This window comes from Nanorana parkeri, unplaced genomic scaffold (genome assembly GCF_000935625.1).
Source record: "Nanorana parkeri isolate BGI_ZX_2015 unplaced genomic scaffold, ASM93562v1 scaffold280, whole genome shotgun sequence".
Lineage (NCBI taxonomy): Eukaryota > Metazoa > Chordata > Amphibia > Anura > Dicroglossidae > Nanorana > Nanorana parkeri.
In genome coordinates, this window is record NW_017306548.1 from 1,477,118 (window position 1) to 1,549,206 (window position 72,089).

A 72,089-nucleotide genomic window follows, 5' to 3' on the forward strand; every position below is an offset into this window, starting at 1 on the left:
ACAGTTGTATAATGACCTCCTCTGCTGAGACGATAAAAGAGCGTCACCTAGTGCCCAGAGTGTCACCTACACCTGACGGGTTCTCAGGGAATATTTTGTTGACTTTCTGTTTTCTTGGTCCATCACACAAGCTGGACCTGAAGGGTTCTCAGTAGGGATGCACCGATATATCGGCCGCCGAAACATATCGGCCGACAATGTCACTTTTGGCATTGGGTTCACACCTCAGCGTATTGGAAACTCGCCTTTGCCGCGCGGTTTTACCGCGATTTGCGGTAAAAGAAGCGCGCGGCAAACGCGAGATTCCGAGCGGGTATCCGGCTGTATCCTGATGGATACAGCGGGATATGCGCGTTAATACGCCCCAAAGAAGCTTCTGTACTTCTTTGGGCGTAGGGCGTTTTCCCGCGCGTTCGTAGTCGCGGAAAAACGCCCAGATGGGAACCATGCACATTGAAAATAATGGCATTTCCCTGTTTGAGCGTTTTTCCGCGAGTACGAACGCGCGGAAAAACGCCCAGGTGGAAACCGGGCCTGATAGCCGGCCGAGCGCTTCGGGAGGAGAGCGCTGTGAGCTGCCGGCGTCTCCTCCCACACCGCTCAGCCCTTTATCACAGTGCGGCAGAGCACAGAGTGTTCTTAGGTGGGAGGAGGCTACTAGGTGGACTGAAAAGCGGGCCCCAAGAGGTGCCACACAGTGGTACAGCATGACACCCCCCGGGGCCCCAGTGCAAAATATGAGCCAGTACCCCTGCATGTTAGTTCCATAGCCACAGCACTTTATTTGCACCTCTAGACCAAAACAAGCAATTAATCCTTGCAGTGCGGGGTTAGCCTCACTGCAAAGGTTAATGTTTGAAAATCCTGGAGTTCCTCTAATTGTATTTAATTTAAAGGCAAGCAGTGTAAGTATGAGAATGTAACTTATTAGGTATTAACCTCTTGCAGTCACCTATACAGCACAACTCTGAATGGGAGAGAACGAGTAAATTAGTTCATGTGCTAACAAGGAACATGCTGATAGGAGGAGAGAGCAGAAAGACCGAGAGATGAGCTCATCCCTGGGCTGCTTATCCTTTACTGCCCAGTCACAGGCTTGGGGAGGGACAAGACCTGACCTGCAGCATAGAAAAATCAGGTCTCCTGCCCTGCCAGACGGGCTGTGTGGCAGAACTGTTTAAATCTCAGGAGTGGATGGATAAGAATACAAATCCCATGGCAGGTAAAACAGCTCTCATATATGTATTCCATCTGTGTATGGAGCTGGATTTCAGCTTTATTGAAAGTGCGTGTGTGCGTGCACATACATACATACACATGGTCAAGCTTTTATAAGATTTTAGTCCGTTTTCTGTGCTGACCTGATCCGTACGCTCCTGCACTAAAAATGCATCCCAATGTATCCCTATGTGTTTTATGGGCTACAGTTCTCACGTGCGCAGTCCGTTCAGGTTACGACAGAAAAAATACTGCATGTCACATTTTGTATGTTCCGGAAACGGTCCGGAAACTCAAAACGTGTCAAGAATGCACTGCAGCTAACATACTGACAGACCCACTCCAGCAAAAAAAACTGGAACGCATGAAAAAGGCGGCAAAAACGCACTGCATCAGTAGCACCGCGTCTGCAGATCCGCACCTGATATCATGTGAACAGGCCCTTAAAGCTACTTTAATAAGTGGAAACCTGCATAGTGACATAGAGACCGAGTGACACAACAGGAGATTGGTGAACAATGTCTGCAGTGAGGTTTTGACATTTTTTTTTTTTTTTACCAGTAGAGAGATTGACGACCTTACTGACCACATAACATGATAAAGCTCCTCTGCTCACCATTGTATGTATGATTAAAAAAAAAACCAACATCCTTTTCTGTTACAAAGAAAATATACATTTGATGCTTGTACAGCTCTGTAGACATGGAAGACATGCCCTGTGTGCTTCCCCACAATTGGATAAATGCTCAGTCCAGTATTTGCTATATATTCATAGTGGTTTTGCATATACTTCCATGATTTATTATGCTTCTCAATATTTTGCCTTTCCATGTGCAGCCAACAGGTGGCGCTGTGGGCTCCTTTCTCCTGGTTCTGAATATCTGCTTTGCTGACATAAGTGCCCCAGCAATGTTATTGATTGTCCGTACCCTTGTTCCCATTGTCCGTACCCTTGTCCCCATTGTCCCCATTGTCCGTACCCTTGTCTCCATTGCTTTTTCTGGACAGCTTTGTTTTCCTGTAAAATAAAAAAGTAATTCATATACTGAAACCTAGGGATGGACTGATCCGCCTTTTCAGTATTGAGTACCGATATTTATCTTTCGGTACTCACCGATACCGAGTACCGATACTTCTGCTAGCATGGAGCCGGCTTCCCGGCCAATCAGGAAGCCGGGTGACGTGTCAGTACACGACGCCCGGCTTCTTGATTGTCCGGGAAGCCAGCTCCATGCTGTTTGGCCGGGTCGATGCTGATTGGAGGGGAAGCCATCAAGCCGGCTGTTTGGCCAATCAGGAAGCCAGGTCATTACCCGCCGCCTGGCTTCTTGATTGTCCAGAAAGCCGACTCCATGCTGAGTTGCCAGCTCAATGCTAATTGGCTGGGAAGCCGGCTTCCCGGACAGTCAGCAAGGAGCCAGCTTCCTGGCCAATCAAGAAGCCAGACGTCGAGTCATTACCCACCGCCCGGCTTCCTGATTGGCCAGGAAGCCAGCTCCATGTTCCTTGCAGCACTGCCGGTCAGAGGAAATGTTCCTGTTACTGGAAATTCCAGTATTGGGGGAAGTATCGGATCATTTGGGGATATACGAGTACTCGTCTAAATACTCGGAATTCGTGCATTCCTACCAAAACCGATTATCACGCGTTATCAGAATACAACTTTAATGATAGCGATTCTTTCACTACTTCACTGTGCGTTTCTAAAAGGCTGTGATCTGCGCTTTAATCTGATGGCTCGGGTCTAGGACGCAATCTACAGAGCCGATTGGAGCAAGGACAGCGATCACAAATGTAAACAGCGATCATGTGACCGCTATGACAGCCAATCACATCATCGGGAAGCCTGCCTCCAACTCTCAGCATTAAAGAAGAAATCTGGGCACACATTTGATTGACCCTTGTGGCTACGCCCACAATGCAAGGGGTTAACAGCTCGTTTTTTGCCTAGGGTAAAAAAAAAAAGTTATTCTCACCCGATCCTCGGAGTCAGCAGTGCTCCCTCCAGCCTGTCTCCTCTGCTGCAGCGATGGTATGTTCCACGGCGTTCATGTCCTATACCAGTGGTGGCGAACCTTGGCACTCCAGCTGTGCCAAAACTACAAATCCCAAGATGCATCTGCCTCTGGGAGTTATGTCTGTGGCTGTCAGAGCCTTGCAATGCCTCATGGGACTTGTAGTTCTAAAACAGCTGGAGTGCCAAGGTTCGCCATCACTGTCCTATACACTGTATTGGACCTGATGAGTCACAGGACCTTAGACCACTGCAGCAGAGGGGGAGAGATGCTATGGGGCCCGGTCTAAGAGTCAAGTCGGCTCCAAGGATCAGGTGAGCATAATTTATTTTTTACAACGCCGTGTAGAACCGGCATGGAAGGTCTCCCCTGATAGATCAGAGGAGAGACCAGCAACTTCCAGCCGCTGATCTCTCCTCTGATCACTGGACCCGGAAGTGATGTGCATTACATCACTTCCGGTGTCACTGGGCACATTCTCCGGCTCCTACAGCCAGAAGAAGCTGGTGAAGCAGATCTCTGCTTCATCAGCTTCTTTGGGATCCCTAGGTGACATTAGGGGTCTGAAAGAGGACCTGTCACATTAAATTTGCTATTTGCTTGCTAGCCCCCTATTCAATAGCAATAAAACTGTGAAGAAAAAAAATTGCTAACTTTTTTTTTTAAAGTTGCCCGCCCCCCATGTGCACGCACATATAATGCAAACATGCGTTGGATGTGCCCAAGTGCAAAAACAAAAATTGCGAGCGTCGGAGTGAGGGCACTATTTATAGGCACATCAATCACTGTTAGCGCTAAACTGATGAGCCGTGAATGCGTTTAAAGCGTCGCCTATGGGAAATTTTGGTTATTGTAGTTTTTTGCGGTTTCACGGACGCACGCAATTTTAAGGCTTCACATGTTTGGTATCTATTTACCCGGCATGACCCCCATCTTTTATATTTTTACCAAAAAATTGGGCATTATATTCTGTTTGTGCACTAAATTTCATTTTAGTGTATTTTATCCTAACAATACTTGTTTGATAAACATTTGCGCAAATACAGTGCTACATAAAAAATTGCAACTAGCATCTTTTTATTCTACAGGGCCTGTTTTCAGAAAATATATCATTGTTTGGGGTCTGAAGCTGTTTTCTAGCCAAAAATTCTGATTTTATCATGTGTGTGCAAATGTAAGACATTGCCCCAGGCAGCAAGTGGTTAAAGGGCCCCCTGGAGTCAGCTACACTGGTCACCAATGGGGAAACCATTTTTTGTTTTTTTGGAATACTTGCTTATGTGGCTCATTGGTTTCATCTAGGGTTGCCACCTGTCCAGGATTCACCCGGACAGTCCGGGTTTTGAATGCTGTGTTCGGGTTTCATGGCAGCAGAAACTTGGAAACAAGATGTCAGGCAGACAGGCAACCAAAATTAAGATAGGGGCTACTGCCCCCCCGCTGAAAATAGTCTCGACTGTGATATTTACATATGAATAAGCCACAACTCATTCACCCAAAAAAATGTCTTTGCGTCGCTAGAATGTTCGGGTTCTGCTTTATAAAAAAAATGGTGGCAACCCTAGTTTCATCACAGCAGTCCTTCCGCAAGGATGCACACCACACACCGAGGGACAAACCTACAAAGGTTTATATGTGTGAAGGTCACATCAGAATGTAGGCCACTGTTAGAATACACTGCAGTCTACTGTTCCGTGTTGTCCAATAACACTCTCAGCCAGGATCCTTGATCACCTTTGTTACCATCTTGGTCCCTTTTCCACTGCTTTTCCCACACAAACAAACACGGCCTTCTTCCTTTGTGTCACATGATCCGCTTTTTGTCCCTGTTTACACAACACGCAGCTGAAGCTTATTCTTCTCCACATCCGATGACTGTTGTGGGTAAATAATGAAGATGAATCTGTCCACAGCTCCAGTTCCTGAGCTCGGTGAAGGATAATGCCTTGTATGCATCCAAATGGAGCAAATGTACACCACGTGCCCGGCCTTGTGAAAGCAACATGTTCACATACAATAACCTCACCAAACAAACTGAAAATAGAAGCCATTGTAGTGCAAGCAGACCCTAGCTACACGCACTGCTGTACTAGATTGACAGCACTGCTTCCGTCAGTCATTGTGAGCTGCAGTGTCTCGGTGGGGAGCATATGAAGCACACATGGAGAATTGTGATCACTTGGTAAGGGAAGGCTCTTATGATGATCCAATGTTTTTAATAATTGAAATCAGTTACCAGGAAAAGCAAATCCACCATTTTGACTTTTCTTGTTGTAGGGCAGCCACCTCCTCTGATGGCACCACTGTAACCCAAGACAGAGTATTGGGTTACAGTGCACTGAGCACACTGAGGGCTTGTTCACACCAAAAGCGTGTGCGTTCCAGAGCGGTAGCTGCTGGAACACACCACGATCGTTTAGGAAACATCCACCGCGATCGGGGGCGTGGCGGTGCATGGCGCGGCGATGCATTGAATTCAATGGCACCGCTTCCACGCCAGCCCACAGTGCGATCGGACACGTGGCTAGACTTTGCCAGGGTTCCGTTCCACGGCAAGCAAAAATTAGAGCAAGCCCTACTTTTTGCGTTTCTTTCGGTGTGAACAAGCACTTCGAATAGTACAAAATTATGTTATTGATGTGTAAACATTATGGTCAAAAAAAAGAAAAATGTTGTTACCGTTTGACCATAATGTTCAACCTTCAATGAAGGCGTTTTGGACCAAGATCCTCAGTGTGCCGTGACACTCTGTCTGGGTTTGAATTTCCAGAGACTAAAGGTGCCCCTACACCCTACGACCATCGGAAGACTTTTGTCGATGGTCGTAAGCTTATTAAAAGCTCGTACAATCTGCCCATCTTGGATAGGCAAATCGTACTTGCGATCATCGAGGGGCGGGCTTCCGCTATCTGCCCCGAGGGGCGGGCTTCCGCTGACTGCAAACGGGCAGTTGTCGAACAAGCAGGCCACTAACCCGCCAAGAATCGTACGATTCTCAGCGGGTTTTCAAGCCTGCTTGGTCGACGGAAGACGTGTGACCGTACAGTAGAAACGGTCACACACCTTCCATACACTGTATGATTATCGTACGATCGCAGGATTTCCCGTACAGAATCGCACAGTGTATGGGCACCTTTAGACAAGATTTTCAACTCAGTTGCTTAAAAGACCAAAATTGCTCAACTACAAATTGAATGAACTTTTCGGAAGTTCATGTCTAGTGACACGCAATTTTTGATAATGTAGGCATCAGTGTAACCTAAGGTTGCTATCTCTAATCTGTGTCCCTCAATCGAGAAAAGTTTTGTCTTTAGATGCATACTATTGATTAGCTTAATGTTGTCATCAATGCATGCCCATGTTTGGATAACCTTGTTTCTATAAAGCCTGGAGGTACTAGTTCCAATCAGAGTCCGCTCGATGCTCCACTTAAAACAGCAGGATACAGCCTCATTCACACAGCTAAAATGTCGGCCCGTACAGATCGATGGGGCGTGCATGGCCGTTCCTGGAAAGGACAGGTGCTGCGTGTGATTGTACGCAGCAGCCTGTTATTCCCTATGGGAGGATGCGTCCATACGCTCGCACAAACTGCATATCCGTGCTCGGCCGCAGACAGGATCCATCCCATCTGTGTACGGGTACGGATACAAGCACGGATGAGCGTAAAGCCGCGTTCTCCCATAGAGAAGAACAGGCTGCTGCGTACAAATCACACGCAGCACCTGTCCTTCCTGGGAACGACCCGATACGACCGTGAACACCGCATGGATCTGTACGGGCCGACATTTAGCCGTGTGAATGAGGCCTAAAACCGGATCCACAGCCTTGCAGCTCTCTAGACTGGGCAATCCTTAGACCAGGGATCTCAAACCACCAGCCCTCCAGCTGTGGTGGAACTACAAATCCCATGAGGCATTGCAAGATTCTCACAGCCACAGACATGACTCCCGAAGAGATGCATCATGGGATTTGTAGTTTCAGCACAGCTGGAGGGCCGGAGGTTTGAGATCCCTGCCTTAGACAATAGTCACTGGGTGGCTCCAAAGGGGAGGTTACACCCTAGAAAACACATACACCATTATGCACATTTGAGGCAATCACATTCTGCTGCTTCAATTGGGAAGTTGGACAGGCCTATAGATTCGAGAGGGATTGACTCCAATGGATTTTATGTTGTAGACTCCTGTCAAGGTTTGCAAGTGCATATAATTGTGAGTAATACAAGGGAAGGAGGAGTTTTCACAATGCTTGTTATTTTATAGCAGAACCTTCTTTAGATATACATTTTTACATGGAGGCACACAAGAGCCCATTGAATCGCTAAAGCTGGCCACACCTATAGATTATCTGCAGATTATCTATGGTCAGATGGATAAACTGCAACAGATTCCTCCATCTACGCTAAACTGTGTGTATGGAGGAATCTCCCACTGGGCCGAGCTTCAGTATCTTGCTAGTCGGCCCCGCTGGCTCTCAAAATACCTGAACAATGCCTGCATCCAATCAGATTGTTCAGGTATTGGGGCAGCCAGCGGGCCGACTAGTAAGATACTGAAGCTTGGCCCAGTGGGAGATTCATCCATTCACACAGTTTAGCGTAGACGGAGGAATCTGTTGCACTTTCCCCATCTGACCATAGAAAATCTGCAGAAAATCTATAGGTGTGCGGCCAGCTTAAGGCAAGGCCCAGTGATGCTGGGCATTCGCTTGCGTCAAAGATTCTGCCCTCCCCACACAGGTCAATGGGAACATGAATTCCAAATGGTCTCAGAAGCATCTCTAAAAGCATGCTGCCTTACTCATGTATTTCAATGTCTCCCACCACCCTGGTTCTCATTCCATTCACCCATTAACACTAGCTCCTAAATCATTCTGTACAGGAGATTGGTCTTGAACACAGCTTACTGAATAGAACAATTCATCTTGTGGTCTTAACACTTCACAGGATTTGCTTGAACCGCCATTTTCTGAAACACTAATCTCAGCTCAATGGCAACTCCCTCGTCTGACTGTATTCTGATCTTACAAAAGGTTCAGTAGAGAATGGAAAAATGAAGCATTGAAAACAAAAACACAAAGCTTTAATAAAATGAATTTGGGCATTTTACATCATCTTTTACTTAGCCTTTAACATGAGGTACAAAAATTTATTGTTATAAATAACATTAACAAAAATATATAAAAGAATGTGCAGGATGTTTTCCCAAGAAGGGGGAGAAAAAAAACCTCATTAGACACCCGATTCCTTAAAGTGTCACTCCGGCCAAACTATTTTCAGTTTAAGGTACAGCGGGGAAGGTTGCTAATGTCATGTTTTTACCGCCATTTGAGTCTTCCTCACTTCCTGTCACAACCTTGTTACCAGGACGCAAGGAAAAAACACCATGTTACAAAAACACAACAAAAAACAAAACACATTAGTAAGGGCGATACTAGACCATTAGCTTTTAACTCCCCACTGAATGACACGGGACAGGATATAGCAGGAATTCTCCTGAATGGGGCCAAACACCTCACTAAAAGCCTGATGGAATCTTACCCCTTTCCTACTCTGTCCAGAACTTCATTTTGGTCTGGAACATTTTGAACTAGGTTTACCAGCAGAGTGAGTTTTAAAAAAAACATTACGTGATTCTGCCTCAATCACGGGTGCAAAGTCTTCTCAGTGTGACCACAATGCAAGGCACTAAAAAGAAAAATATCAATTTCCTAAAGACATCCAAAAACTTCACAACCAACTTACAAGTTGAACTGTTGATCCAGTGTTAAAAAGGACTTGTATTTACTACAGAAAACATCCAAGAGCTGCTCAAATACCAAAATAAAGGGGGGGGGGGGGGTTAAAAACAAAATGGCATGTGTAGAAAACAAAATTTATAGCAACTGAAAATTCAAAGCTACATCTTGAGTAGTGGGGCTAATATCAGTTTTAAAAGTTTGAACCTGACCACAGAAGCCAAGATTAAAAGGTAAAGTCTTTGCAGGATGGACAGACGAAGGCACACGGCTTAAACCTCTTCTTGACATCTTAAAAAGGTTAAACAAGGCTGATCCAGTCCAAAGATTACAGCTTGTAGCAGGCACTGAGCTTGTGGGGTCTAGTAGTCTTTTGTGGCATGAGGCCAACAATGTGCTAAGGACTGTGTCGAGAGCTCTAAAGAATATTACATGCCGGCGGCCATATATACAAAATAAGGCATACGTTCTTCAGTACTTGCTAAGCACAAAATCAAAATTGACCAGTGTGGGTTTGTGTTTAAGGCGATGGGTTACGAGTTCCATTTGGACAGATCACAACTGCCCGCCCTGAGACCTTAATCGTCTTCTCCTCCGTACATATCTGCCAGCTTCCGGAAGCGGGGCCCCCAGTTGTTCAAGCAGTCATAGTCCTGGTCAAGGTCGGAATTGGAGGAGTTCAGAGAACTGAGGGAAGCAGCCTCTGACCCGCTGCCTTCGTAATCAAAGACGAGGAGAGAGTCGTAGGGTGGAGCGGTGGGGTCATTATCTGCGGCGATCAGATTCTGAAAGAAACAACGACAAATTAGACTAATAAAAACGGAAGTTGGCTTTAACGATAATTTGCAATTGTGCGTCAAAGGCTGCAAATATCTAATGGGCAGCAGAAATAGAATGAGGCTTCCAGGAGACAGGAGAACATTAAGCTCGGAATGTTCTGTCAGCTTCTTCAGAGGTAATTTTTGCTGTTAATGAGGCAGAGAATCCATTAAGCAGTTTCCAGTCATAAGCAGCCCTGGACATCTCCCTGTAATGTCCACCCAGAGGAAATGGAAATTTAACCCTTGAATACCAGGTCCAGTTATGTGTACTAAAGTCTTTAAATCCAGTGTGTAAAGATTGGACCATTCAATGTTAAAGAGGGGGGTTTAAAACAGTTTCCGCCGTGCCTCTAAAGTGCAACCTCCATGCCGTTTCTTTATACGCACACTATTAAGTGCTTTTGCCGTGTGATACCCAACAGTATTTCCTGTGAGCAAGAGAGACCATGGATATAACTACCTTTGTTTAATCTGCCACCCATCACCCCAGAGCAAAGTGATTGTCTTTCTAAAGTACACCCCATCCTACTTATACCCACCTCTCCTCTACTGCACGCCACTTCATTCTCTCCTCAGGCGATAGTGGTCAAAGATGGCAAATGGCCAGTATCTTGTGGCAGCTCAGACAAATGCAGTAGCAGAGGAGCATGGCAAAAGAAGGTGGGTCAAGGGTGGGCTTTAAAGATACTGTCACTAACTTACAAATTGCCCCACAGAAAATAGTATATTTCAAATGCTTACTTGCAGTGTCTTCCTTCCCATCAACAATTTTTTATTTTTTATTCAACTGCAATTTGCCTTTGAACTTGCTAGGGAATCCAACCATTCCATGAACAGTCACTTGCCTAGCACAGGCCCAGTTCCCACCCTTTGAAAGTCATAGACCTGCCCTCCTCTTCTGTGAGTGTCTGATTACTGTCCGTGCTGGAGGCTTTTACACGTACATATGCATAAAAAAAGATTAAATGCACAAATATCCTCATGGGAAGATTGTTGTTTGAATAAATCCTGTGACAGGGTGCCTTTTAAAGACAGAAGACTGTCACTTTGCTCTGAACAAAGAATGTGGCAGACGCGGTAAACAATACTGTTACAAGAGTGCAAGCACAAAGTGCATTGATATACTTAAATTACAATTGTGCATCCCTTCCAACAGTGCACATGTAAATAGCAACTGACCTATGCAACAATGCCTGGGTATGGCCATAAGTCACAGAAACACTGAACACTGCCTTGTAGGATGCAGGTAGGGGTGTACCTACGTTACCCCGATCTGGACACCCATGTATGCGGACACTAAGAGGGTTGCTTAACAGGGATCCACAGGGAAACAAAACTTGTTACATCACCTTATACAAGGTGCGCTGGCATTCCCAAGGTCCATAATCAGGACCCATCTGGTGTTCAAGAATCAGCTAGCTCAAGCTAACAGATATTCTCAAGCGCCGCTGAATCAAGAGGTGAGCATTTCACCTCTGCAAATACCTTTAGAAAGCCATGTGTCTATACAATTACGGCAAAGCAGTGCAGCTGCTTTGCTTCAAAGAATAACTCACCTCATCAATAAAGTTCCCGATTTCATTGGGGTTTGATGGCCGTGGTCTGTAGTGTGGTGCCGGCATCAAAGTGGGGACCACGTCGTTCCTCATGACGTCAGGTCGAGCATCTAGGCCTCGGTGGAGCTGACTCAGATCATAGTCCTAAAAAAAATAATTTGAAAAATCTTTGTACCAATGTAAAAAAACTTGTTTTTGTAGTAAGATCTTCCATACCCTCAAATATTTAACAGCAATCCTTTGTATAGCTTGATCAACCTACCTGATCTTCCTCACCACCACCCTCTTCTCCATAGTAAAATATATTGTCCCTGGTATCCTCTTCTGGGAGCAGTAAGGGTTCCTTCACCACCTTCTTCCTCTTCAAGAACAGCAGCAACAGTAGAATGAGAACTGCAATGGAAGCAAAGTATTAACAATCTGCTCAGGTGCATGAACATAAAAGTGTGCTGCCAGGACCAACTTATTCTGATAAAACACAGAACTGAAAAAGAATCTGCATCTCTTTAGACCTACCACAGTGATCAAGAGGTTAATGAATGCAACAAGAAAAGGCAACAGCACTAAAGGGTATGTTACTGGCATAAAACATAACTAGTGCTGCTTGCGGAATCTGTCATACAGGTGACTTGATCTGTAATTGCACTGAACAAAGTGGCCCAGTCATGAGGGAGGTACAGGGACATCCATAGCATGCCTCAAACATTGATTCTGTCTGTCCAGCCATTACTGGGAATCACAGACCCCAAAAATAGCATGCTGTAAATGAATGTCAGAATACCTCATCTTTAATTGTTAGGAGAGACTATACTAAAAAGTACATTTCCACTTCTGCAGCCAAAATTGGTATAACACCTATTTTATATTACATGTTCCCATTCACATAGTATACATGAAAAAAAACGAAAAAGGACCATGAACTTATAGTAGAACTGTTCCCCGGACTGTCCCCTTTAAATAGCTGACATCAGCGGCTCACAAGCCGCAGATGACCACTATCAACAAAAATACCGGGCGCACTGATAGTGATTTTAGTGTGCTTTATCAATTGAATTGCGTATTTTTATCTGTTTAAAAAAGGAGAACTATGAGGTGAGTGCTTTTCACTCATCCTCATAGTTCGAGCCGACATGTGATAATTAAACTGTCACATGTCGGCTCAATAGATCGGGAAGCGAGCGAACACATACCATCGCTGGCTCAGGTCCCTGCAGAGAGCCGCGACCGTCACTCACGGATCCCTGCAGGGATCCCCCCTCCCCTCCAGCGCTGACTGACGGAACGGATGGGTGAGGGGGCGGGTACAGCTGGCTCTGCCTCTAGATAGGCAGAGCCAGCTGTCAATCACGCAGATGGGTGGATCAACAGTAATGACGGGATCCGTCTCGGCTGCTGCAGTCTCAGTATACCGTGAGCTGTAGCTCTGGTATACTGAGCTTTGGGTCACGGGAGGACGCTAGTTTGTATTCTCCCGTGACCCTTAGGAGAACTATGGGAAAAAACACTGACCCCATAGTTCTCCAATATTAATTTGAGAAACACTTGCGCAATTATCGCAGGGCCTACAAAATTTAGTAGCACCCTCTTTTTATTCTACCGGGCCTGCGCTTTCAGAAAATATGGTTTGGGGGGTCTTTTACAAACCGTAGCAACGCAGCAGTTGAAAATCAATGGGCAAAATTGCAAAAATGGAGTGGCCAGCTGAGGTGCAAAATGTTAGAGGGTTTGGCAGCGAAAGGGTTAACTTGGGTAAGGGTATTAAGGGTTAACATTTTTTCACATGCAAGGAGGGGCTGTGATGAGTGAGGGGTCTTGTCCATTCTGAGCTGGCTTGTCAATTGTATGTTAATGAAGCTCAGCAGATAAAAACACAATCCTCAAATTCTAGTCCCAAGTCTTTCTATTTAGGACAGACCAATGAAAGTTCCAAGACAGACCTGGAATCAGCCATCTTGCCTTTTAGATGTTTTATCAGGCAAGATTTTTTTTAAAAAATAAGTTAATTTTCAGTGTGCTGTGTGAATAGGGACAGAGGGGTTTTCCTAAATTTGACTGCAAAAGTGGAAATACACTTTTACCTTTACAGGAAGTCAAGAGTTGCATTCACCATCAGCTGCCTCGTCTATTAGGAATTGTGACATGCTGTCTTTGCAGAAGATATTTGCTAAATAATTTATTTATCACATGTTCAGTTCAAATTGCCCTGGCTTGCTTTTAAAATAATAAGTCAGGCAGCCAGCTCATTTTAGGGACCCCAAAATCAAAATGAGTACCAAACAATGTTATATTCAATACACAAGGGCAATCTTTAAAGCTATTTGTCAGCTTTTGATTACAAAAAACTGGTTGATTGCATGAAGGCAGCCGATCAATAATACCAATTATCGGCAATAGGCTGTCTCCAGTCCATAGTATTCACTACTTTCCATAATCCTGACAAGGCAAGAAAAGGAATAAACTAAAAATCAATGTAGTCGGAACTTACTTAGCAGAGCTAGAATGGATCCAAGAATGACCAAGATCACAGGCAGATCGACCCCTGCAATGATTTTGTCGTAATTACAGTTGACAGCCTTCCCTTCACAGTTGCAGATCGTTGCGTTTACCACCGTGAGTTGGGCTCGCTTCTGAGCATCGTATAAACGAACGTACAAGATATAGTCCCCAGTCTTCAGCTCTTCTTTGGGAACGAGAGTCATGGAAGCTAACAGACAAAATAAAATGGTTAATGCTTCATACTTACAACACTCAGTGTTACACACACGCATTTGACTAGCAGGTAGCAATAAATGGCCAGCAGCAGAACTTGATATAGATTAAAGCAAAGGAGCACTGAAGTCCTAGGCTCAACGTAAAACATACAACTGTGGGTGGCAGCAGGAAACTATACAAACTTGGGGGAGAACATAAAATCCCCAAGTAGACATCCAGTTACACACCCAGCTACACAAGTTTGTGTGTTTGTTCCACAGTCCAAGCACATACTGAATCTAGTTGGTGATCACATACAAGTCTTGACATAATGGTACAGACGTTTGACTGTAAGCTACAAGCCAGGGAGTGATTGCATTATTTGGGACATCACCCCCTTGAAGGTCAATTCTAGCCAAAACTTTATTTGTACTGGAGTGTAAAAAAACAGAAGTCTTTTTGCAGACGAAACAAATGAATTCATTTGTTTCGTCAAAGGAAACACATTATGTGGTTTTGGACTCAGAGGCAACGAGCCTCCGAATCTGAAACGGCACACTGAAACTGCAGAACAAGTGGTGGCCAACTGGAGTAGATCGTGGTAGTAGTCTGCCGTTCTGGAGTAGATCTTGGTTTACAGCAAGATGGAGGTGCCCCCATGTTTGAGCGCCGCCATCTTGGTGTAGACCTAGATCTACTCCAAAATGGCTGCGCAGAACATGCCAGCCGCCGCTCGTTCAGCGCACGACGTCACAGTCATACACCCTGCCTCTAAGATGGCGGCGGGCATGCACAAGAACATGCTAGTGGCCAATATGGCCGCTGGCGTGTTCTGAAAACGAATTCCTGCATGCCCGAATATCGTTGTAGTATATTCGGGCATATATTAAATTGGTTATATCAGATTCGGACTAACCGCCAAATCAACTGATTTTTGTTTGTCCGCATCCACATGTCTATAGCCCATGTTCCCCATTGGGAACATTTACCCATGCTTCATGTACTGTTTAAAGTTGTGCGTGTCACTTTTGAAAGATGCAGAGAGCAATAAACGGACAAACGCTTCCGCAATGTACTTAACGTGCTTTCGTTGCCATTTCTGTCCCCTTTAGAGATGTCCCATCACTTCCTGTCATTAGTGCAAATGCTGAGACAGACCTCACAAACTTAGATTATAACCTTTTTACCCACCACCCCCAAACAAGTTTTGCTGGGGTTGGATTTTAAGAAGCATCAGCAACAAGCTTATTTTCAGTTTATTTCCATGTACACAAATTACCTGTTCCTTTCATCTCAGCCGCCCAGGTGAGTTCAGATCCATGGGTCAGCTCTACATCATAGGGATAGGTGTTTGGAGGAAGGTCAGCATCACTAACTGTCAGCTCAAAGGGCTCTGGGTTCCGGCTGCACATTGTGAAGGCTCGTGGACTGGGGGCAGGACCATTGTCATTCACATCAAGCACCTGCAAGATGAGTGTACCGGTGCCAGTGGCAAATGGAATACCTGTTGGAACAGAGAAACAATTACAGGTAGGAGATATTTCTGCAGCAGAAAAAAAAAAAAGTATGGAAATGGCTACAAAAAAGGGAAAAAAAAAAAAGTAAAAATTCTCTACAAAGACAACAAAGGAAAGTCATGAGGCTCTCCTACGACTCAGAAAAATCTATTTCTAATGGACTTCTGAGCTCTTTATTGCCATAGTTCAACCCAGGGAATTATGTCATCCTCTGATTCAAGTAAATGGCAATTGGCCTATGCCTAGCCAAGGACAACAGATTTATATAGAGCGTCAACCTTTTACATCTCTGCAATACATGAACTTTTTCCTATCCCATTTAAATGCTTTTAAATATGCTGCACTTCAGAAAAATAACCTGATATGCTAGAAAAATAGGGTGCTCCCACCTTCCTCTTTGGGATAACTGGGTATTCTTGGCTCTGAATTTCAAAGCATGTGGTGTCAGCCCTGCCTATTTTATTTCTGATGCATTACAAAGAACAGTGCTGTTATCTCCCTCCTCTCCCTACATTCTCCATAATCCTACTTGTACACCGGTTCAAAGCACAGAAGTTCAAGATTTATGACAGGTTTTTGCACTTCTAGAACAAATGTACTAAAAAACATTAATATTTAGCAGATCAAAAAGGCAGCAAGATAGAGATTTTTTTTTTTTAGGGTTTACACATACATGTTTAAACCCTCACAAATCCTGTGTGCTGAAGACCAAGAAAACTCACTGCTAAGCATCAGACTGGGAATCCCATTGTGTGCCAAAGTTTAACTATAAGGCTCTGTTCAAAGCTAGGCGTATCGAATATGCGTGTTTGTCGCGCGTTTCGTGACACGCGTTACCACGATTTGCGGTAAAAAAACATGCGACAAAAGCGCGTTTCCGAGGGCTACTTGGCTGTATCCCAAAGGAAACTCGCGAAAAAAACTCCGCAAAGAAGCTCATGTACCTTTTTAGGCGTAGGCCGTTTTGTAGCGCGTTCAGACGGGCTGAAATATGGCAAGGTGTGAACCATACCCATAGAAAACAATGAGATTTTCATGTTTGAGCATTTTGTAGAGCGTTCGTAGAGCGTTGAACGCGCTACAAAACACACAGGTGTGAACCAAGCCTTAAGTAGGACATTTACAAAGGAATTGAAAATTTACTGTATGTACTCCGAGGTTAGAAGTAGACTCTTACCATCATCAATCACCATCATAATGATTGTGTAAGTGTTATTCTTGACATAGTCCGATTCTCTGTCCAGGTTGCCGTTGCCAGTGACAATGCCCGTGTCTTCATTCACAGAAACCCACTTAGCTGGATCATTCCCAATTTTGTACCTAAATAAAAGTGGGGAAAGAATTTAAGTAAATCAGAAAGGAGAAAATGACTAAGAGGGCCAAGGCACATTGCTGTCTTTTAAGGAAAGAAGTGGAAAATGAGGCACCAGAGCAAGACAATTTTATGGTGTTTAGGTAAAAGGGACCCCATTACATTTGTACCCTACTGCTTAGAGTGGGCAGCTAAATAAAAACGACAAACACTTCTGTTAAGTGCTGGTCACATCATTTGTTACTGTGATCTGATTTGACAGAGGGGTGTAAGGTTTTGTGTAACCATTTCAGCTCACCCATGTTCCATTTATCCACGGCAATACTTGAGACCTGTCAACCCGCCCATGCAAGGCAAAGTGACAGTATGTGTTTAAAGGGCCCCCATTTTCAAAAGGGCAACAATCCAAACTAGCCTAAATGCTCCTCTGCAACTGGCTCAGAAATGCCTGGTCTTTATGATCCAGACGAAGGGGAGATATCACTTGTTCAGCGAGGCCTAGCAATTGGCTTCTAGACCCAAGTCACAGAGGAGGTGGCCAAATCTTCATTCATACCCGGTAATTCCCGGTACTGCTAGGTATTGTCACCAGCTGTGGAGGAGGAAACTGCAGCAGAGGAGCACTTTGGAGTATAATAGGGTTAGGGGATGTTCTTTGCATGGGCAAGGTGGCAGTGTCTCAGACACTTGGAGACATGTACTCCAATGTTAGAGGACAAGCTCCTTTAAGGTTTTATAATGGAGCCAAACTTAGGTTTGCAAGCAGAAAATGCTGGTCAACCTAGTCCTGGTTTTAAAAATAAACCTGCAAATTCCATCATACTCAAGTGTTTTAAAGCCATCAGGAGCATGTATGATTCAACATCTCATCATTGTTGGAAATTAGTTATATTGGAAGAAGGGAGCTACACAGCCTGCTCAGTCTCCTGACAACCCATGGAGCAAAACTCGCCAGGGCAACCGGCTACTAACTTGTCAGTTTCCCTCACAGATGACTCAAGTCTGTTAGCTGGAAATTTGACTTAACAGCATAGAAAGAAGGATAATTATCTGGTAACCGATTCATGTCCTAATCAGTATACAAGATTTTTGCCGATTGCATTTTTAAACTGTAAAGGAATAGAGCCGGTAAAACTGCATAATCATCACAATGACAAATCACGGCTTGAACTATCTTGCTTTGCATGTAATGAGTCTATCTCATATATTATTTTCACTTTTTAAGTTGCATTAGTGAAATAAATGAACTTTTGCACGATATTCTAATTATTAGAGTTTCACCTGTATATCCAGTCGGATTACAGAAAGTTGCAATATATGCAAGAACTTTGTATTGCTACAAAAGTTTAGTAGTCATTGTATATGGTTTTATGGTCATGCTTACCTGAGTTTCTGGTTCTGTTGCTTATCAGGGTCCTGAGCAACCAGCGCAATGATGTTCTTCCCAAGAGGAAGGTCTTCCGATACTGCCTCCCGGCTGACAGTAGGAACAAAGAACGGGGCCTCATTCACATCCTCCACGTTTACAGTGACTGTGGCCGTTGCTGTCGGCAGGGGGACAGTAAAAGGTTCCTCGTTCTCCGCGGTGATCTGCAGAACAAACTGCTTCCTGGTTTCAAAATCCAGACCCTATGGTAGAGAGGTGGAAAAACACAAGACGACATTACAGTTTGCTAGAAAAGTGGCATCAGCTGCTGGCTGTGTTTTTATATATTAAAACTGGTGGAGAAGTTGGAGGACCATGTCATTCAGGCTAGAATGTGGCTAGGATCTTGGACAGTAAGGGGAGGTCACCATGTGTCTAATTTACCAAAAAGTAAGTGGACAAAAAAATCTACAGCAAACATACCATAGTGATGGCAAAGTCGTCTGGTTCCTTGCATAATATGGAGGCAGAGGGAGGGTAACAAAATTTTGGAATGGCAAAACCAGAGAACGGTTTTTAGATTCAGACTCAAAACAAGCAAATTATGAAGATTGTGCACAGAATTTGTATTATATGTCAGCTATTCCAGTATGCTAGATGTAAAAATGCAGCATGAAGGGCACAGCAAGGTCACAGGCACGAGAGAGTCAGGTGGGAGTCAGAAGACAAGACTGCACAATGGTGATTTCTATCCAGAAAAAAACAGTTGTAAGCAGTCACTGTGTATAAGACCCCGAAACAAAAATGTCTAGTGCAAAAACAAATTTTAAAAGGAGGAGTTGTTAAAATCAATACATTAGCTTTCAACACCAGCTTGGTGCAGTTAGCTTTTTGGTACAAAGAGTAATGCTTTACCACAAGGACCCCTTTACAGGATGGATATAATAAAAGGAATACTAAACATGCTCTATACAAACATCTCAGTACCTTGGCTGTAGTAAGGATGCCATCGTTGGTAGCTGGGTCAGTAGTAATTGAGAAAAAGCTGGCATCGGCGCCCTTTATCTTGTAAACCGCTCGCCAAGCAGGAGTGTGGATTTCGTCATCATCTGTTACTGACAGTCTCTGAACTTCAAAGCCCACTTCGTTTTCAGGCACTTGGGCAGTGTACTGTGAGGAGAAAAAAAAAACCCATTAGAACCCAAGAACACAGTTTAATGGAATTTTACATACAACCTTCAACTAAACCTTTAAGTGATTTGGATGGCGTGGAAAACATTAGGTTTTCATTTTTCCTCACTTCCTTTTCCCAGTGACTGCACAGGAAGGGAAAAGGAAGAACTGTAGAGGGGATGGACATCACAAACCTAATAGATTCTCCGTTACCACTGTAAAACTAGTTTATGAAAAGGCCAAAAGAGTTAACATGCCAAGGATGAACGTTTTACATTACTCATTATGACGTGGAATATTGTTGGCTAGAATTACAAGCGACAGGAAATTACACAACTTGTTCTTAAGAGGGTCACCATTACAGCCAGGTAACCTCCATGTTTGTGATTAGGCCCCGATGAAGCAATTCTCAACTCATGCTGCAAGACACGTTCTGAAGCAATAACCGTATACAGAGCTCCAGCCTTGGAGCGTGTACAAAAACACAAGTCAGGAATAGTTGCTTCCATAATGGCTTAGGCAAGTGGGTTTTCTTTAGGACCAATTACATTTCATTCAAAATTTATATGCGCTTTTTGCTAGACTGAACCCCTAAAGTAGAATGCAACCCTTACCTTGGTCATCATTGGGGAAGCAGCATGTGACCATTAAACTTTATACAGATTAGGGTTGTGCCGAATGAGAATACCAATAGACTGATGTGCAAAGTGGGTACACCACAGCCTGCAAATGTTAGGTGCTGACAGAATATCGGGTTTATTTAATCAAGTGCAGGTTTGCCTTGCATCCTAAAGAGTATCTAAACCCCAGAACAAAATTATATTATATTGGGCAGCTTGCCAGTCTTTAGATGTGGTGGCTACATTGGTTTTCTCCAGCTACCCCCTTTCACGTGCTGATCATGTCAGTATTACTTCCTTTCCTAGGGTAACACCTACACAATGTACTATATCTATGAAGCAGCAGTGTTGTGACTCTAGACAAGGAAATGTTTTAGGACTACAGTCCACCTCCCCAACTCCTTACCATGGGGAGGTGATCGAACTCCAGAAGGGCCGATAGTAGTGCTTGAGATTTATGTGCAAAATTGTCAGCTCACTAGAGGAAGTTAGGACCTCACTGGATTTTTAGCAAGAACAGGTTTTCTTGCACTTAACATGCTTTTTAAATGGTATATTTAAACACACCAAAAGGAAGCAAAGAATAAAGGTTTATTGTAATGGTTTATATACATTTTAATAACTGCCTAAAAAGCACACGTCAAGTCCATTTAAATCTACTCCCACAATTTTTTTTTCAGATTGCTGGACCATACCCTTGAACCCCTTCTCTTACCTTGACAGGGTCAAACACAGGTGCATTATCATTGGAGTCTGTTATCTGGATTATAACAGTTGCAGTATTAGTCAGACCTGCCCCTTCCATATCTGCAGCTTGAAGTATCAGGGTATACTCTGGAACTTTCTGCAGAGAAAAAAACATTAAGACATCAGTGACCTGAAATTAAATGTAGTCACTCTTTGCTTGCAATGGCAGAGTAACAGTGAGGCCAAGGATGCATGGAAGTCCCTAGGCTCCACAACATTCAGTGGACGCCCAAGGCTGAGAAAGACCAACTTAATACATGCTCCGCAAACAAGGGGAATGCTCACCTCTCTATCCAATCCTGCTGCAATGACACTGATGAGCCCAGAGACACTGTTGATGGTAAAAAGTCCTGCTATTGGCTCCTCCGGAATTTGCTTTAGAATGGAATAAGCAAGTATAGCATTTGCTGTTGTAGGATCATCAGCATCAGTTGCAGATACATTCATCACAGGAGTACCTGGTGTAAAAGACAAACCGTAAGATGAAAATGCAAGACAGCGAACCCTTGCTTTAATACTCGCAAGTCCATTTATAAATGTTTTACCCAAAATACATACATTTTTCTAATTCTATTAAGGTAAAAAAAAAAGTGTAAATCCTGGGTAAAAACCTTCATATGAGAGTCCACTTTTATCTTACTATGCCAAGATAGCAACTTTACAGACCAGCATACTGGTTCCAGGTCTGACTCAAACCTTCGTGAACCCAGTGGGTTAGCATAACCCCCAACCATCTGAGGGGGAAGAGAAGGGAGGTACACCTTCCAGCACAATGTATTTAGGCAATGGACACATCCATGTTATGAAGACCATTAATTTATATTCCAAAAATGATTGGTTAAACCCAGAATTGTTTCTTCCCCACCATTACTTTATTATAGTGGCTTTTCAAAATCGCAAACAAGACAAGATGAGATAAAAGGTTTTAATGCATAACCCCACTTTCTATAGCTTTTTAGAATATCTTCATAGATATCTGTACATCCAACCAAAAAGAGGGACAGCTAAAAGAGAAAAGGGGGACAACCCCTTAAAAGGGACCGTTGAGATATGGATCAGTGTTCTAGCAGACAACTGCAATTATTCCCCTTCTAACGATGCTAGCCAAATATTTCCCTCTGGAAAGGTTTATTTCAATCCTTATGAATTACATTTGTCACGGAGAACACTCAGCAGGGAATGCCCATCTCACCTGGCTGGACGCCTTCCCTCACAGAGCCCCGGAATACTGCCTCTGTGAACTGGGGTCGGTTGTCATTCTGATCAATGACAACGACTGTAATATCCATTGGTTCTTCCACCTGCTGACCATTTTCAGAGACCGCATGAGATTGCAGCTGTAGCACAAAATATATATAAAAAGGAAGGTTACTCTTCAGTTGCAGAAATACTACAAGCATTGTGCTGTCACTATTTACTATCCACACATTGTAATTTAGCCCAGAGCAGAGGATACTCACCTTGTATGAAGCGTATTTCTCTCGATCCAATGGGCCCGTTACCTGCAGCCAGCCGGTCTCCTTCTCTATGGTAAACACACCCACGGGAGGAGTGTCTGCACCCTGTCCAGTGATGCTGTAGAAAATCTTCACATTTTTGTTGGATTTAATCTAGGTGTAAAAAAGCAAAAACAATCAAAAGCTTGTAAAGTCATTTTGACATCTACCATTTTATTTATCTTTCTTTGAGTGCTAAAATATTTGCGTTTGTCCCAAAACTGGGCCATCTAGTCAGTGCTGAATCAGGCCTCTAAATCAGACCTCAGGGTTAACCAGGACAAATAGAGGCAATCCCCAAGGGGAACAAAAGTGGTTCTAACCCTGCACCACCAACCTAAAAGGTTTTGGCTCTAAATAAACTTAAAAAACCTCTCCCAATGGGTGACCTGGACCAGTTCTGGTCAGAATAACAGCCCAAAAAAAAAAAGTTTGCCCACTATTCCCAAGCAGATCATGAATTTCATTTTTAATTCATTAAAAGACCAAGGCCACCATGGGAAAATTATAGTGAGACTTAATGACCTTCACTACCAAATTCAAAAGTAGCCTGACTCTTACCTGTACCAAGGGCCTTGGGAAAGTCCCCCTGGCATTTTCAGACACCTGGATGGGTGGGACGACCCAGTCCCTCTTCCTTCTCTTCAAGCCAGCCTGCTTCTCTGGGAAGATCAGCACCGAATGTCTGCCTTTACGATGGTTTTTCTGCACACAAAAGAATTAAGGTGTGAAAACGGAGTATCGAATTAAACTGCCCTGTACAAACTGGTATCCTGCAGGTTATCTTGGCGCTGCAGCCATGTCAGATGAAGCACCGCAGCACTACAGCAAAGTTAAAATCACCCAGGAACATGTAAAATTTGGGTACTTAAAACAAAAAGACAAACAGGATAAAATGTAAATGTAAAACTTTTTCTGCCAGTGCACCAACAATGAGTAAAGCCAATACCTCTTTAGATCTGTGTAGTCTCTTTATAGTAACAGTAGCAGAGTATTTATTTCCCTGTGCATCCCACGTTGTGACCGGGAACTTTATTTCATGCCCATGAAGCGCGACATGCCGTTTTGGGATCAAGCCGCCATCCTCCGTCACCAAGAATCGAGAGTCTCCCACATCATATCTGCTGTGTTTTCGTGCTGTGCAGTCAACAAAATCCACTGCAGGAAAGGGGGAGACAAAAACAAAACCAGCTTAAAACGGTGCACAATAATAGCAATAAAAAAAAGACTGAGCAATATTTTACTGTGCACCTCCAATAGCCATTCAAACGCAACCCACTGACAAGTGACTAGAAAGATTACACAAGTGTATTGTAGAAAAGATGTATGTGGCCAGTATCCTTGGTGAAAAGTGGATTAGCTTTAATCCTGAAGAAGCAGCCCTGGCTTCTTACAAGTCTTAGATATTTCAGAAGGAAGATCTCCATGCCATAATAGCCAAATATGTTCCTGTCCATCTGGGGTCCTGGATGTTCCTCTTGCTGGATTTTTTACTGTATATTGACAATGCGCCAAAGAGTGTGGACCCCCTCACATGGGCACAACAGACCCAGGAACCTAGCACAGATCGAGGCAACTCAGGTAGTTTAAAAAACATGCATACCACTGGCAGTGCATAGGTTGGGGTGGGGTGACATTGTGAGCCTTCTGGCAACATCCTTGCAAAGCCGAGGATCCCAAATTGTGTGAGTAGACACTTCTGCACTGGGCCAAGGGGCCTTTGTGCAATATTTAGTATACTTATTTAGTATACTCAGGATCTCTTCTGAAGGCCTAGACTACAGCCTGGCATAGACTGCACAGGCAGAAGCTGGGGTATAAGGCAAGTATATTTTTTCACGATTAGAAAATGTCTGAAAACATGAAGGGAAAAAAAAAAAAAAGAAATGACATGCGATACAAGTCTGTAGTCCTCCGTTCTAATCCGACTTCAAATCTTTGGTCACAAGAGGCCATCAGTGCATGCAATCATGACATAAGGTCTCACGGGCCATCCAAAATAAATAAACTTACACCGGTTGGAGTTTTATTGAGGATAGCAAATCATCCTCAAACCTGCATAGATTAAATGCACACTACGACTTGGACAGAGGGGGTCCAATAAGATACATATATTGGCACAATTAACCACCTTCCCCAGAAGTCAATAGTACAATTGTAGTTCTAAACACAGATGTATAAGCCACACACAGCAGACTTGTAAGTGATTTCTTCAAACAGTTTAAATGTAATACAAGTCACCTGTTTAGTCATTTGAATCATTCACAAAAAGCCCAGATGTATCAGCAATCACCACTTCAGGTGTCCAAACTGCATTCCTCAAGGGTAACTTCAGGTCGCCTCTGAAATGGTCATGGCCAATACTACATACACATCGGGGCTTTTTGTCAATGATCCGTGTAACTCATCCTGTGGCATTTGACCTATTCTTCCTTTCTGAACAAGTCTGCCATGAGTGGCTTATGCATGTGTCCATAACTACAACTGCACTATTTCTGTGGAAGGTGTGTTATAACTGTGTGGACTGCAATATTAGACTATTCGTGAATTACAATATACGTATATAGGTGTCTAGTTGGATCCCGCCTCTATTCAAAGAAGTCGTGGTGCATGTTCCATGATGCTATAGGATTTAACTCCAGATTGGGTGCAATACGTACCCTTACCTATGAAATGCTTCTCATTTGCAGGCAATGGGAAGCCCAATACACAGTTTACACCGTTACATGGGGATCAACTGCAAATACATCAATGAAGCGCCAACCGTGAAAGTTTTGGAAAAACGGAGACCTTGATACATCATGATTGCGTGACCCAGTTGCAATATTTATTACAGAATATTGGATGCCTTTGTGACCAACAACTTGGTCATTTTGGAATGGTGGACTATATATTGTTATGCTCTGGGCTGCAACGTTTATACAAAGTGGAAAGTCATATAGCCTCAAAGACATTAAAATTGACACATTGATATACTTTACTGAACTTTATATGTATACCACACATATCCATGTTTATTCAGAATTTAATGTTTTATGGGCATTGCTGAATACCCCTCTACAATAAAAAGGATATATCATTTTGTATTATTTCCCCACATGAAGTATAGAGATCCAGGAATTCCCTTTTCAGGCTTGTGCTCAGTTACTCAGTCTGAAGAAAATGAGGGTGTTGATTTTTAGATGGCAAGAGCTAGAAAACATTACAGAATATATAGATGTCCCACGTAGTACTATACAAGCAAGCATGATGGACATGATCCATAGTGTTTTATTCCTTTTACAGGTGAACTAAACAAGCCCAGCCAATTTAGTGTAAATCAGGATATAACACAATGACATCAGCTTGGCTAACATCTGAGCTGGCAACAGGAAATGTGTTAAGTTCAATCAGTGAACACATGTTTGGTAGGTACAGAGGGTGTGAAGCACACCATAAAATGGAGTACAACATACTAGTGTGAGTGCAACAAACGACATGGCCTCTGGGAACAGTCAGACATGACAACTGCAACATGAGGTCAAGTGCATTTTTATTGAACACATTTTGTGCTTTTACAGTAACGTCTACCTTAAAGTAATTGCTATGGCTTCCATATTTGACATGCTTGCTCTTCCCCATTTATTGAACAAGGCTTAGAAATTCAGACTACCCACAGCAGGGGTTTGGATTAACACAATGAGGATACATGAAACTGGTCTCCGACATGTACATCTAAAACATTGATAAGTCTAAATAGGCAAATGACGTAACCGATTATAAAAAAAAAAGAAAAAAGCATTCACTGGCACATGTCCATGAAGAGTGACTTGCTGTGGCTTTACAGACAGGCTGAACTGTTACAATAAGGAAGTCCCGGCAGGCCAGGTAATCACTGGATTCAATATCGACTTGCAGATTCTAGTATGCAAGATTTTATAACTGGCGTTCAGCTTGTTTGCTATGCGGAAGAAAAAACGCTGAACCATGACTGGTTGCTGTGTGAAAACTCAATTGCAAATACAACCAACGTCTAAGGAAAGCCAATTTACACCTAGGGTGCCACAAACAGTATCAAAAATGATATTTTGATGGGATTTATGGAGCAGATTTGATGACAGAACAAGTGTCTTGCCCACAGCAGTTGGGTGTCTGGGACCACCACATCAGAAGTGCAGTTTAGAGCCCCAACACAGGTTGAACATTCTGGGATCCTCCACGTACAGAAATCAAAATCACATGAGGCCAGTGCAGACATGAAACGCCTGGAGGGCCCAACAGCATAAAATCATTTGAAGCTCCGTGCACCCCTGGGAAATCTAACAATACCAGTGCTGACATAACAGTAATAATCTTGTAGAATGATAGAAGTGCTGCCAGCTGAGGTGGTGACGAGATCACACTGAATTGCACACCATGCAGCCGGTAAACCTGAAAAACTCAGCCGTCTACACAGGCACATAGCATGGATCAAGTTGTAAAGACAGACCCAGAGAGACTGAGCAGAGGGGCTGCATGACTGGGGGGAGGAATAGTCCCTGGAGAAGTGGTTAAAAATGGGAATTAGCTGATCTTACTTGATTGGAGGTTGGGTCAGGTGTCTGGGAGTGTTGGGACTGCAAGGGGCATTTTCCGGAAAGTCGACAGAGGAAGGTGGTCTCACCTGCCCTCCCTTTATTTTGAGGTTTGATGGTTGCAAAGTCCTTTATGTCAGGACAGCTTGGCGGGTTAGGGGGTCACACAAATGGGGGGCCATCAGCTGGTATGGGTGCTTTCCCCTGTTGGTGTCAGTATATGTCAGGGGGCCTGCCCCCTCGGAACTTGGGAGCAGTAACCGTCCTCGAGCTGGCTGGGGACAGGGGAGCAGTTTTTTTTTTTTTTTAGAAGAGGCGTTATTTGGGCACCCAAATACCCCTTCTCAGATCAAACAGTCATTAAGATTATTTGCATATTTTGTTTATTACTTTGGTTATGAACTTTGGTTTGGTTAATAAAAGGGCTGCTGTGGCCATTTAAATCCATGACGCGCAGTCTGTTTATTGTGGTTTTTAATAGATGGACGTAATCGACGAATCCATCACTCAAGACAGACCACAGGTTTCAAAAGTTATGGTATAGAATATGCTGAACCGGCCCTAAACAGTGACATGGGTAGACGACAAGAGCGGACAACCTGTGGAAAGGACATATTAGAACTTTAAGCCCATGAACCTGAAGATTACCATCGCCTGCCTTTATCAAATGCCTATAACCAGCTTCTGTTTATGGAGTGCAGGGGAAGCCCATGTACACAATATATACAGTCAGCCCCTGGTGGAATGTTCATGTTTTTAGTTCTCCTTTATAATAAGCCTTTATGTCCATTTGAACCTCATGTCGTCAGCAAGGACTTGAGATGGACAGCCCTTCTCCATGATCATAGGAGGAACGTTTATACTACCATCACCGTAAGGATCTATGATGGAAAGACATTGAACTGAATTTTACATCATTTATTGCCAAGCAAGAAGAGGGGGGGGGAAAAAACCCTTGACCGCTCCTAAATGACCAACTGATGAGGCACGTGCCCAGAATGAGCTGCTGAAAACACAGGAAGGCTTAGGAGTAGGTCAGCACCTCGGTATGGCTCCTTGCTGTAGAAAAGATATCTGAATAGGAGGTACAGGAAGATAGGTAAATAATGAAACCTCTATTCATGGCAAACAAAGGTCATACTGTGCAAACACACTGAAGCTTCAAACCAGCCAACCACCCCCCCCCCCCACCACATTAATTTGGTCTTGGCATGCGTTACAGAAAGCCCCAACCAACCCATCTTCAAAATACTAATTGCCTAACATTTCATTTTGCTCAATGAAGGCTACGCAGTCAAGCAGAACAAAGCAGCAGCACAGAGGTTGATCACAGGTTATGATTTACATTGTGCTGGTAGCACCACCAAGCTTCAGCTGTGGCCTGCAACAGAGGGCAGCAAGTATTGCACAGAATCATGCAACAAGATACTGCAGTCCAGTCAGAAGCATTAAACCTGGTAGCAATTAAAGAGTAGTCAGATTTAAAAATTTACAGATACTGGTGCAATGCGACTGGTTAGAAGCAGGTTCACCTCAATATGTAACACTTTAACAAGGGTAACATGTAAAAGTTGTAAAATGCCTTTTCAGGTTGGCATTATGCAGGGGTTCTTATCGTGGGGGTATACATACCTCTTGGGGGTATGGGAATGAATCTCTGAATAAATTAGAGAAACTGATATGGGATTCTCTGCATTATTGGACCTGCAATAGAGGACATGCAAGTAACTGTCAATAACCCATCTCCATTCTAGGTCATCGTTGCCAAAAAAAAACTGCAAAAATCTATTTGAAGCTAGTTTACATATCTGATTTTTTTTTGGTTTTATAAAATTATCATATGATTTTCCTTCAGCTGCATTGTTCCTAGCTATCCATATGTAAATGAAAGGCAAGGGAAAGGCATGAGGTGTAACTTTGTGCCATGTTCCCCATACTTGGACTAGCCTACCAGAGGATCCTCCAATAGGCCCTTCCTAAAAAATACAGAGCTGCTGCCATAGTCTGTAGCCGACAGCCTAGTGAGCTGTTACAAAGCCTGGCCATAGTCCTGCCTATAGCTGCCACATAAAGCCTGCCTGCCCTATCCTCTTCCCCCTCATAGTGGAACGGCTAGCTGCTGAAGCAGCAGGTATGAGCATCTGTTTGTGAAGGAATTGGGCCTGATCTGAGGTCTTCAGTATGCCATTTTTCACTTTTGCGCTGGTTATCTAAAACTGGCCGTACACTAGTAGATTTCTGAACGAACGTTCATATGAAAGATCTTCACTACCCGAATGTCAATCGAAATGGTTTGATTTTAACATTCGATTTTGGAATGATTTTCCCAAACTAAGACCACATTCAGTTAGAAATTTGTTCCCAGAATTTTTTTTCCATCCTGCTTTGACTTTTTTCATCCCTACGGTCTAAATTTGTCAATTTGACCCCATCAACTAATAGAAAGTCAAAGGAAAGTGCTTTTGAAAACCTAGAGTGTACGGCCAGCTTAATGCTTGTAGATGGATAGTTGATGTAGAAAAGGTTGCTAGCCTGCTTTTGCCAGACAAATACATTGAGTGTCTAATGGTAAAAAAGGATCGTTCCCCTGCATTGCGTTTTTAACTTTTAGGATCCCATTTTCAGCTGAGCATCAAATTCAGATGTTAATATATTCGTTGCAAGCTACTGCCATTCCAAATACATCCCCTGCCCCCAGTCTACTTTATGAGCAGCCTTACTGTAGGTTATTCTTTGGGTCCATTCATTCATCTCTGGACATTGGTAACCATTGCTCTTGTAAAACCTTTTTGCTTAAATAACTTAGACAGCGCATGGAAGAGAATCTAAACTTGGCCAGTTTAGTTTCATCATAACGATTGTGGACAAGTTTGATTATAAAGGCAGCATTGAAACTACCATAAGCCTGGCCACACCCCACATGAAAAAAAAAAACCCAAAACACATAAAAGGACAAGAAAATTTACCCCACGGCTTTGACTTTGAAGTGTGTAAATATAGTTTTTCTGTGAAGTGTGATTCTTTATTGCAGATGAGAATCAAGGATCTCTTTGTATGTTAACACGCACATTGTACACTTAGATGAAGGACCAGTAGAGTCCCATCTGCCAGAACACACAAGCCCAAAAATATATGGGGCATACCTGAGTGAAAAGAACCATCAAGTATAAGGGGGAAATTGACAACCATCCTGCAAATTCAGGAAATAGTTATTTGAACTAATACATATTGGAGGGGGAAAAAAACAATTTAGGGAAACCTTGACCAATTTTAGCAACTTTCCCTGACATAGGCCAATGGGATGTCTACATAAACTTTACCTCTTCCAAATGTAAAACACAAATGCCCAATAGGTTGACTTTGAAAAAAATCATAAGGAATGAAGGGAGTGCTGCCATTGTTGAGATGGGAACTGAATAAGGGAACAAACATTCTAGTAACCATCCTAAAAGGGGCACTCTGTGCTCCCAAGCCGCCCGCAATCTATACAACAGGCACCTCAAAAGGCCATGTCCTCAGTTCTTCACATCACACTGGGATTCTCAGAACCAGGGGCATAATTCCCTGGCCCATATCCTCCTGGAAATATACCTTTCCATTTACCAGTGAAGCCACCTGACATACTTAGTGATGATAAAAAGGAGCAGGATGAGGACAGCTTGGTAGATGAGAACTCCCATTTAATGTATATATTCTTATGCATGTCACATCTTGCTCTTGCACTGACAGATTGCACAGCCATTAGGAAATCTGACCATCTATGGCAGACACTATGCATAAAATGCAGCAAGCAGCTGAACTTCCATGCTTCCTCATGCCTAGTTACAAACATCCCATGTCTGATCTGTATCCAAATTTCCAAGCAAGATCTGCTGACCACTTGCCTGCAGGCAGACATGTGACACCAGCCCTGTAGCGGGTACAATAGGCACAATGAAACATTGATCTTGTGACGCACTGGGAGTGGGATGCTCAGTAATGACATAATCCAGCACTCAATGCCAACAAAAAGCCATAGAAGGGTACAATGCAGCATACGCTGTGTCCCGAGGAGAAATTTTATGAAAGCCTAATGGATGTTCCAATCTGCAGGGCTGACTTTCCCAAGCTGGAAGCAAAGCATGCATGATCCAACCAGCAGCCAAAATATGTCTTCTATAGATACAAAAATGTACACACGCATGTATAGCCTGCAAATCAAGACAAAATCCAGGTTCAAATCCTCAATGGCAGGATAAGGTACATTTTAAAATACTGCAATGGGATGAACAATCTACTGAGCATCTGCACAATCATTCAACAGTGGTACAGCAATGTGACATCCAACAGGGATCAAGAGTTTTAACATTTTTCTTGCAGCATGTTGGGAAAGGTCACATGAACAATACCGTAGACAAACTCTGGCTGTGTTCAGAATTGACCGGTCACCTTAAAGGGATCCAGAGCTTGGCCTCCACAGCTCATTTACTTCCACGTCCTTTTACTCTCCCAACGCTCCATTTATTGTCAGACTGCGACAGTGTGCAAGTCATGAATGGTCTTACACCATACATATATCGGAGACTAAAGGGAAGATACTGGAAGATTGCTTGCTCAAAAGTTAAAGGACCCCCTGGCTGTAAATGACACAACCTTAGTGTGACCTCAGCATATAGAGGTTCAGGAAGGTCTAAAGAAACACAACCGGCAGATTTTCCCACGATCTAAAGGGCACTTCAATCTAAAGGAAGCATTTTGTCCTATTGACATCAGTCATGCTACAGTAGTGGTCACAGGTATAATGTAATGGTAGCTACCATCTCGCAACCAAAGATAGATGGACACAGTCTAGGTGACTGGATTGGGGAGGGGGGTGCTTAATCAGCCATCTTATCTATAATCTACCTTCCTGGCTTTAAAAGCAAACGTTTACAGCTCTGCATTGAAACGCTAGAAGAGTTTTTAGATCCGGGTTACTCATTGAGCAGTCATCTCCTCTCCCCCCCACAAGCATAATGAGGCTGTTTGCATAGTTCCACACGAATAACCATATTACAGTAACAGAATTACAGGCCACAATACAAGTCCTGTTTGCTCTTCCAATGGCCAGTTCAAGCATCAAAGTAATTTAGTGTCAACGCCACCCCCCCCCCCTCATCTGTCGAGAGGGAGACGAGCCAGTATGTAGTAAAACAAATGGCACCTAATGACTTCATCTCAGCACCCTCCAATGTTTAGCAAAGAGGAGCTGACAAGGCCCTTTACCTCACACATTATTGATAACCGGAGAGAACATTTCCTGCTCCCACTGTGCTAAAGAGTTTCATCAAATACAGGCGTCTGGTATCACCCAATATACACCTACGGGAAGGACCCATCCCAGAGCTATAAATTCCTGCCTTCCTCCCATAGCACCTTCACCCAGTGCAATGTGCTTGGTCCATACACCCCTTCCATCAGCTTACCAGAGCAGCTGGCTGGACTGGAAACCCCATCAATACCTCGACGCGATACAACATGGAGATTGAGGACATTTCCACATTCAGTTACATAAAGCCTTAAAAGTATTAAACACTCAAAATGTTTTTCAATAATGAATCCGGAACATATCTACATTGCTCCGCAAAGTATTTATTTACATTTTTTGCCCAAGCACTTACTGCCATCATGTTTCCAAACCGCTCCAACTCTCATCCACCCCAAACCAGTCCTCTAGACCAGGGGTAGCCAACCAGTGGTCCTCCAGCTGTGGTGGAACTACAAATCCCATGAGGCATTGCAACATTCTCACAGCCACAGACGTGACTCTGAGTGAGATGCATCATGGGATTTGTAGTTTCACAGCTGGAGGACCACTGTTTGGCTACGCCTGCTCTAGACCGTGCCCGTCCCACTTCGGTTGGGAGTTGGTAGCTACCATTTCACTATACCAAAGACCAATACAGCAGCCAAAATTCAAAGCATGCATACCTGGCTTTACTTTTTTTATTGTTGCACCAAGACACAAATGAGCAGTTGGTTAACCCGCAATGCAGGGGTAGCCCCACAGCAAGCGTTAATAAAAGTTATGCCCAGAGTCCTTTAAGCTTTTTACTTGTGGCACCCCATGCTAAACAGCTGCACTTTCACCCTGGCATCCACACGGCACAGCTGGTATCCTTATCTTCCGAACAGCTCTAGAACCAAGCCTGTGACATCTCAACTCCCCACGCAATTTCTCAGTAACCATCCCAATATGATTCTGCAACAACAAGCTGCATTGCTTATCAGGAGCAGCATTTTAAGCCTGCTGGATGCAATGCATGTGAAAAGTGATTGTTTCCTATACCCCATAGACAGTGTGACCAAGATCTGGGACCAGCAAGACTACTGTTCTTAAACTGATGTGACAAGTATGTTTAGACCAAGAATGGATAGCTGAACAAAGCAGGAAACAGAACCCACACCTGAAAGACTTTGCATAATGCTCTCAGGAACCGGGCCAATACTCAAAGTGGGAGGGAAGTAGACCGAGTGTACATTATACATAAGCAGGTAAAGATTATGGCCCTGGGAGGATGAACACAAACATGCAGCATATGGGAAAAAAATCCCACAGATGTTAGAGGTGAACAGAAACTGGAGTTAAATATTCATAACCCTACATCTACATATACCAGAGAGCTTTTTACCTTTTCCATTAGTTTCCTTGACAGCCACTGGATTATTTAGAGATGTCAAGTCTTTGACGTAAGAGACGGTTACAGGAAATGGAGTACAGCTTATAGATTGTGGGTGGACAGACTGGGAAATAAACCCAAGACATGGTATGATATCATGGTACATCTGCTGGACATGCAAGGCTTGCTTTGAGAGATAATCGAATATAGGGTTCTCTTTAAGATTACAAATCCCCAATGGATTGCCCAGCGTGTCCCCATAACCACTTCAGACTGTCAAAAGCTCCATTAGGAAAAAAAAACTAATTTTCCACTTTTTATTTCCCCCCCCCCAAATAAAAAAAAAAAAAGCTCCATTAGGAACCTGTATGACTTACGAGGTCAGACGCTTTGTTGTACCTTACAATAGCTGTGAACAGATAAAAGGCTTTGTCATTTCCACAAAAACTGCAACTTAAGCACAAAGTAGCGGCAACTAGCGAGATTTTTTAGTAGCTTTTGTTCCAATGAAAAACACGGAATAGAGGTACAGCTGCCCAAATGTTACTTGTATGGTACTGGACACATTATGCCAATTTCTCAACTTTTTTTTTTGGGTTCCATAAAGCAAAGAAGCACTTTAAGGAAATGTAAGCCTATACCCCATTGTTTGGTTCACATTTACCCTAAAAGATTTGGGTATCAGGTAAGGACCTCTTCTCTAGAGAATGTGACCATTTTGACAGGCCATCTTAAAATTTGATTGTTTACAGAGTTCATAGAGGAAACTGGTTGTACAGCTTTGTGTGATGGACCAGCTACAAACTCCCCCCCCACGTACATAGCAATAGAAACTTGAAATGTAAGCGATCCAGGTATAATGCTTACTGGTGTACAAAGTTGTGCAATACTGGATAGAAAGCAAACACTGAGACCGGGTGAAGTCACCCAAATGAAAGACAATACTGAGGTCTCTACTGCAGAGAACAAAGTGTTTATTCAGATACTTGTAAACTTACACAACTAGCAAGTTTCAAGGGTGTTGGCATCCAATGAAGGCTAAACAAACGGTAAACCTATCTGCAAATGAATCCTGTTCAATTCTCCAGAATTTAAAAATTCTGCAAGGAACATTGGATCTCAACAATGGCAATAGTTGGTGTGGAGATTTCAGAGCATCAGAGTCCCAAGAGCAAGACTACCAAAAAAACAGTTTTAGGTGAACTGGTCCTGTAACCACAGCTATGCGTAGAAACCAGTAAAACATTGTCCTTTTCCTTCTCTTGTGTTCGGACACCGGGTACCTATATGCAGCAAAACCTAGCTAACCAGTCCCAACACTCCTCTCCAGTCAGGGACCCCAAAACCCACTAAACCTTAGCCCCCAAAAAACAGTATTGAAAGAAACCCTGTCACCATTTTAAAAATTGCAGGTAAGCGCACAGAAAATATTTGAAAAGCTTGTGTTTTTCCCTTACATAAATGTGCCTGTAAAATGTGACTTCTTAGGAGTGTTCGTTCCCTAGCACAGCCCTCTCCCTCCAGTGGCCCAGCTCTCCCTCGAAAGAATGAAAGTGAATACCATAGAGCAGTCTTTCATACCCTTTTCATCATGGAGGAACCCTTGAAAAAAAATCTCAAGGATCAAGTCAACTAAAGATATTATCTACAACTCTGGGTGCCTTAACGTGTTCAATAGGTTTTAGATTGAAAGTATGGTGAATACCAAGCGTATTTGACACAGATGACATTTTACGCCCCCCATGTAAAATGATAATCGTGATAAAAGCAAAATGGTAAAATGAATGGGTCCAGATTGAAGCAAGGAAGCTGGTATTGCAGACTTGCTTCCAAGGTGCATGCAACAGGGCTACTACTTTTTACTGCTTAGGCTTAACCAGACACCTGAATAAACATGTTTGTCCCACATCAGTGTCTCAAGTACGGCACAGCCAGCATAAGGAAACAGGCCAGGACCGGGCACCTTTAGAAACCAGTCAGCAGTGGCAGCTCCCAAATGTCTCGAATGACAGTTTCTCTTTGACTCAATGGGTACATTTACATAAAGTACACAGGAACACCACAGGAACCCACTTGTAATTTAAAGTTTGCTGTAGGTAAACACTAGGATCCAGGGATGCTAAAAAGCAAATGAGAGGGGATGCAAAAGTAACAATGACTGCTACGAGTCACGAACAATGACTGCCATTAAATCATTGGAATAAAGCAAGAAGATCAATTCACATGCAAGTTATATCACGGTGGATTTCTTTTAGTAAAAGGTCACATGTATTTGGTCAAGGGACTGGGCATGTGAATCTTAAATGCTGAACACTCAAGCCTGGCAGCAAACAATCCAAGCGCTGCCTGCAGAGAATGGAATGCATATTTGGATTATGCAAAGCATCTGCAGGCCACAAATTAACCACTTCAGAGACACAAATAGGTCCAATTTTAAGGTCCTATCTTCAGAGATCTCAAGCACCATTCACACTGAGGGGAAAATCCCGCGATTTCCACCGCAAAATCATGCATTTTTGCCACGCAATATCGCGAGAAGTCGCCAGCCAATTTTCAATGGAGCCGTCTTAATGTACAGCTCCATGTTGCAAGTCCCCCGCGGATGTCACGCAAATTTTCTTATTTAATGCAGCCCGACTGAAGGCTGCGCGATCGCAGCTGGCACGTCGCCCGAACCGTCATCCTATCCCGCCGCACGGAAATCCCCAGGAAGTGTCGCTTAGTGTTAATGGGGCCTTCACACCAAAGCATGAGCATGGAGGTGATTTTTGCATGATTTCACGTGCTCTTATGCAAGTACAGTCGAGCATTTTTTCCCCCAGAGACTTTAAATGTGAGCACCTGAAAAATGTATTTTCTCAAATGTTCTTATTCTGCCTGAAAAGCAGCTCATGTACTTTTTTGAACAACAGGTGCCAGGGTACAAGTGTCAGAACGCTCAGATGTAGCATTTTGGCAATCAAGATACAAAATGCTGAGGCGTCAATGTGGTCCTTAAAGGATCTTACTGCTGCACCTTCCCCTCAGCCTGGCTGTAACTATGCAAGGAATTAAATACAGATTCAGGCATGCATGCTAAACTGATTTAGAATAAAAATAAATTCAAATACATACCAGCATTACAGTCTTTTTAACACACACATACACTAATATATATCTATACACCAACAGTCTCTACGTCTGTACTGCAGGTTCAACGCATACACCCATACCTCCCAACTGTCCAAAATTTGGAGGAAATGTGCCTCATTTGCAGCCAAATCCCTCCGTTGCCTCTTTCAAAGTACATTTTGTTCTAATAAAGTTGCGTTAGAGAACTATGGAGGCAAGTGAAAATCACTCACCTCATAGTTCAAGCCGACATGTGACAACAGTCACACGTCTGCTCAATAGATCGGGAAGTGAGCGAACACAGATAATCTCCCCGCAGAGAGCCGTGACTGTCACTCACTGCTCCCTGCAGGGACCCCCCCTCGCCGCTCCTCCAGCGATGATTGGCGGAACGGACGGGTGAGGGGGCGGGCACAGCTGGCTCTGCCTCTAGATAGGGAGAGCCAGCTGTCACTCACGCAGCTGGGTGGATCTCGACAGCAATGTCGGGATCCGTCCGGCTGCGGCGGTCTCAGTATACCGCGAGCTATAGCTATAGTTCTCCTTTAAAGTCAGGGTGTTTAATGCATTCTCTGTATTAGGGTAAAAACCACCCAGTACCTTTGTCTCGCCCTCTGTCCCCACCACAATTACTGGTACAGTTGGTGACATTTATCTGCTGGAGAAAAAAAAAAAAAAAAACTTACACGGCACATACAAAACGGTCTTGTGTTACCCTTTTAACTTTGTGCCATTGCCCACAGCACATAGGAATCTCGCACAATGGTATTCACTGTACTTAGAGAACTATGAGAGGAGTGATTTCCACTCACCTCATAGTTCTAGCCGACCTGTGACAATGAGACTGTCACAGGTCGGCCTAGTAGATCGGGAGGTGAGCGAACACATACCGGGTTCGCTCACCTCTCAATCCTGTCACGGCTCTCTGCCGTGACAGGGAGAGGGGCTAGATTCCCCTCTCCCCGCTCCAATCTGCCAGCGATGACTGGCGGAATGGACGGGGGAGGGGGCGGGTACAGCTGGCTCTGCCTCTAGATAGGCAGAGCCAGCTGTCACTCACGCAGCTGGTCGTATCCCAACCTCCATGTCAGGATCCGCTCTGGCTGCGGCATCTCAGTATACCGCGAGCGCTTGCGGTATACTGAGCTTAGGGTAACAGGAGGACGCTAGTTTGTGTCCTTCCGTTACCCTATGGAGAACTATGGGGAAAAACACTGACCCCATAGTTCTCCTTTAAAGGCCAATGCATTTTCCAACAAGGCAAATGGACTATAAGATCCAGACGGCCGGGAATACTGAACAAGCAAAAGTCAAAACATGCAAGCTTCAGTGGCCTAGTTAGGTCATACAATCGTGAATTCATAAAACCCAAACCAATCAAAAGTTTAGCCTTGGATGGACTAAAATGGTTAGGTTTAACTTTCACTGCTGTCCATGACTGAGGTGGTTTCATCTTGCTTCCTGTCCAATAGGAAAAAAAAGGAGCAATCATCATAAGGACAGAACAGGAAGAGATCGTAACCATTTACTGAAAAAAAACCAAAAAAAAAGGTTTTGTTGCAGGGTGTCTCTAGTGAAGAGATTCAATCAATTCCTATCCTGAAAGGACGTGAGGAGGAATACATTCAACACGTACTGCAGTAAAAAGACAACCGTGTTATTCCTACCCTGTCCAAAAATTAAAGAACTCTGAGCAATCTAAAAAAACAAGTCCCTTTCAGTTGGGTCACCCTCGTGCTGCAAGTGTTAGGTGCTAATTTTTCTCTAGGGGATGGAAGGGGATATACTTACCGGATCCTCAGTCTCGTGGCGGTCGGCACTTACCCCTCTGCCTCATGTCCAATGCAAGTCAATGGACCTTCATTAGACATGGCGACGTCAGCAGTCCTTAGACAGCACAGGGTAGAAAAGATTACAGGGACCAGTCTAGCTGCTGGGCGGCATCGAGGATTAGGAGTGTATCTGCTTTATTCCATCTAGGAGATAACATCAGCACTTAACCCCTACCCCGCACTGCAGGGGGAAGATTAAAATTCCCAGATTTAATTTACTGTGGAAGCCAGTGTTCTGTTCCTGTCCACATAGTTAATGGAGAGAAAACAAATCTGTTTAATGTACATTACGACATCATTTGGCATTACAATGAATCCAGCAGTTGGACCGAAGGGATATGGTCGGATGGAGGGGGCAGTACTGTCGACTGAAGTTCCTGTAGGAGACTTTAAACAGAGCAGAAGCAACACTCCCCAATTTCATTGATGTGCACTTAAGTTCTCACCGTTTTGGGGAGAATGGAAGTCAGTGGGGCGAGTCATCACCATGAGATTTAAGAGCCCATTAGAAAATCTCCCTGCAAGACAGCCAAACAAATCCTCAGCAACGTAGCAGAACACAGATCAAGGTAATGCATGTGCATCGCTGTTCGTGACAGGCGAGTGTGGCAGGCCCTGGTGCTACAACAACTCAGAACAGGCAAGAAGCTACATTTTTGGGGGAGATGGCACTCAGGCTGGGTTCACTCCATTTCCCGGACCACATCTTGAGCATAGTGCATTGCGTTTTTGCCGAGATTGGAATGTTTTTTTTTTTAAGTTTAAAATGGTCTTACAGGTGCGTTCCATGGATTCCAGACCCGAAAAAATAGGACTAGCAGTTTTCTTCTGGTCTGGAACGGACTGTGCTGGTGGGAACAGAGACCAGAAATAGCATAGGGATACATTTTAGGTCCGGAAACGGTCTGGTGGTAATTTGGATGTTGTGTGAATGGGCCTTCAGTCTATGCGAGCCACGAGATCCCTGCGAGCAACGAGAAGCCATTGCGTGATAAAACTGAATAACCTGCTACAATACTTGCAAAGCCAAAGATTTCTTATAAAAGATGGCTTTCTTTTATAAAATTAAATGAGCAAGGCCAGAACAGAAGCTTTCTGCTGGCGAAATTAGATTACATGGTCATCAGATATTTCCTCTAACCCCTATCAGGCACTTCAAGGTTAATAGAGTGCTCTCATTAGTGCGCAACAAACAATTCCCCAGGTTACAGATTATACCGACTACAGTAACTTCTGGAATATTTCTTGACAAGTCACAGCAAAAGCATGCAGTACAGATGCCCAAGGGCTTGCTCATAAAACAATCTGGGTTCCAAATACTGGAAAAAATAAAACAGAACGGTGAAAGGGGTGCACCGTTGGCAACTTGTTGTATACAAGGAATGCACTGTGGCCACCAGGTCTGTCCTACAACATGACCACACAGCTAGGCACTGGAATAAAGCATCCAGTAGACTGGTTTTAAGCAAAATTTCACAGGATGGTCTGAGCATGCCCTGCTGCTAACTGTAGTAACCTGCTGCCTAGGTGTTCAAACCAGCGAGACTCAGGGACACAATGGCAGTTTAACAGGACTAGTCCACCAAGGTGATCTAGGAGCAGTAAACGTGAACCAGGGAATGTTAAGACTGATCTAGTTCTGAGATCTTTCAGGCGGTAGAGGTTTGCAAATCAATTCGGGTAGCTAATGGCACAGAACAAACCTTTACAGAGCATGCATTTGAAAGAACTGCAATTGCAACTTAGGCAGAGCTGGACAACTCAAAAGAGCCAGGGAGCCAACGGTCCTTAAAAATTACAGCTGGCACCCAACTTTTAAGGTTCTCTTTAGTGGTCATCAATGGAGCTGGCTCCTGGATTGGACTGACTCCTAACTTCCAAAAATAGTTTTGTTTACCTCTGTACTAAAGGCAGATGCATAAAGCATGCAAAAGGATTTTTTTTTTTTATTGAATGCAGATTTGTACAACCTGTAAAACAAAATGGCAGCTGAAAAAACAGACTAGCAAATATGGCCAACAAGACGTCTTCCCTCAGGACACTTCAGGCTTGGAGGAATATGCCGTACTGTAATTCATAAGTGCATACCTTCTGCAAACAGTTTGTATAATTGGTTTTACGGGCTTCATCCAATCCACAAACATACATGAGGGTGTATCTGATTCCAGCAATAACTATGCAGCATTTAGATGTGATGAAGCACATTTTTGCATTAGCTTCACATTACAAAATTAAACATTTCCTGTGTTAGATGTACTTCAACATCTCCCCTGGCACTGACTGATTCTGCTGAGCAGATAGCAAGGTTACTAGATTATATGCTCTTGAAATCCTTGATGTTTGGCTACCATGTGACCAGTAAACAATGTTACCAATTCTAGGATGTGACCAATTCATTCAATAGAGTAGCAATGAGTATGCAGGGCTTGATCAGACTTGCCAAACTCTACGCAGTTCAACTTTTTTTTTAAGGGAACCTATATCAATTGAAAGTGGTGAGCAGAAGTTTCATGCCATTTGCACAATCCACGGCAGCCATTTTTTTTGTAGAAAAGCATGTGGACAGACCAGTAGCTTCTTCTCACATGGCCAACTGTGAAGACTCCAACTACAGAGGACGGTGGCCAGAACCTAAAAACCATGTTACTGCAAGGTTACCAGAAAACATAAGCAATTCGTAGAGCACACCGAAACACAAAAGGAATACTTGAGCCAATCAGCAGAAAGTATCAGTCACTTGAGTTCGATTAAAACAAATCTGCACAGCCAGTATTAAACCAAGGCTATCCATGAATGGAAGGCACAACAAATTTGCAAAGGGGAACATGATACTCTAGAAACTAAAGGGTAACAAAACACAATGTATGCTTACCGAGTGGGTTTTAATTTGCAATGTGCAAAGTTACCAAACATGCCAAGTTGAGCTTTAAAACAGCATACAGAAGTCTTCAAAACCGGGCTGGACAAATCTCATTGCCAGGTGGGAAAGAGTCCCGAAGCTCATAAAAGTTCAGCTTGCTGGTTATAGTTTACCTGCCGCACATTACAGAATGACAAGGGGGTCCTGGCTTCTTAGGCATGCAACTTATGGTTACACAACTGTTCAGAAGAAATCACATGCCCATCCCCGATACAGGGTGCCATATAAACAGGGGGGAGAATTCTGTTTGCAGCTGGAGTGCAAAGGTCAAGGAAGGTCAGACAAGAGATAACAGGCTGCTCCTGATGCGTGCCATCTGGAATCAAATGCAGGTCACGGAATTGCATACTTTGCCAAGGTGGACTCCAGAATCTCAAAAATGTTAGCCTGTATACAGTGATCATCTTACTCAGGACCCAAGTCTAAGGGCTTGTTCACACTATGTCCTGACCAAAAAAGCATCCCTATGGTATTTCTGGGCTCTTCACACCAGTGCAGTCCGTTGCAGTCCAGACAAAAAAAAAAAAAAAAAAATCAATACCACTTCTCATTTTCTCTGGTCTGGAATGCACTGGAACACATCATAAATGCATTCAGATGCATGCAAAAACACTGGAATGCACCTGAAAGCTTATTTTAAGCTAAAAAAACACTGTTTGCAGATCTGCTCCAGATCTGCTCCGGATGTGGTGTGAATATAGCCTAAAGTCTACAGAATGCTGTTGACATGACGGTAGAGTTTAATGCATTCATGCAACAAAAGCAATACAAATTCTGCAAACATCTATTGCATGGAGAACAAATAAAAAAAATTAAAAGCTTTACCAGCCTTATTTTGCACCCAATCTTCTCGTGATCCATGTTTAGGGACCAGCCAACCACACACCAAGACTTTGTCAAAATACTGGCTCTAGCCCTTTACTGACGACTTTCGCCTACACTGCAATGTCCAAATAGTCAGATTGCCAGAGATCCTGGGAGAATGTGTCACACAGGCAAGGTGGACTGAGCAGTGCCAAAATATGCCACGGGTCACCCAACACTGCCAAGAGCCCCTGACCACAGAACAACAAAAGTGCATGGTCATCTGCAAGGCCTGAGAAAAGGTACGTTATGTACATCAGACTGAAGCGATGAAATTACAGGCGCGATTCAGACGTTTAGGAAACTGGCATTGGTTGAGCAAATAAAATGGAAGTAATGTCACAATATATGCACTGGTAACTAGCAAAGCCGAGAGATTGAGATGTAGTGTGCGGGCAGGCTGGGCTACCTTGACTTCTAAATCTCTCCAATAATTGCAGTAAAGAAGAGTTGTCTGACCAATAAGTGAAAAATTCAGTGCCGTGTGGCAGGTCTGGCGTCAGCAGTATGCTTGCTCGCTTTTCATTCTAAATTTACACTCTGCTGCAGTAAAGAGGAAGAAAATATGCAGAAGTATTGCCATTTCAGTTTTACCATGGCACGCAGAGAGCATGTGAAAGGGGACTGAAGGCGTGCTGTGCCAATCATACAAATTTTAATTCAGGTGATAACTGCCCCTCTATTACACACATTACATTATATAGCTAATACAAACACCTGCAATGTTACCTTATGAGAGTGGAGTTCATATCACCCTTTCTCTCAGCACACTCGCATATTTTGCAAGTCATTTGGGTGCAGTAACACAAGAGGTTGAAGGGTCTTTCTGCACTTCATATGTTACATTAAGGCCTGGTTCACACCTGTACGTTTTGTAGCGCGCTCACGCTCTACAAAACGCTCAAACATGAAAATCCCATTGTTTTCTATGGGTATGGTTCACACCTTGCCGTATTTCAGCCCGTCTGAACACGCTACAAAACGGCCTACACCTGAAAAGGTACATGAGCTTCTTTGCAGCGTTTTTGTTGCGCGTTTCCATTGGGATACAGCCAAGTAGCCCTTGGAAACGTGCATTTGTCGCGCAAGGTTTTTTTTACTGCAGATCGTGGTAAAAATGCGCGTCACAAAACGCGCATATTCGATACGCCTAGGTGTGAACAGAGCCTAAAGGAGATCTGCAGGCAAACTGTTCAGTTCTAAGATGTAGAATGCAGGATCACTGAGCTCATTTAAAGGAGACATCAACGAGCAATAAGCAGAATATTCTAATATGTCTAGAGCAGTGGTCAAACTGTGTAACCTCATTGCGGTAACTGCATTGCGGTACCACACGTTCCATTGCGGGCGATCGAACTGTGGGCTTGTGGTACCATTCAAATGTATGGCAATGCAACACCACCCACATCGGAACGCACACTTACTTTTTTTTTAAGATCCACCCCGTCTCCCCAGCTTATGAGAACTGGAGTGGATCCTCAGCCTGGGGTCCAGTGTTGGCTGCTGTGATGTAGCATCATCCATATGTGCATTGCTTGTACAGCTCCCTTACGCCTTGTAGAGGTGTCAGGAGCCAGAATGTGACGTCGCGCTGGTCCAGGCACCTCTACAGGACATGAGGGAGCTGTAAGCAATGCATGTATGGATGGGTCACGATCCACCAGTTGAGAACCAAGGAACTAGAAAGTATTTCCGTATAGGACACAAGCTTTCTGCAGTCATTAGCCGAAGCAGCAGCTTAGTGACTTACCAAATGTTTAACATGCATGTCAAGAAGTGTTAACGCTCATGACCAAGATGCTTACGTTTCATTGACAGGCGTAATTGGTGAAATATAACATGTGGTCTGTGTTTTCCATCGCCTGTCAATGCTGAAGATTCCTGCAGGTGGGGTTACCAGATGTTAACAAGACACACAATAGTTGTTTATGGATCACAACTGTCAAAACACATTTAGCTGACTCGGGTAACATTAGTCAGTGCGAGAGCGACGAGAGCCAGGCCTACATGACGAGGAGGGTGTCTGCTTGGTTTTCAAGGGCTGCATGTTACAACTCACAGTCAAGCACGTCAATCATCAATCAGCGATAATAGGGAATAATATGCCATTGAATCCGTTGTAAACACACTTTCAGGTTCATTGAATATTGCCCTAAGAGCAAATTGCAAAGTATAGTAATACATAGCAGCCAGAAGTCCACAGATCCAGCAGTTCCGGATAACTATTCTGAATTGACAGTTCTACCATCTTTTTAAAGGTTTTAATTTTGGTTTTCTTTGCCGCAAGTTCTGCTTGTCCCCCGGGTCAGAGGTGATGCATGGATGGGACAGGAGGGCGCTCAGTGGAAACATATCACACCCTTGGGTAATTTAAATAAATACTGTCAGTGGTCGCCCTTACAGCTCATTCACATGGATGTGCCACAAACGTTGGCTACACTTATCTAGTGCAAGCAAAATGTGTACACGGGGAAGCTCTATTGTATTCAACAGTATCTATTTAGACCAACATGTTTCAGTGCTTTGGGAAGAAAAAAAAAACTGCAAGCATGCTGGGGTTGTTGACCTTCATTTTTCATTCAAGTAAAAAATGCAATGCAAAAGCAACATTCAGCTGTGAAGGACCCTTATTTGAAAATGCACACCAATGTGATCAGATTGTGCAGCCTAAATTCTAGGCAAATCTTGCACTATTCCTGTTATAGTAATAAACTCTCAAACTCTTTAAATGAATCCAGATCAAATATACATTGCCCAGCAAAGTACTGCTGTACATTTTTGACCAAACACTTAGTAACCATTTTAAGCTGCTTCCAAGTATCAGCTCCACTCCCTGAACTTCCTGTCTAGTAAAAGATCAAAAGACAGAGCAGACTCCAGCAACTGTTCATCTACTAACTTGAAGGGAGGAGGAGGGAGAGGGGGCAGGACAGTAGCTCGATTTACTGTGCCTGTTTGTGGAGAGACACACAAGGGTGACTGCATAGCACTCTGCGTGAGAAAGGAGTCATCCTAAAACAGGAAATCAGGACCAGTGCTCAGGGGACCAGCTGATTCTGCAGGAAATGCATTTTTTAAAATCAAGGAGCAGCGTCCATTGTAAGTGATTTAATCACCTTGTGAAATAGCTTAAAAACCTTTTGACTTTAATATGACCATGTTTGGCCCCAGTCCCCCTACTCCGATTTCCTCATTGGTTCTTTAACGTGATATGCAGCCTCAGTGACCACAATGGAGGCTCAGTAGGAGAAGATAGGAGGGAAGGCTCAAACATCAACCTCCTTGTTAAAGGTGAGATTCAACTGTCTATATCTCAGGATCTACAGATCAAGCTGAAATTGAAAGTTTCATAACAAGAGTAGCCACCCTACAGAAGGAAGGACAGTGTCAGCACCAATTCATTGATGATTTCAGGATCTACAGACGAGTGATACACAAATAAGAGACATTTTGTTAAGGTACTTGAATTAGTTTTTAATATTTAACTCCTGTGTTTAGTGTCACTTTAAGCCCACTTAAATCCCTTACAATGAATGCTGCTTCTTGACATTTAAAAGTTTTAATTTCCTGCAGAATCATCTGGTGCCCTGAGCGCTGGTCCCGATATCCTGTGTTAGGGTGGCTCCTTTACCTTGCAGGGTCCACTAGAGCCACCCTTGTATGCTAGTAAGCTGCATATCTCCTCACACATTTACAGCAGGGCAAGCCATTTATTTCCTGCTGCCAGCTCTTTCTTCCCTTCAGCCTAAACTGAGTTTAATGCTACTTAAAGCTTTTCAACCCAGACTAATACTTTTTCCTCCCATAAACCTCCATGTCATATGGTGAACAACCATGGTTAGAGGATGGTAAGGCTATAGTGATTTTGTCATTCGCCGTAATAGTTTTCAGCCACAAGTGAAAAAGTAACTGATTTGGTATAACCATTTTTATCTACATGTGGTAGAGCTTGGTGAAAGGACTTTCCAAAACAAAACCCAATTATTGGGCAGAGTAGACCTAAAAGGTGACCTAACAGGAGTGTGTATAGGTGCATTCACGAAAGAGAAATCGGATGCAGAGGAGACGTTCGGTGCTTCTTGTGGTTCTGTGCCAGTCGATTCTCTCTAGTGATGATTGAATGTCAGACAGCTAATACAAACCCCTCATTGTCAGCTTTAGACTGTTCTAGCTCACATTAGAAAAGCCACAAGGTTTTACCGACTCAGAGCTTCCTAGTAGGGAGGATATTTGAACAGGTGAGGACTGTAGCAGATTGAGCCAACACACACAATACAGAGATGTGAGAAACAATATGGATGGAAACTTTAAAATCTAATTTAAGGTGCATGCAAGCCATAACCATGAACTTCCTATTTGCACCTTTTTGGTATTGTCAACAAACTGCTAAAAGTTGTTACATGAAAGTTGTTAAATATGTGCAAATACACAAGAACAGCCACCCTGTAGTGTTCTCATGCTGTGTTATCAGTCCCACCCAGTTCTGACCTATAGAACACTCCCTACATTATGAAGAGGGGAGGGCATGTTTTGTAGTCCTGTCCTAACACTGCTCCTCCATAGATAAGGCCTGGTTCACACCTGTACGTTTTGTAGCGCCTTCAACGCTCTACGAACGCTCTACAAAACGCTCAAACATGAAAATCCCATTGTTTTCTATAGGTATGGTTCACACCTTGCCGTATTTCAGCCCGTCTGAACGCGCTACAAGACGGCCTACGCCTGAAAAGGTACATGAGCTTCTTTGCGGCGTTTTTGTCGCACGTTTCCATTGGGATACAGCCAAGTAGCCCTCGGAAACGCGCGTTTGGCTCACGTTTACCACGAATCGAGTAAAAAACACGTCACGAAGCGCGCGACAAACACGCATATTCGATACACCTGGTTGTGAACAGAGCCTAAAAGTGAGTGTGGTCACAGTAGAATGCACGCAACACATGTAAGGACGAGCAAGCTGCAATATCTGCTTTAGATATTATAGAGACTGACAATCTAAGTTGTTAAATCTTAAAAAAGCATTCAATTACCCTAATAAAAGGGACCTTCATCCATATCTTTCAAAAAACACACCTTTAGAAAGGTTTAGTAATGACAATCTACAGATACTTCTAGATAATGCCGGCTTTGTATTCTTTGCATATCTTATTTCTCTTTTCTTCCACAGTGGCCATGTTTACTAAGGGCAGATTACAAGCTCTCATATTACTTCCTGGATTACCGGCACATGTGACCATGCACATCTCAGGGGAGGCAAATGCCTTTACATGAGATTACAGATGAGATTTCCCAGCAATGCACTGCTAAGGCAATCCCAGTGTGCATTGCTTTGGCAACGTAATATGCACTTTCAAAAGCAGGAAGTGAATGCTCTGCAAGTGTCATTTCAAAATCCGGTATCATTCCAAAATCCCAGCATTTTTACACCTGACATGTATGTTATCAATCATCATAGGAGGGACGCATTGGTAGAATTTGATTTTTTTAGTGTAAAGGTCCGCCTTAACAAAAATGTATCTTTTTATCACTCGGCTATAGATCTTAAAACATCTCTGAATTGGTGCCGACACTGTCCTTCCTTCTGGAGGGTGGCTACTTGTGTTCCCCATGGTCCCTGTGTGTGGTAAAGTAGCCACCGCTCTAACCTCACTCCTGTGATAGACTACAATCGCGCATTTAGATTACCAATTTGTATTGAGATTGTAGTCCAACACAGGAGCGAGCTTGGCGCAGTGGCTACTCTAGAACACACACGGGGACCATAGGGAACAAAAGTAGCCACCCTCCAGAAGGAAGGACAGTGTCGGCACCAATTCAGAGATGATTGGAGGATCTACAGCCGAGTGATACACAAATAAGATAAATTTTTGTTAATAGTTATGGTTCTTGGTGTCACTTTAATCTTTATAAAGCATAACACTGCTGGAAGTTTAAAGAACAGGCCAAATATACACAAAAATCCACAAGTTTCATAAGCACACGATACCCGTTATCAATGTTGATAAAGGCAGGCGATTATTCCTAATGACTAATCCTCACAAATCATGTTTGCGCTAGATTAGCAAGTGTGTGCGCTCACACATTAAACCTTCTAAGGGCTCAAACAGAGCACTCGGCGCCACAGAGATGTACACCAAGGCTGCAGCACATAACCGCAATGTATTAACCCCTTTGAAGCATTAGACTATGGACATTCATCATCCACTGGCTAAGTGGTTAACGGTCTTGCTTTGCAGTACGCAAACACATGCTGCATGGAGTTGGTAGTTTCTTCACAAGTTTCCTTCATGGGCTCCAAATTCTTCCCACAAGTTTATTGCCATCCACCCTAATGCCCCCTAGCAAGTGTATGACATCCCCTCATCCTCATGCAACAGCAAGGGGGCAATTATCAAGCACTAGGGCTGTCACGAGACGGGAAGAGTCAGATGCTCCTCCATACACAGATGTACTGGGTATTCACTTTACTCGTGTGTGCTGAAGAGAGCCCAGGGAAGTGAAGGAAAGGAGAATATGAGCTGCCAGGGTAATGGGCATCAAAGCAAACATGATGCTTTGGCCTGAACGTACACAGGACTGGTTCGCTTTAACTGGAATACCACTAAATGGCTTTTGATGAGGTACGAGTTCTTACAGGAGAATTCCCCTCTTTTCAGGAGAAAATGTTTTTGCTGGCGTTCAAACTTCAGTGACATTGCCAAAGAAACAACCACAACCGAGTTAAAATAAAAATCTAAAAATGTTCCCCCCCCCCTTCTACTTTTTGAATACCAGGGAAGGATACAATTCAAATTTAATAACCACTTACAAAGTTATCCACAACTCCGCCCCCAGATCTCAAACCTTGTCTCAAAGTATCAGCCGGACCATCCCCTTCGTTCTTCCAAAGACCTCCTGATTTGCAGCTCCCTCATCAACTCCTGCCATGCTCACCTCCAGGACTTCTCTAGAGTCTCTCCCATCTTCTGGAACTCTTTACACCAACCTGTCCAGACCTTCTCCCACTGACTGCTTAATCTCTTCAGGGAATCCCACCTATCCCACCTCAACCTAACCACTGAACCATCACATTCTCAAACTTTTCATCCCCACACAGCTACCTCCTCATGTATCACTTGCCCCTCCCTTTTAGATCGTAAGCCCTCAGGGGCAGGGCCCTCCCTACTATCTTGTCTTGAATTGTATTGTGATGTCTTTATATTGTAAAGCGCAGCGCAAACTTTTGGCGCTATATAAATCCTGTATAATAATAATACTAAAAGCGGTCAGCTTTTTGCCATCTGGTCCATTGCGGAGATTTTCCCTCACTTCCTGTCCTGTAGACACAGAAGGATGTGAAAGGCACAAGTAAAATCCCTTCTTCACTGCACCAGAACGAGGGTCCATTGGAGGATCTTCCCTCTGTCTATTCTGGTTGCAACTGAAAATGTTGCATTTTCCTGACTCAGCCTATTGTCAATGGTCCATAAATTGTTCCAGACGGCAACATTACAAGAGTTATAACCCTATTCATCAAAAACTTAAGTTATGGATTTAGATACACTTCATACACAATTGTCAATAACAGCCACATGTTTATCTGGAGTTGCCATTTCAGGATAAGACATATTGGGCCACACGGCAAGTCCCACGTGTCAAAGCGGCATGATAGTTTCAGCTCAGGGTGTGAGGACTTATCACTTCTGCTGAAACGCCCATTTAAGATGGCCATACACAATTGTTTTCTGCGTCCTTGCGGTGACCTGGGTTAGACCAGTGCAGTGCTATACAGGTCACCGATATGTCTGAACACGGCCTTAATTAGGAGAAAAATAAAACCAACCAAATTGTCAGTCAACCACTCAGACCAAAAACATTTGAGCATTTGTTAGGTGAAAAACCCTGAATCTGATTGCCAGGCATCAGAACAGGAAAAACAAATCTCCCCAATAGGAACAGAAACAAAAAAGGTAACAATGGCACAATAGTATTGCAGAAGTGGCATTTTATCCTTAATTGCTTAGTGACAATACAAGTCCAAACAATGCCATCGTTGAGTTGACTTTTGGATGACTCCAAGCAGCTCAATGTAAGGGGGGGAGGGGGGATACAGAGCTAGTGGGAGCCCGTTCCCAAACAGGGGAAACCTTTTCAACAGACCGCAGTCAAAAAAACCTGATCGAGGTTTTGGATGGAGCCATGCTCATTAGGACCTGCACCCAACAGGTTATTCTTGGTATCCAGGTTGCAGGAAAATATCTTTGTGCGTGGTAAAAGGGTTACAGACTGCAGAAGTTACTGGTACTGAAGCGGGCCATGCATATGCCCAATTTTATAGGCAATATCAGCCACTTCCATTAAACTAGGAATCAAACATATGATGGGAAGTGGTTGCCTGAAAAAGGGATCTATAAAGGTGGCCCTACACCTTACGATCATACAGCCCCATCCTGTCCCGATTATCGCAAGGTTCAATAAGCGGAAGTTAAAAACACCTGGACGAATTGCGGTAATCGACCGCACGTATTTTCGTTTGCGCATGAGCAGTGTTAATCGTACGACTTTTGAAAATCGTACGATCAACTGAAGTTTCCGGGTGGAAAGAGATTGTGCAGTACTGGCGGTTGCACACTACCCATACACCTTACGATTGTCGTACGAAAAGACGATCGCATACCTTCATCGTACGATAATTGTAAGGTGTATGGGCACCTTAAAGGTGCCCATACACCTGCCGATCGGATAATCGCGGGTGATCCCGCGATCGTACGATAATTGGCAGGTGTATGGAAGGCATGCGACCGTTTCTACTATACGGCCGCATGTCTTTCGTCTCCGGAGCAGGCTTGACTACCCGCCAAGAATCGTACGATTGTCGGCGGGTCAGTGGCGTTCTCGGGAGATAATGCAGCACGAGCCGGTGTGCGCAAGCGCACACTGCCCGTGCGGCATTGGAATCATCGGAAGCCATCCCCTCAGCGGGGCGGGCTTGCAATGATCGCAAGTACGATCTGCCTGTCCAAGATGGGCAGATTGTACAAGCTTTTAATTACTTTACAACCATGGCAAGACGAAAGTCACGCCACGGTTGTAAAGTGTATGGCCAGCTTAACGCCTGAACATGATTGATTAAAATGGCCTATAAACTGACATCTACAACACAGGTTTCAACATAAAAAGCACAGATAATCAAAAGCAGAAAAAACATGGTCATGTTAAATACCAGAAGAAAGAGTCCTCAGTTGGTGGAGGACTCCCCCAATAATGAGGCAAAACTGTCTGTTATTCACAAAAGGGTGAAGGGTTTGGAGAAGTGAACATTCTAGGCCAAAATAGCTGAAATTGGAGAATTCTTCTAATCAGCTATGTTGTCCTAGATTGATCACTTCTCCCTTCAAACCCTTCACCCTTTTGTGAACAGCCCTGTATATGTTCAATTTACCCCCAAAACTCCAGAACCTATAAATATACTTCACATGGCCCTCAGAGTTTGGAGATATTAGGGCAGATCTCTAAAATTTGAGGGCCATGTGGTGTATATAATTTTGTTATCAGATTTTTTTCCCCCACAGGGTTCGATTGAGGTAATCTGGACCCTATTTCATTGTGGATTATCGAAAACAGCAATTCCTATTCGATCGCCAGGACTTCAATCTCAGCTCGATTGTAAGTGGTTAAAATTGCTGGAAAGTTGCTACAAGTATGGCCAGCTTAAGAGAGTTCACACCATAACTGTGCGTCTAAACAGCTACAGTGCAATGCATTTTGTCGTGATTATGACACCTTTAAGCTTAAAATGGTTTTTAATGGTGCAGTAGTGCGTTTGCATGCGTTCCATTGCAATGTGCTCCATTGCAATGAGGTGGAGCTAAAATGAAAAGCAGTATTTTTTCTGACTGCATCAGAAAAGACTGCACTGATGTAAACAGAGCACTGGAAATCCCATTGGAAAGCACTGATGCGATTTTAATGCAGCTGCCAAACTGAATGGACTGCATCTGGTGTGAACTAGCCCTTATGGCAGTGGTAGCCAAACTCCAGCCCTCAAGCTGTGGTGAAACTACAAATCCCATGATGCATCTCTGGGAGTCATGTATGAGAATCTTGCAATGCCTCATGGGATTTGTAGTTCCACCACAGCTGGAGGGCCAGAGTTTGGCTACCCTTGCCTTAGGGATTGTTTACATCATAAAGGGTGCATTACCAGAGAGGTCAGCTGCTGGAACGCACTGTATCGCTGCAAGCACTCTTTCAGATCGCATTGGACCAGAACGCAGTCACTCGTGTGCCACGCGTTCTGATGCAGGCAATCGCACTGCGGGTGGTGGTATGGTTGCCTTGCCATTGATTTCAATGCCCCCGCCAATCCCCTGAGCGCATGAAGCGACACTGCGTTCCAGCAGCTGACCGCTTTGGAACACACTGTATATGGTGTGAACAAGCGCTTAATGTTTATCTGGCTCTACCAGGCGGGAAACCGTTCAGGTCAGTGCACACGGGTAGCTCTAAAGCTTAAATAGCTGGATTACAAGTGGCACCTTATGACTATGAGCTGGGTTAGGGTGGCCATGGCTGAAGACCATAAATAATGCATCAGATTTGTACACAGTTTGCAAGAAGCAAGACACAGCATTAACCCGAGCAATTATGCTTACTAAGAATTCTGGAACATTACTGAAGCACAGACTTTACACAACATACACCGCCATTCCTTGGCAGAGACTGGGATCAGTATTGATATGGTGTATAATTCCAGTAAGGCCAGACATCTGACCACTAACCACCCATCTAGCTCTGCTCCAACTGCACACAACAGCCTTTAGCAGCAACGCGCCACACTCCCGTGACATGAAAGCTATTGACAAAAGATCCCCGACCACATTAAAGTGTGCAGAAATAGATGAATACTTCAACATGGACCTTCTACTAGCATCAGCCTTCGGGGCAAGAGGTGTATGTTACACCGAAGCCATTGCACACCTGGAGACAAAATGGACAATGACCCCATTGTTCGGTAACACAGGAGTCGAGTCAAGTGCCAAAAGAGAAGCGCAAAGAAAAAAATAAAAAAGAAGTTTCGCCATAGTTTCAGTTACAGTCAGAGGCATTAGCAGCACAAGAGAACTGTACAAACACAGACAAAAGGACGTCTACTATGGCCTATTCACACCCCTGGGGTATGTGCTGGACCCAGGGCGAGTGGGGGAAGGGGACAGCCCCCAGGATTCATTTATTGGAAGAGCATGCAATCATTGCCTGGAACTATCCAGCTCTCCTTATCAATGCTTCAAAGAATATTATCAGCTGGAATAATGACTTGTTTCACTGTAGCCAATATAAATGGTGCTTTTTAAGTAGCACTGAGGCCAGTGGGTAGTGTTAGGCACTCATAGGACCCTCATCATTGAACCCAAAATATATTACAGCTCTGTTTTAGCAGTCAATGGAGGCATACATCCCCCGGCTCTTTAAAACGGTGGCTGTTAAATTAATTTGCCCTCTGAGGTCAGTTTTAAACAAAATGCTAAAGCTCTTTGCTGAATACAATAAGCAACTAAATACCAGCAGAAACACTCCCAGTATAGAGAACAGTAGAATGCAAAACAGACTGCCAGTTCAAATAAGCCAAATCACATTCTTAAATGATAAGATAAAGCTTCAGAAAACACTCACAAGGCCAGACCATCCTGCCCCCCCCGCAGACACACTGAAGAATGCTGCCACGACTCCCCCATAAGTAGTCTCCACAGGAGCTTTATTTATACCAAAACACCCCCTGGAACCCAGGAATACATGCCACAAGCCCGGAAGGAGCTCCGAGGCTGCAGGATAAAGTATCATACACACATGGGAATTAGACAATAGAAACTAGGTGACAAAACAACTGCTTAGAGGAAGACAATCTATAGTCCCCGTACAGGTAACCTGAGCTGAGGAATGCGAGACCGGAGGATGGGGGTGGGGTGTGAACGCACAGGTTGTTATCCTGAGAACTCAACTGCGGAACAAACCCACAATGCAATATTTCAAAATTTTAAATTCCTCAACGCACGCCGACCGTGTCCAAAGAGCAGCAACAAGCCGGAAAAAAAGTGCATCAGCTGCATGAAACAGACATACAATTTTGCTCTTGCGATGTGTGTGAATGAGGCCTTTTACTGGTGTTTTTTGTTTTAATAGTTTTCCTTGTGTGCTCCCTCTGCTCTGTGATACAATGAATACATTGGAGTTTTATTGCGTATATACGCATATGTATATGCGCATATGTATACGTGTGTATACGAATGCACTATATGCAATCGCAGAATGCATCACTCGTAATTTAAATTTTAATGTGCTGTACGCATGTACGCGCAAACATGTGTATGCGTGAAAATACGCTGCCTGGACGCAACATATTTGCATATGGGACAATATGCGCGCATATGCATATATGCGCGTATATGTGCAGTGTGAATGAGGCCTAAGGGATTACTGTACATCTAAACCAATCACTAAAACCTCCAGCTCTAAAACTGAAAAAAGACGTGTTCAATCTTTATCTGTAGCAAAATACCCGCCGACCCTGCCACGTAGGCAAATCCTGCTAAGGGGTGACAATTGTCCTCCTATGGTCATCACCCTGTCACATGCACCCCTGAAGAAGGCTGCAAGTGGCCCCGCTGACACCGGTCAGGCATGATCCACCATGATCAGAGCAGTGATGTGCAGCCGACACTACAGCAAGTGCATGTAAACAGGAAGAAGCTGAAGACTGCAAGTGGCCACACTGACATCGGTCAGGCATGATCCATTGAAGTCAGAGCAGTAATGTGCAAGGACTACAGCAAGTGCATATAGACAGGAAGTAGCTGAAAGGGTGGAGGAAACCAGCAGCACCAAAATGCAAAGAAGTGACAACGGTATTCATGTGAAAAGAAAAAAAACATAGCAATTGTTTAGGTTACTCAGTGCTTTAGCAAACTAAATGACATCCAGACAGTTTAAACGCTCACTAGAAACATTTTTAATTTCTGTCATGCTCAATTGTTATTTTTCCGCACTTGTGACTAGCCCCGTGGATGTTCTATGGTTTTCAAATCCACCCAGTACCAATAAAAAGGATTAGAAGGCTGGGTTAAAATAGTGAAAATGATCAGTTGCATTATACAATAGAACATGCCGTCTGCTTTCATCGCACTCACACACAAGTACTTCACGTTTTAAGGAAACATCGATCTTCATTTTGCATGTTGAATTGATGCAATTGCACCCCCAAGGCTTAATACCACTCAAATTAGGGCCCATTCACACCAGTTCCACTGCAATACGTTTTTACACAGATAACAGTGGATGGGCAATTGGGCAGCAAAAAATTTATAGGTGTGATCACACCACTCTGCTGCATTAAGTTTCGCTGAAGAAAAAAAATAAAAACTCTTCAGCAGAACTGATCCAGTGTAAGCTAGCCCCATTTAGACCCATTCATTTTTTGTGCCCTTCCATCAGCATCTATTGGATAATGCATTGCAACACAACAGATTGGAAGGTACTAGGGATGCACCGATACCGGTATTGAGTACCGATTTTTTTTTTTACGGTACTTGCCGATACCAAAAGACCCAATCAGGAAGCCAGGTGCCACATCATTACACGGCACTCGGCTTCCTGATTAGCAGGGAAGCAGTCCCCATGCTTCTCGTCACTAGGCGACAAGAAAGCATAGAGCCGGCTTTCTTGCCAATCAGGAAGCAGAGCGCCGAGTAATGACGTGGCACCTGGCTTCCTGATTGGCCGGGAAGCCAGCTCCATGCTCCCTCTTAATGAGGTGACGAGGGAGCATGCGCAAGCCGGCTTCACGGCCAATCAGAAAGCTGTGCGACGCATCATTACACTGCACCCGGCTTCCTGATTGGCCAGCTTCCCAACCAATCAGAAAGCCAGGCAGCGTGTCATTACACGCTGCCCGGCTTGATTCTCTCATCACAAGTAGATACAGGAAGTATCAGGCTAGGCATCAGGGTGAGTATGAGTACTCGACCAACTACTTGGCACCATCACCGATACTAGTATCCGTATTGCTGCATCCCTAGAAGGTACAATTGCAAGTCCCTCCGCTGACTTGCGCTTTCCTACTGATTTTGGTGTGAATACTCTCCAAATGAAAAACCAACAATGCACACTCAGTGTGTAAAATTCTTAACATGATGAAGCCCGTGCATAACCTCTGTATTGACTCTGTACACTGTGCTAATACATACAGGCAGATCCCAGATTAACTGCAATGACATGCGTCGTGCCGCTCTACAGCACAAAGGAAATAAAGCAACCAAGGGTCAGAATCCCATGCAGCTTTATGACTTCCTGAAGGAAGACAAATGACTACATGAATGTCCAATTCATTTCCCCCCAGCTACACAGTCATCTAAAATGTAACTATGAAGTTTCAATGCTGCCGGCCTGCTCTTTCCTTCAAGTGTTACACAGAAAAGGGAACTAAGGGAGACGGGGAAGATGGGGAAAGCACTGGCTCTGAAAGAAAAAGAAAACCACAGGAAAGCAAACATCGTTTCAAGGTTAATGTCTAAGCTAAAGAAATGAATAACACTTGAGTCTGCTCTATAAAAAGCACGCTGTGTAAGGAGATGGCTATGGAAGGGGTTAAAAACGTAACACACAACTGCAACTCAGAGGTTGCCAGGTAGAGCGGTACATTAAACCGCACCATCCCAAGGCTTTGGTAAACACAACTCCAAAGACACTGAGGTGGGAGGGTGCCCGCCCTACGTGGGTTGACTACGCCACCTCCGTGAGGTTGGCAGAGCGGTCTCACTGTACCTGTGCCCAATTTTTTGTCCTTCTTGAGCTCTCTGCGCTCCGTAGCGAAAATAAACTCATTGGAGGAGAAGCCGGGACGACATTCTGAAGGAGATTCGCCTAGTGATGGCAAAACCTGCAAAAATCAAAGGCATCAATTAGTTCCATCATACACGCCATCTTCAGCTTCTGTAGGATCAATGCAGCGCTCACAGCGCCCATACACTCAGCAATCGTTCAGAAACATTGGATCCCAAAACCGACAGTGTCAATCATTTCTCATGGTTGGTGGTCGGTTGCGCCAATTCGTTTTTGCCAATGACATTGGGATGAGTGGATAAGGTTTCCTGAATTGCGGTGTGTATGGTCTCCATTATAAGATCTGCAGGCAATGTCAACCAACGTTGGGGCTTGTTCACCTTGAGCCGTGTTTCTTTGTATGGTGAAAACAGACATAGAACAGAACTGCACAGGTCACACCAGCCATGTGCAGGAAAAAGCAGCTGGACCCCTATGGTGTGAACAAGCCCTTACGGCTCATGAAGGAGCCCATTTCCCTGTGTTTGAAGGGGCCAAATACCAGTCTGCAGCTTGCCATTGACTGCAATGGTGCAGCATTGGTAGCCCTTCAGGATGCACTTAACCCCCAATGCACTTCTATGGATGCAGAAAATCCTATTGCATTGCAGGCAAAGGTCAAAGGCAGCCATTGCTACAGTTTGCATTGAAATGTTTTTTGAGCACCACCACCTTAAAAACACAAAGTGGCGTCCAACCGCCCAACTTAGTATAGAACGGTTCCAAAGATCAGCAACATTATAAATGATCTTCAGAAAGAAGAAGATGTACTCAGGAGCAACATTTACTAAGGAAAGGGGAAATTGGCAATAAAAGTAACATTCCTTAATATGTGGGTGGAAGATGCCCCAAGACAGAAGTGTATCCTCCCGATCACAGCTATGGAAATCCCCTCATAACAGCAACAGCTATGTACTAAAAAGCTACATGTATTGGTCAAAAAATAACACATGCATTTTAGACCCCACACACATGCATTTTAGACCCCACACACATGCATTTTAGACCCCACACACATGCATTTTAGACCCCACACACATGCATTTTAGACCCCACACACATGCATTTTAGACCCTACACACATGCACATACATGCATTTTGTTACACATAGGTTATAAACACACGAGCATTTTATTTTGTATGCCATGCATCCATCTTCCCATCCCCCACACACACCTAGCAGCTGATGAACACTGGGTGAATGAAGACCATTATAACTAGGATTATATAGGACTGCAGATGGGCTGACCACCACAAAGGCTACAAAACACCTTAAAAGGTCACTTGTACACATTCGCAGAAACTTCGTAGCCACAGGGGGGGGGCAAAGTAGCCCCAGTATAACTTACACCCGGGAGGGGAGGAGCGACAGAGTTTAACCAAGGGCAAGGCGTAAAGGAGTAAAAGTCGCCCTCAAAGAGCCCCTGAGGGAGAGTGTGCATTCAAGTCCACTTACCTGCAATAGGCAGAGCAGTCCGGCCAGGCACAGAGCCGCGGGGAAAATGTTGTTTCCCCCCATGAGTGTGTGGGAAGCCGCTCCTCGCCTGTGCTGAGTCCCTCTGAACATATGACACGCCCGCCCAGCTAGCCGCTCTCTTTAACTCTGAACGCAACCCAGGTGAGCCGGGTAGCGAGTGACGTAGGCAGGTGCGGCCGTTGATTGGCTCTGTCGTATGCCACTCAATCCCATCTCCTATGGCTCCCGCCCCCTGCCCTGGGTGAAAAGATCACGTGACGCGTTCCTAGTCGTGAATGGAGTCAGTCAGGTTATCAGTGTGCAGCCAGGTCATGAGGCTGAGAGCTGCTGATGTGTGTCGGGCTGCCTCATCCTTTGCTTTTACTTTTTTTTTGTTCATATAGTTTCTGTGTTGGATTGCTGTGATGAAAATCAAACTTTGCAGCATGAGAAGTCCATGTAATGACCGCTCATATTTATAGAGATAACATTCCGTAGACTCAGTCACTGGGGCAGAATAGTCCCTACAATGTCCCCCAGATGGGGGGAATCACATGATTTGCCACACCAAGCGAAACAAGGGGTGCACAAAATTTTTTTTTACATTTTACGTGCTGCAAATATCGTTTTGTCAGAAAAGGCGTATCTTGCGTCTGGCCAAGGACATTAGAGGAGGGTCAGAGACATGAGATCCAGCAAAGTGCAGGAGTCTACTGGTTTAGCCTTATGTCCCCCTGTCTTCAATAGATCTAAAGCTGAAATGTTTTTTTTTAAATTTTGGATATAGTAGGGAATGGAGAAAACCCCTATAGTTTTTTCTGTATGCAGCAGCGTCACATGGGGGGTGCGGCCCACACTGGGTGACACCATCAGAGGGGATGACACCAAAAGGACTGTCACCCCGTCGGAAAAGTTGGGCACTACAGCCCAACAGCTGCACATGAGAGGAGGGGACCCGGTGGCATAACCCTATCCTGCCCATTGAACATCCCTTCCTCTCTTTGGCGGCGTCCATCACCAAGATGGCCGCCGGCAGTTAGGTGCACATGACGTCATCACATGCATGTGTCATAACGTCACCACATGCATGTGTCATGACGTCACATGCGGTCGTCAAGACGTCACGGCTGCTCCAGGTGACACCCGGGCTGGGGATGCCTCTGTGACTCTTCAGGAAAATTTACCTTTACTTCCTGTCTTGAAACACAACAGGAAATCCTCGCTCAGACAACTGTCAACTAAAGTGTCCCCATTATAAGATCCCCCATCAGGGGCGTAACTAGGAATACCAGGGCCCCATTTTGTATGGGGACCCGTTATACCCCTTGTATGGGGACTAGTTATACCCCTTTGTATGGTGACTAGTTATACCCCTTGCAGTGCCCACTCGAGATCCCAGAGTGGGGTTGAACCTGCAGAGCCCACCATAGACTCTCTATGGTGGGCTACGCAGGGTCTCCCTCAGGTGGACAGGTCGCACTCCTTACCTGTCCGCCTCCTCTTCGTCCACGGTCGCTGATGGGCCCCGCCTCCTCCGTCACCGGACTATAGCGGCTGCTTGGGTCGCTATGGTGATTGTTACGCCTCTGTCCCCCATATTCCTGTTGCCTCTAGAGCAAGTGAATCTCCCCAGCAGGGATATAGATAGCCCTAACCTGACAGAGTTTCTAAAACATCTCTGCTTGTACCAAAACCAAAATTAAATGGTGGCTTTAGATACACCTTAAAGCTGAACCCCGGGTACAAAAAATGTTGTTGAAATATATTTATCAATAGTTTGCCATGTGCATACGGATTCGGACGAACCTGCAAATCAACGAAATTCAGTTGATTTGACTTTTCATCCAAATCCGAAATAACGAATGTATTATATGCCCGAATATACTAAAACAATATTCGGGCATACATAAATTCTTTTTCAGAACATACGGCATGCCCGTCGCCGTCTTGGAGGCAGACCACATGATGTCACAAGACTGTGACGTCATACACTGAACGAGCAGCGGCCATATCGGCCACTGGCACGTTCTGCGCATGCGTGGCGCCATTTTAGAGTATATCTTGGTGTATACCAAGATACACTCCAAAATGGTGGCGTGCATGCACAGAACGCGCCGGCGGTTAATATGGCCGCCGCTCGTTCTGCAGTTTCATTGTGCGGTTTCCGATTCGGAATTGCGCATTGCCTCCGAATCCGAAAAACAGCATAGAAATTAATTTTCTTTGACGAAACGAATGAAAATGTTTTTCATTTTAATTTGTTTTATTTGAATTTTTTTTTTTGCCGTGCACATGTCTATCAATAGTCACAAAGCATATGAATCCACTCTGTGAGCACCAAATGCCTTTACACACCTAGTTATTACCTTGTTAAAGTAGCAATGACATCATCACTATGCCGTACACAGCCTGTGCAGTCAGCAGAGCTGTGGGAGGGACCCAGCAAGCCCCTCCCACCACAGAAACTGCAGGAGGGGCGGGGACAAGACCAGTCACCCTGCACAAGGAGATCGAGCTTCAGTGACCGGTCTTCATTACAGGAAGCTCCTGCAGAGAGACATTGGATTACTGTATAGATATGGAATAAATACACAAAACTCACCAAGATTCAAGGAACAATTTGTGCGTCATATATTTAGATTTTTACTTATCCTGAGTTCAGCTTTAAATAAAAATTAAGTAAATGAACCTCTCCCCCTCCCTGATGTTTCCTGCTCTGATCCCTGCTGCAGCTCCTGTGCAAATATCACCCTACATGCATGTAGGAAAGGGTGGGCAACTCCGGTCCTCAAGCTGATGTGGAACTACAACTCCCATGAGGCATTGCCAGACTGAGAGTTACAGGCATGTTGGGGTTTGTGGCCAGTCTTGCAATGCCTCATGGGACTTGCAGTTCCACATAGGCTGGAGGGCAGAAGTTGCCCACCCCTGGTCTAAACAAATGCAAATTGTCAAGCTTCAGGGCAGCAACTTGGTTAAGGGGCCTTATCAACATGCCTTAACGTGTCCTTTACTGAGAAGTGGATTTCATTCTCCACCAATCAGATTCATAATTTCAGGGCGGCTACAAATCTAAATGATCGCTGAGAGGAAGTGACTCCAATTCCTAGAACACATTGACACATCAATACACCTCAAAGTGAACTTGTGCAAATGTGTTCCGTCCTGAAGCTAGAGATAAGTACCCACTGCAAGCGCCAATTTATCCCAGCTGGACCTTACACCGGGCCCTCTCCCACCCTACGAGATAGCACAGATAGTCCCAATAGATAGTCCCAATGGTCAAGTAGGGAGTTGGAGTTTAGGTAGTCTGTGAGTTGGGTATATACCAGTCTTTTAAGGAGCTTGGTGGCAAAGGGAAGAAGAGAGATGGGACAATAGCTAGATAAAGCTTCAGGGTCGAGAGACTGTTTTTTTGGTATGGGTGCGATGAGGGTGTGTTTGAAGGAAGAGGGAAAGACGCCAAAAGTAAGAGAAGGATTGAAGATTTGGGTGAGAGAAGGGACAATCACAGAAGAGAGAGGACAGATAAGGCGTGATGGAATAGAGTAGAGGGGACAGGCGGTAGGGGAGGAGGAGAAGAGCAGAGACCTCTACTTCGGAAACCTGGGAGAAGGCACTGAGTGAAGAGGAAGAGGCTGGACAGAGGGTAGGGAGGGAGTAAGGGAGGCGATTTCATGTCGGATATTGTTAATTTTCTTGGTGAAAAATGATGTTCAATCTGTAGCAGAGAGGTTAGTAGAGGGGCGAGGGGGAGGAGGGCGCATTAGTGAGGGTGCATTACTGAATTGAAGCTTTGAAATAGGTGCTTGGAGTCATGGGAGAAGGTGAAGATAAGGGGGGAGGGTCAACTAATTTCATTTGGGAGCCCTAAAAAATTTCAACCAGACCAGCTGCTTGAATTTTTTCCTAACACATGCACATTACCACATGTATGATTTTGCCGAAGGGAAATCACCTTCACCGCTAGAATTTTGTTCATTCAGATAAAAAAAAAAAAAATGATCACTTTCTTGTCTATGCTGTTGAAAACCATGGTCGAGTTGCACCCATAAAACATCAGAAGATTCGACCATTTCAAAAATTTCTACTGGTGTATGGCTAGCGTTAACCTCTTCCTGTACAGTTGATGTAAATAAACGACAGGACGGGTTACTCTTGAACACGGGTTGGTGTTTTTAAACATCCTTTCTGGCTCCTGTTTGTAAAGATAAGTGTAAAAAAAAAAAAAAGTTTACAAAAATAAGTCACATATTAATAAAAAATAAGATCACACATTTTTTTTTAAAAAGTCCCCCGCCCCCACACAAATGCAAACATGAGTTGGGTGCGCCTACATACGAAAACGATTGCGCCGCACATGTTACATATCACCGGGAACTTTGGAGTGCGAGCAAAAATTCTAGGGCCATCAATCACTGAGAACACTAAACTGATGAGAGGTAAAAGCTTTTAAAGCGTTGCGTATGGCCAATTTTGGGTATGGTAGTTTGATTGCGATTTTGCGGGCACACGCAATTATATGGCTTGACGTGTTTGGTGTCTATTTACACGGCGTGACCCCGTCTTTTATGCTTTACAAAAAAAAAATGGGTAATAATAAATGTTTTATAACATAACGTAAGGAAAACAGTTAGACAGGAAGTGGCTGCAAAGAAGATGCAGGAGATAATCAGCACTAGTATATAACAAAACATGGAAAAAAAAAGTTAAAAAGGTGGAATTTCATTACAATAAAAGAAATTGCTTTTGACACACAATGCTTTATCAAACGCAATGCTGTTCATCTAGGGTTTACATCCACTTTAAAGCGACCTTGTCAGGAAACTAAAATTAGCCAAAAGTAAATACTGACCCCTCTTGCTGCCCATGCTGATAAATCTTCTTCTAACATCTGCTAAGAAGCCAACACTTCCAGGAGTGACAATTTCTTGGTCCCCTGCTGCACTCACTGGTCCCTCCTGCCAAACTCCAATACAAGACACAGAGGTGATGTGGAAGTAACTTTAAGAGGTCTATTTACAAACAATTGGCAGGGCCCTTTTCCTCTAAATATCTGTTAACATTCATTTTGGGCAAATAATGCTATAAACTAATGTTGCTAATTGTTTTCCCCGTTTCAATGTGTTGTATCCATGTAGTGTGTTGTAATAATACATTATGACCATTAGATGGAGCTAAGGAGCACAGGAAATAAATACTTTTTTTCTATGCTCCTCAGCTCCATCCGGTGGCCACAATGTATTATTACAACAAAATAAATTTGAACTGGGAAAAATATATTAGAACATTCGTTTTAGCATTAATCACCCAAAATTAATGTTTACATATATTTACAGGGCAAAGGGACCTGCCAATTGTTTGTAAATCGACGCCCAATCATTTATCACATTGTCCTTGCAGTGCAGGGGCTCGGGTTCAACACCTACAAACGAAGCTGAATGGGATTTGTATGTTCTCCCCATGTGTGCATGTTTTTGGGGGGGGTTATTACTATGTGTACTTATTCCATCTCACAACCTTAAAAACCTGAGAGGTTAACTAGCATCCATATAAAAATGACTGTACACTGGGTGATTGTGCATACAACTGTGGTAAGGATATTAGTTTGTAAGCACCTTTGGGAGGGCTGGTAGAACTGGTTTCTGTAAAGCGTTGCACAGATCATCACTATACACCGATCAGCCATGAATTTATGATCACCCACCTAATATTGAATAGGCCCCCACTAGACCTCTGAAGGTATGCTGTGGTATTGGCACCAAGCCGTCAGTAGCAGACTGTAACCTGTAAGGTGAGGTGAGGCCTCCATGGATCGGACTTGTTTTTCCAGCACATCCCACAGATGCTTGATTGGATTGAGATCTGGAGAATTCGGAGGCCAAGTCAACACCTCAAACTCACTGTTGTGTTCCTCAAACCATTTTTGAACCATTTTCTCAGTGTGTCAGGGTTTATTATGCTGCTGAAAGAGGCCACTGCCATCAGGGAATACCCTTTCCATTGGACATGTGCAATTAATTTCGTTCCGAATCAAAATTTAGACAAATTTTCCAAAATTCAGACGTTGAGACACATCTGAAATTCCAAATCCCAATGCATCCGAATGTCTCTGAATCCAAATTTCGTTTTCCGAATTTCAGATCCCGTCTGAATTTCGTTAAAAAACTAAACTGAATCAGACATGTGACTTTTCTGGCCAATCAGATGTGTTTTTCGGTTTAATGCATCCGAATGGGTCTGACCACGAATTTTCGTTACGGCAACATGGGAGCCATCGGATTGGCCGGAAAAGTCGTGTTCAGTGTATACATATAATACTAAAGCTGAGGCTCCTAGACCCGAATGGCATTCGGGATCCGAATTTCCGAATGCACTTCGGATCCCGAATGCCATCCTGGTCTAGGAGCTTCAGCTTTGGTAATATATGAATATGTCTCCCAGACCGGAATAGCGTTTGGGGGCTCCTGAATGCAATTTAGAAATTCGGATCCCGAATGCTATTCGGGTCTAGGAGATTCAGCTTTAGTATTATTATCTGTATATGGTTTACTGTTTTAGGGTGCCCACACACCTTACGATAATCGTACGATAATCACGGGAAATACCGCAATTGTACGATTATCGTAAGGTGTGTGGAAGCCGTGCAACCTCTACTTCTGTAAGGTCGCACGACTTTTAACTTACGAACATGTTTGAAATACCGCAATTGTACGATTATCGTAAGGTGTGTGGAAGCCGTGCAACCTCTACTTCTGTAAGGTCGCACGACTTTTAACTTACGAACATGTAGCATGTAGCATGCGTGTAGCATGCTCGTAAGATAAAAGCCGTTCGGCATTGCGGTCATCGGAAAGCCCGCCCCTCAAGGGGCGCGGCTTGCGATCATCACAAGTACGATCTGCCTGTCCAAGATAGGCAGATCGTACGTTTTTTTTAAGTACCTTACAACCATCGCAAGACTAAAGTGTTGCGATGGTTGTAAGGTGTGTGCCCAGCATTACTCGCAACGAATATTCGTAAACTCATCCGAAACTAACGAAATTTGGATTTCGTCTGAATCCAAAACCCGAACCGTATTGAATTTCGGTTACGAATCCCGAATTCCGAAATAACAAAATACTTGAACCGAACCAAATCACATTTTTCCACAGCTTACATGTCTAATTTCCATGAAGGGGTGTACTTGGTCAGCAACAATGTTTAGGTTGATGGTACGTGTCAAAGTAACATCCACATGAATGGCAGGAACCAAGTTCTCCCAGCAGAATATTGCCCAAGGCATCACATGATGATCGGTGTATATCTAACTAAGATGAAATACATTGAGAATTGATATGATCCTAAAGGAAGTGTTGCACTCAGTGGTGTGTACCTGGCTGTACTGCACACAAACCACATGCGGGAGATTCTCAGTGAATGGGGCTTTTTAAGTTACATTGTTAGTCACCTAAATGATCATCCAGAAAATGTTCCTGGCAATTAGGGAGCCGGGAACACTGAGAACACAAGCCGTCTGTCCAGCTCCAGGGAAAGCACATGAGAGGAGTTTGGCAAGTACAAGACAAGTGATGGACGGAACTCAAGTGGAGCAATTGTAAACAAGAGATGAAATATTAGACAGCGGGGTCAGGCTGGGATGTACATGTCTCACCAGTAAATCAACCTCAGTGCAGCTAAAGTTAAAGCAAGCCATAAATGTGATATAGGGGGAAGGTGAGTTAGAAAGCACTTTGACTGCTGAAAATATTTTTTCCTCCAGACAGGCGCTAGTAGAACTCCAACTTTTTTTCTTTTTAGATAGAGAGAGGAAGGATTAGAAACAGATGTCTGTGTCCCCTTTGAAGAGATTGTTCCTCACTTTCTATTGTGTCACAGTGACAGGAAGTAGATGGTAGGAAGGGTACAATGTGTAAGTGGTCTTGCCTTGCAGCACTGGGTTTGATTCTCACTAGGTACACTGTAGGTACAGAGTTTGTTTCTTCTATGTTCGCACAGGTTTCTTCCAGGTGTACTGGTTGCCTACCACAAGCAAAAAGCATACTGGAAGGTTTGCTGACTTCCATAGACTAAAGTACTGGATCTTGCTGGGTGCGCTCGCCCTCATGTCTCCCTATACTCATGGGACTGTGAAAGGATACTTGGATAGAAGAGGTCTGGCTTGTGCACAAGCGCACACTGCCCGTTCAGCATTGCGGTCATCGGAAGTACAATTTGCCTGTCCAAATAAGGAGATCGTACCTTTTTTAAATTACCTTACAACCATTGCAAGACAAAAGTCTTGCGATGGTTGTAAGGTGTGTGCCCAGCATTACTCATATGATCTCTGCTGAAAAGAAGAATCTTCCGACCCGACCTGGATAAAAACCTTTAATTTCTGTCAACCTTTCTGTCATATTTTCCCAATAATGTCTCCATAAAGAGTACCTGTCACATGCCCAATGCTATCATAATAGGGGGCTTGTTATTCCTCCATCTGAAAGCAATAAAGTTAGATTAATAAAATTAAAATGTGTTTAAAAAATAAATGATAATAATAAAAAAATTCAAGCAACCCCATTGTCTTGTACACACACACACACACACACACACACACACACACACACAAACTCACAAGTAGGACGCATGCGTGTATGTAAACAGCGATGGCTTTTAAACAACACCTGTGGCCAATTTTATTGGACTGTAAATCTTTTTACATTTCATCCTCCAGTCAGACACCTTTTTATGAACACTTCTGTGTATACAATGACTTTGTGTGCTGTAATATCCATAAAACACATGCAGAGTATAAAGAAGAAACCTGCATTGGGAGGCTATAAAGGCAGCCATTGCCGACTCTAAATACACTGGTTGCCTAGCTGTCATGTTGATCCATTCATTTTATGACCTGTCACAGGTATGAGTTCATTTAGATTGTGTCATTTGCATGTCATGTTGTGAGTCAGCTAATATTCCAATTAGTATTTTAGCTTAGTATGGGGTGTGAGTGCTATTTATAACGATGATGTATGAAATGCACCTCATACACCCCAGACTTCCTACCTCACCACGACCGATGTACCTGGCAACCTCATCAGGACCACCTGTCTCTCATACAGTCGGGTCCCGGTCTTTGGTGCCGGAGCGCTGACAGCTGCTTCTATGTAAAACAGAGTTTGTTAGATTTTTATTAATAAGTATGTTGTGACAATATTACTGCTACATATTTAGAATAGTTCTTTTTATGCGCCGACTGAACAAACGCTCTGTGCTCTACACATAATAGCCTCCATTCACAAAGCTTTAAAGAACTTCATTTTTTTTTTCAAGTTAACCCTTGCAATGAGGCAAACCCTGCACTGCAAGGGTTAAGTGCTCGTTTTGGGGTAGGGACGAAAATAAAGAATTATATACTCTCCTGATCTTCGGTCCCACCAGGCTGCCAGACTGGTCCCCACAGTCTCTTCTCCCCTGGGCTCCAGCAGTCTAAGGACCCGTGACATCATCACATTGAGGGTTATACCACAGCCGGAGCAGAGGGGAAAAAGGTGATCGGTCACTGCCGCAGGGCCGAGGGTCAGGTGAATGTATCTTCTTTATGTGAGTCCCCTGGACCAAAATGAGCACCTAACCCTTGTAGTGTGGGGGTAGCTCCACTACAAGAGTTCATTTAAAAATAAAGCGGACTTCTTCTTTAATACAAGTATAGAGATTGTGTCTCACTGAAGTGCGTTAAATATAACTTGCACTTTAGGAGCTTATCGTGATGTTTTAGCTTTGTGAATGGAGTCTAATTATAGTTAGGCCTCATTCACACAGCGTATAGTCGAGCTGTACAGATCCGTGTGGCGTGCATGCCGTATCGGGCCGTTCCTGGGGAGGGACAGGTGTTGCGTATGATTGCACACAGCAGCCTGTTCTTTCCTATCGGAGGATGCGGCCATACGCACACCCGAGCTGCACAGCCGTGCGGGTCCAGGTGTCTGAACTCGGATGGATGGATCCTGTCTGCGTCCGAGCATGGACACCCGGACCCGCGTTGATGTCCAGGTCGGGTGTACGTATGACAGCGTATGGCCGCCTCCTCCTATAGGGAAGAACAGGCTGCTGTGTGCAATCACACGCAGTACCTGTCCCTCCCCGGGTGTGAATGAGGTTTGTGTGAATGCCCAACTTCAAGCAAACCTGTTACAAATGAATCAAAAAAGCAACTTCGGTTTTAATATTCTTCTTTATTTTGGAGTTTTCACATGCAGTACTTTCTTTTCACCACAAGATGTCCTCAGTCTTCTGGGTTGAGTGATACTGGACGTCATTCCACCTGGAAGAGTGTGTGACTGCAGGACGTTCCAGGCCCGCCCCTTGAAGGGAGATCACAGCATCCTTCATTTACGTTATATTCATGCAGAGATCAGTGCTGAAGTCATTACATCAATGCCAATCTCTGCATCTGAAGGACCGCCCACTTCCAGGAAAATTAAAGAGAAAAGGGACCTATCACATGATTGACCTGAAGATTTAAGGCAATTACAATAAAAAGTGTAACCTACTGTAAGGGGAACTCTGGATGGATGTAATGGTCACAGGAGCTGAGCCCCCCACCACCTCTAATTATATGACCAATCATGCACCTTGTTGTTAAATTGGAACTCCAAAATGTTTAGATTACATATTGAACTCCATTGTGGTTTAAAGTGACATTAAAGTCAAAAATATTTTTCCCTCCCCCCAATGTTAATTAACCCCTTCATGACTGAGGCCCTTTTTTCATTTTTTGCACCCATGTGATATTCCACATTTTAGGCCTGAAAATGACGTAAAACCCCCCAACATTATATATTTTCTGAATGCCAAGACCCTATAGAATAAAATGGTGGTAGTTGAAAATTTTTATGTTGCGCAATATTAGCGCAACTCCTTATTAAACCCCAAAATTTAGTGACAAATTTAATTAAATGCCCCAAAACACCTTAGGGTGCCCACACACCTTACGATTATCCCGCGATCGTACGATGTTCGTAAGGTGTGTGGAAGCCGTGCGACCTCTACTACTGTAAGGTCGCACGACTTTAAACTTACGGACATGTTTGAAAACCCGCCGAGCATCGTACGATGTTCGGCGGGTTTGTGGCATGTCCGTACGATAACAGCCGCACGGGCCGGTGTGCGCAAGCGCACACTGCCCGTTCGGCATTGCGGTCATCGGAAGCCCGCCCCTCAGGGGGCGTGGCTTGCGATCATCGCAAGTACGATCTGCCTATGCAACATAGGCAGATCGTACGTTTTTTTAAGTACCTTACAACCATCGCAAGACAAAAGTCTTGCGATGGTTGTAAGGTGTGTGCCCAGCCTTAGTGTGATCAGACCTGTGTGTGATTAGGGCCCTGAAGCCTCCAGTGTAGGAGGACGGAGGCTCAGCCTCTCACATCTGTAATTGCTTAAACAGCTGGAGGGTTTGCCTGCTGCCACATCCCTGTGAAGGGGGAGGGGAGGGATCAAGGGACTATCTTCTCACTCTGTCTGGACTTTTCCAGAGCGGCTGCAAGACTTCTGCAAAATGCAGCTTTGTTATCTGACTCTCTGTGTGCTGCTAATCAAGGTATGTAAAGTTACTTATCATGTCATGGATATTGCATATCATACTACATGTCATACTGCATGTCATACTGTATATCATACTACATGTCAAACTGTATATATCATACGGTATATCACACTGTATAATCATACTGCATGTCATACTGCATATCATACTAAGAGTCATACTGCATATCATACTAAGAGTCATACTGTATATCATACTGCGTGTCATACTGTATATTATTCTGCATGTCATACTGCATATCATATGGCAGGTCATACAGCACATCATACTACATATAATTCTGCATGTCATAAAGCATTTCATACTGCATATCTTATGGCAGGTCATTCTGCATGTCATACAGCATATCATACTACATATCATTCTGCATATCATACAACATGTCATACAGCACATCATACTGCATATCATGCTACATATCGTACTACATATCATACAGCACATCATACTACATATAATTCTGCATATCATACTACATATCATAGAGCACATCATACTGCATTGATTCTATAATAAGAAATACATAAACACGGGTTACCGCTAAAGATTTTGCTCTTGTATGTGGAGTATGATGAAACGGTCTCATGTTTTCAGTGATGTGACTTTTATTATCATATTGGCTCTTGCAGGTGTGCGATGGAGCCACAGAGGAACCGGCATTGTGTGAGCCGGGATTCAGCACGGAGCGTTATGCCTTTACTGTGACCCGCAAGGTTCTGGAAAGAGGAAGAGTCCTGGGCAAAGGTGAGCAACACGCAGCAGATCCCTGACTGCCCATGCACTGCTTGAACGTCAGTAGATTCATAGGAATCGGCCAAAACGTCTACAGTGTGTGGCCCTGCCGGTCCAACAAAAATAGATTACTGAATGAGAAGGACTCGCCGATACCAATTACCAACACTTTTTTTTAGTGTCATGTGAGAGTTTTTTAAAAACAATACAGACTAATGATTTTAGGACAGTGGTGGAGCAGCAGGGCTTGGTCCCAGCTGGGGGAGGTCTCAGGAGGGCTGTGCGGGGTCTCAGGAGGGCTGTGTGGGGCATCAGGAGGGCTGTGTGGGGTCGCAGGAGGCTATGTGGGGTCGCAGGAGGCTGTGTGGGGTCTCAGGAGGCTGTGTAGAGTCTTAGGAGGGCTGTGCATGGTCTTAGGAGGCTGTATGGGGCTCTCAGGAGGATGTGCAGGGTCTTAGGAGGGTTGTGTGGGGGTCACAGGAGTCTGTGCGGGGTCTCAGGGGGCTGTGCGGGGTCTCAGGAGGGCTGTGCGAGGTCTTAGGAGGCTGTATGGGGCTCTCAGGAGGGTTGTGTGGGGGTCACAGGAGTCTGTGCGAGGTCTTAGAAGGGCTGTGTGGGGCCTCAGGAGGGCTGTGTGGAGTCTCAGGAGGCTGCGTGGGGGTCTAAGGAGGCTGTGCGGGGTCTAAACATTAAACATTATATAAAATACTTTTTCACATACTCAGCTGCAGATTCCACAGGAACCACAAAAGGCAAAAAGCCAAGACATTCCAGTCTTTCCCCAAACCGACTGTCGAGCAGTCAATCTGTATCCAATCAGGCAGGCCCTTACACTGCACAATTATTGGTAGATCTAAAGGAAATTGTACCATCAGGTGGTAACATGTGTGGTGAGCTTTAGAGTAGCAGTCGGACTCTAACAACATGCAGTGGCGTCACAAGGGAGGTGCGGGGGGTGCGGCCCGCACCCGGGTGACACCATTGGAGGGGTGACACCAAAATGACTCACAGTCATTTTGGTGTCACCCCACTCTGAAAAGTCAAGGACCGAGAGCCCGACAGTATCAGGAGAGAGGAGGGGACCCGGCGGCATACCTTATCCTGCCAGGTGACTGTCCCCTCCTCTCTCTGCCGGCGTCCATCACCAAGATGGCCGCCGGCAGGTATCAGAATACTGCGCATGCGCTGTGACGTCTCCGCGGGGTGACACTCGGTTACCGCTCCGGGTGTCACCCAGCCTCGGGACGCCCCTGACAACATGGAACAAATGCATG

General features: G+C 44.1%; 2 protein-coding genes across 2 annotated transcripts in view; one reads left to right on the forward strand and one right to left on the reverse strand.

Moving 5' to 3' along the window:
- Positions 1–9,306: 9,306 nt before the first annotated feature.
- On the reverse strand, positions 9,307–58,584 carry LOC108787724 (blastomere cadherin-like). The gene is made up of 17 exons (XM_018557340.1): positions 58,497–58,584; positions 56,983–57,097; positions 23,221–23,429; positions 22,833–22,976; positions 22,236–22,385; positions 21,968–22,112; positions 21,061–21,233; positions 20,744–20,872; positions 19,223–19,405; positions 18,254–18,498; positions 16,735–16,877; positions 15,320–15,544; positions 15,167–15,169; positions 13,835–14,053; positions 11,612–11,742; positions 11,350–11,493; positions 9,307–9,757 (listed from the first exon to the last, which is right to left on the reverse strand). Exons 1-17 carry the CDS (start codon positions 58,557–58,559, stop codon positions 9,551–9,553), a joined length of 2,628 nt encoding a protein of 875 aa, XP_018412842.1. The 5' UTR covers positions 58,560–58,584; the 3' UTR covers positions 9,307–9,550.
- Positions 58,585–69,975: 11,391 nt separating this feature from the next.
- The window catches only part of LOC108787707 (cadherin-1-like), a gene marked incomplete at its 3' end in the record, with an annotated part of 13,381 nt that continues 11,267 nt past the window's right edge, over positions 69,976–72,089 (forward strand). The window contains exons 1-2 of the mRNA XM_018557320.1: positions 69,976–70,077; positions 70,713–70,827. Coding sequence (XP_018412822.1) covers positions 70,036–70,077; positions 70,713–70,827 — 157 coding nt within the window. The remainder of the gene's footprint in view (positions 70,078–70,712; positions 70,828–72,089) is intronic.

Bases quoted from the DNA above. Each gene is read 5' to 3' on its own strand.
- LOC108787724 (XM_018557340.1), bottom strand. From the start codon at position 58,559: ATGGGGGGAAACAACATTTTCCCCGCGGCTCTGTGCCTGGCCGGACTG. The intron at 57,098-58,496 runs GTAAGTGGACTT...TGATTTTTGCAG, and splicing joins GACTGCTCTGCCTATTGCAG to GTTTTGCCATCACTAGGCGA. The intron at 11,743-13,834 runs GTAAGTTCCGAC...CTTCCATTGCAG, and splicing joins ATCCATTCTAGCTCTGCTAA to TTCTCATTCTACTGTTGCTG.